General features: G+C 37.5%; 3 protein-coding genes, 1 non-coding gene and 1 pseudogene across 4 annotated transcripts; all 5 read right to left on the bottom strand.

Annotated features, from left to right (window-relative positions):
* Positions 1-485: 485 nt before the first annotated feature.
* On the bottom strand, positions 486-8,857 carry LOC113040898 (GTPase IMAP family member 7-like; annotated as a pseudogene).
* A 3,302-nt stretch (positions 8,858-12,159) lies between these two features.
* trnaf-gaa (transfer RNA phenylalanine (anticodon GAA)) lies at positions 12,160-12,232 on the bottom strand. Its single transcript has one exon. It is a non-coding gene; the product is annotated as a tRNA-Phe (tRNA).
* A 33-nt stretch (positions 12,233-12,265) lies between these two features.
* LOC113041659 (uncharacterized) lies at positions 12,266-23,520 on the bottom strand. Its single transcript, XM_026200310.1, has 5 exons — positions 23,248-23,520; positions 21,854-21,917; positions 19,836-21,484; positions 13,998-14,061; positions 12,266-13,257 (listed from the first exon to the last, which is right to left on the bottom strand). Exons 2-5 carry the CDS (start codon positions 21,910-21,912, stop codon positions 12,519-12,521), a joined length of 2,511 nt encoding a protein of 836 aa, XP_026056095.1. The 5' UTR covers positions 21,913-21,917; positions 23,248-23,520; the 3' UTR covers positions 12,266-12,518.
* Positions 23,521-26,483: 2,963 nt separating this feature from the next.
* On the bottom strand, positions 26,484-33,889 carry LOC113040897 (uncharacterized). The gene is made up of 6 exons (XM_026199092.1): positions 33,448-33,889; positions 31,315-31,452; positions 27,672-27,954; positions 27,208-27,341; positions 27,098-27,130; positions 26,484-26,770 (listed from the first exon to the last, which is right to left on the bottom strand). Exons 1-6 carry the CDS (start codon positions 33,887-33,889, stop codon positions 26,484-26,486), a joined length of 1,317 nt encoding a protein of 438 aa, XP_026054877.1.
* Positions 33,890-43,795: 9,906 nt separating this feature from the next.
* LOC113041682 (fucolectin-4-like) lies at positions 43,796-46,446 on the bottom strand. The gene is made up of 8 exons (XM_026200343.1): positions 46,388-46,446; positions 45,974-46,038; positions 45,534-45,816; positions 45,085-45,218; positions 44,975-45,007; positions 44,442-44,724; positions 44,145-44,281; positions 43,796-43,950 (listed from the first exon to the last, which is right to left on the bottom strand). Exons 2-8 carry the CDS (start codon positions 46,035-46,037, stop codon positions 43,946-43,948), a joined length of 939 nt encoding a protein of 312 aa, XP_026056128.1. The 5' UTR covers position 46,038; positions 46,388-46,446; the 3' UTR covers positions 43,796-43,945.
* Positions 46,447-60,948: the final 14,502 nt, after the last annotated feature.

The following is a 60,948-nucleotide window of genomic DNA, read 5'->3' as shown; positions in this document are numbered from 1 at the left end:
CGGGAGAGCGAGAGGGTCTGGGACTCCAGTGGGCCTTATGCAGACGTAGAACGACATTCGACCTTGGCTGATCCAAGGCCCCAACTTACCAACCCGGTCAGAAGGTCTGGCTGTCCACCCGGGACATCCGCCTGTGCCTGCCCTGCCGCAAGCAAAGTCTCAGATTCATTGGACCATTCACCATCCTTCAGCAGATCAATCCAGTCACTTATAAACTGCAATTACCTCCTGAGTACCGGACTCACCCCACTTTCCATGTGCCTCTCCTGAAACCTCACCATCCCTCTGTCTCTCCCTCCACATAACCTGCCGAAGCTGAAGACCCACTCCACTCCTCCTAGAAGACGGTGCTGCCTATGAAGTAAGAGACATTCTGGACTCCCGGCAGCGTGGTGGACAACTTGAATATCTAGTGGACTGGGAAGGATATGGTCCAGAGGAATGTTCATGGGCCCCACGCAACGACATCCTGGAGCCAAACTTACTCAACACCTTCCACTCCAATCATCCTGACCGACCAGCTCCCAGGGGAAGAGGACGTCCACCACGTCGTTTGAGTCCTCGGTCCTCAGGAGTGGGCCGTGAGGAGGGGGGTACTGTCACAAGACTCAGAGTGTGAGTACGAGTCTGGGGCTGATCAGTTTTTCAGTACCATACTTGTGGATACACTGGACTTTGACACTCAATTTCAAGTGAGCCTTGAGCAGTTACCCTGCCCAAAACCTCAGAATCTCAATTGACTTACCCGTGGTTGAACCAACAAGAGAGAGCATACTTACCTGTGAGTTCTAAGAGGAGTATTCAGAAGAACCTGTAAGGGGAAGCTTGAGTCTGGGGAAGTAGAAATACCTTCTGTTGAGCCGGAATTTGGTCATACTGATTCAGGGGGCTCAGTGAGGGAAGAGCCAGGATTGGATCTCTGTTTTAGGTCTGTAGATGAATTTCCTTCTCAGGAGGCTTAAACAGAAGTTGATTGTGAGGATAAGAACAAAACTAAAGAGAATGCAGCTCTGAGGAGAACTATGAATGCTGGAGGTGATCAGAGTGAACGAGAGAATGACACAGAGTTCAGGGTAGAGGTTATTCCCAGGCATTCACAAAAAGAGAGACAGCCTGCATAAAGGCTTGAGTATCCCCAGTTAGGGAGTCCACTTACCGTAGTGATTCAATTTCTGTTGCAAGGTCTGAGTAGCTCTGTTTAGAGGAGGTTAATGCTCCTCCTATTGATGATGTGCCCATGGTTGTGACTCAACTAAAAGAAAAGAAAAATATGCAGATGCAGCGGGGACGTGCATGTATTCAAGAGGGGATGGGTGTAACTCAGGTCACTAAGGAGGTCAGAGTTAAAAGTCACTTTGAGATGTTAACGGACGGACATCTCTTAAGGACAGAGTGGTAGGATTGTGTACCTTTTTTTCTCCCTTTTTTGACTGAACTGTGTTGACCAGAACTACATTTGCGGAAAAAGGATCTCATGCAAGCTGGAACTGAGATTTAGTAAAATCTAACTCGTACTGAGACTGTTATTTGAGCTGGAATTTGGACTTATTGTGATGTTATTTTCCCTACAGTTATTTTATGTTTCTTTTTTTTTCTCCACTTGTGTGTGTGTGTGTGTGTATTTTTTATGTATTTTGAACACAGCAATTAACTGTAATTTGCTTTGCAGTAATGTACTGTAATCCATTTTTCAGCAATTAACATAATTTTTACAAGATTTTATTGCCAGCTTTTTTGCCAGTAAACTCCTATAAATTATACAGTAAATGTTTCATATATTTCCATATAGAAATTGTCTCAACAGACAGTTGCACCTGGGGGTTAAAAAGACATAAATATTTTGCTGCTTTTTATTATATTTCAAACTTATTCTTCAGTAAACTGTAATTGAGCATTAATTGTCTAAATTGTTCTGTTGAGAGTATGTTTCTCATCAATTCTGTTGATGCATCAATGCGATTCCTGTGGGTTTTGTTTGCTCCATTGAAGAGCCTCACTGGTAATAACTTTTATACACTTTTTCAACATGCACTTTGTGTTATTTAGTAACTGCAAAATCATGAGATTGTTCTTTAATTCTATGACAGGTCATAAGGGCCCCATATTTACACATCATTAGAGAAAACCTTTTACTGTTTTCTTTCCGTTTAATCTTGATACAATGTACTGTTTTAAAGTACAATTAAATTAAATTATGAAAATCATAACTGATTATCATATGAATTCATTTCTGTATTCTTATGTGTTTTAAGAATCTCTGTATGCTGGTGCCTAAAGGTTTGTATGTATTATAATCAAAATACTTTTAAGCAGCTCTTGAGAAGAATATTGTGTCACAGCAGAAATAAATCTGGTTTATTCTTAAAAATGCAGAAGTGAAGATTGGGTATAAAATGTTGTGTTTGATCCCAAACAGGAAAATCTCAAAATGATGAGATGAGAAGATGATGTTTTAACAGAGATAAAAGAAAAGAAGTGTGCTGTATTATAGCGCCACCTAGGGTCATGCAGGAGTCTGTACACTCGACTGAATCTGCTTTACTGTTTCTGATGTTCAGACACTTTAAGATCAGAATGAGTAGCTCTCAACACACTCAACACGAGTCCATTGCTGTTTGGACCCATTAATGTTCACATAATATGTATACATATGTGAATAAATAATGTTCCTGTGGCTCATGTGGTAGACTAATGCATGTTAGGTAAAAAAAAAAAAAAAAAAAAAAATTATATATATATATATATATATATATATATATATATATATATATATATATATATTTTTTTTTTTTTTTCCATAATTCATTTACTGTACACATGCTCTCTCATTCTTTATCAAATGTTTAAAACTCAGTCCATCTCAATTTCTGACCAAATCTTTCAGAAAGAAACTAGAATTAAAGGGAAATTTAACATTTATTTCCAAATCAATTTCTAATGCTTTATTTTGAAAAATAATTCTACTGAAACTTCTTACGAACATTTAAAGGTAATTGTTCTACCTTTTTAACAACCCCTTTTGCATTCTCATAGTTGGCTTTGGCTGAACTCTTAATGGCATCAAGCACAGAATCAGCTTTTTTTGTTGATTTGTATCCTGTGATTCCTCCTCCAATTGCTCCTGCAAGGGCTGCAGTTCCAGCAACAACAGTTGCAGCAATTCCTGTACCAGCTGCTGCTCCAATGCCAGTGCCTGCAGCAACTCCTACTACTGCTGCTGCTCCTGCTCCTGCTGCTGCTCCTATTCCTGCTGCTGTTGCTGCTCCTGCTCCTACTCCTGCTGCTGTTGCTGCTTCTGCTGCTGTCGCTGCTCCTACTCATGCTGCGGCTGCTCCTACTCCTACTCCTGCTGCTGCTCCTGCTCCTACTCCTGCTTCTCCAACTCCTGCTGCTGCTGCTCCTACTCCTACTCCTGCTGCTGCTCCTACTCCTGCTGCTGCTCCCGCTCCTACTCCTGCTGCAGCTCCTGATCCTACTCCTGCTGCTCCTGCTTCCACTCCTCATGCTGCTGCTCCTACTCCTGCTGCTGTTCCTGCTCCTGCTGCTGCTGCTCCTAGCCCTGCTGCTGCTGCTGCTGCTCCTGCTCCTGCTCCTGCTCCTGCTCCTCCTGCTGCTACTGCTCCTGCAACTGCTAGTGCTGTATTTACTGCTTCAATTCCCGGCTTCAATGCTTTATTGCAGATTGTTCCTTTCAGTAAAGCAACAACAGAGGCCACTGCAACACCAATGCCCAGAAAAGTACCAACCAGTGTCCCTGTTGTCACTCCTGCAAGCTGAATGAGGAATTTTTTATAAACATTCTTCTTTGCTCTTTCACGTCTCTCTTCTGAAGATAAATTGATTTCATTTTTATTTTTCATCTCCTTGTGAATTTCTTGCTCTGCAATTTACATCAGCTCATTGGTGTAGCAGCCGTTTTCTTGCACCATTTCATTTATGTTATCCAGCAGATTTTTCACTTGGAAATGATTACTCTTGTATCCACAACTACAGGGGCAATGGAGACATTGATTCCAGTAATTGTTGTCGATAACGTGACAGCGACCTCCACATTTATCAACAAGCTCCTGCAGTTTTGGACTTTTCTGAACAAATTCTTCGATGATTTAACCTTTTAGCTGTTCGTCGTGAGTGAATAAAACCACTGCATGTTTAAAGGCTTCTTCTCCACAATACTCACTAATTTTTTTCACAATCTCAATTTCTTGTATAGTGAACCTGTCAACTTTTAGACCAATGACAAAGGAATCTATACCTGGAGCACATTCAATAATGGCTCTAATCATCTCAGTTTTAATGGCCTCGTCATCATCATAGTTTGTGTCAAAGAGTCCAGGTGTGTCAATAACTGCAATCTTTTTTCCATTCACTGTCCCATTCTCTCTTACAGATTTATATGTTGTGGAATTTGGTGAAGAATCAGGTCTGAAAACATTTTTTTGGAGGATTGTATTTCCAGAGCTGCTCTTGCCATCTCCTGTTTTCCCAAGAAGCACAATCTTTTTTCTGGTAAAGACACAACATCTATTTAAAAGAAAGAAAAAAAAAGTTGTATCAATTTTTTATATGACTTTATACGACTTATGATATATATATATATATATATATATATATATATATATATATATATATATATATATATATATATATATATATATATATATATATATATATATATTAGGGGTGTAACGATACGCGTATTCGTATTGAACCGTTCGGTACGAGGCTTTCGGTTCGGTACGCGGTACGCATTATGTACCGAACGGTTCGTTGGACTAATTAATTATATTTGGAAAATAAAGAAAAAATTGTGAAATATAATGATATGCGTTCAACAAGGTAGCCCAATAACCCACACGACGTAACAGGCAACGCCCCTGACACCCCCGAACAAAAAAAAAACACCAGCTTATATGTTTATGTTAGGCTACTCAGGTCAGGCGTTCGCTCACTCAGTACGCGCTGAAGGCTCGTTGCAAAATGGCCAATGCGTTTAACAGACCACAAATAGAAGATCCTCCAATAACCAACAGGTCTGGTGTTTGGGTGCACTTTACCAATCGATCGGGGCATCCAAACAAGCACGGTAATCAAAATGGACTAGTACTGTACTGTGTCGCAATTTCCTGAGCAGTACGATTTGCAACGAGCCTTCAGCGTGTGCTGAGTGAGCGAGCGCCTATAGTGGAAAACGCATGTTTTAAGAACATTCTTAATGTAATTTAGCCCCGTTACTATATTCCTTCACGAGCCCATTTCAGCCAGACCGTAATTCCTGCTTTGTTCCAAAAAACATAAGCCCTATAGAGAACCAATTGAGTAAAAACACACTCAATATAAAGAGTTATAGAGTTCCATATGAAAAGTTACATCTTTGTATTTGTTCATAACTACTACAACAATATAACATTTTCCATTTTTTTTAATAAGGAGCTGTTTTTGTTTTATACAGTATGCTGCTAAGAAAACACCATAGAAGATGGGTAAAGAATAGATCATTGTTCAATGTAAAAAAAAACAAAAAAACATACTTTGTTGCCAATTTGTTCTTTTTGCTGTATCTAAAACGTACCGAACCGTACCGAACCGAACCGTGACATCAGTGAATCGTACCGAACCGAACCGTGAATTTTGTGAACCGTTACACCCCTAATATATATATATATATATATATATAATTCAGATATATATATATATATAATTCAGATATATCTGCAGTTTAGTGTTAATTTAAATAAAGGTTTGTTTTAGCTACTCTGCTGATATCTAGCATTACAGCCATTGTTCCTCATCACTTACTTCCCATTCTCGTTTTCTGATGTTGATTTTAGTCTCTGCAATATGAATAATATGGAGCTTATTCATGACTCTGTGTGCTCTGAATCTCTCATACACTGTCAGCTCTGTTGACATGTACAAGTCTTCCCTGGAATGTCTTCATTACAATAATGCATTGAGCAATAATAATTCATATATTTGTTTCAAAAATCATATAAAATTACATTATCATGTAATTGAAAGGTTTAAAATGTAAAAAAAAAAAAAAAAAAAAAAAAAAATCAACATTAAATACACAGAGACACTCACATATAAATCATTTAATGCACACCTAGCCATGTATTAAATAAAATAAAATAAAATAAAAAAAGTGGAAATACGGTTATGCACAAATTTGGAAACAATACAGTTTTGTTAGATCTGATTAAATATAAAAGTACTCACATTGCTTCCTTTTTTTTAAACTCAAGGGATAAATGGTAGAGGGTAGTTTATGTGAATGCAACACTGAAGTTATAATGCCCTAATTTTCACTTTCTTTTTACTTATATTAGATGCTTCAGGGAGGAGCTAATGTTATTCATATAAGTAGTTGTTGCTGTTTTTATGGTCTTTAAACCTGACTCTTTTTTTCTGACTGAAAATATTTGAAGAAAACAAGAGAAAATTAAAAAGAAGAAGAAGAAAATATGAAAGGATCACAATGAAAGATAATTTGCATTCATGTAATATAAATAAAACAAAATTCCAGGCAGGCAGTTTTACACACTAAACACACTGAATGAGAGCGTAAAATGCTGTACAGGGGCAAAAACTACATGTAAATAAACAAAAAATACAGATAGAGAGAGAAAATACTGGGACATATTTGTCTCCTTAATGTATTCCAGAAATGGGCTCCATTGAAGACAAGTTCTGGCTTCTGTTTCTCTGTGAATTATTGGTATAGCTTTGACAGTTAATGCATTTATTAGTGCATATGTTAAATAAAACATCTCTTTATAAGCCACTGGCATGACTGTATTCTGTTTCTCATATGAGAATACATAAATCATAATCCCTAAAAGTATTATTTCATTCTTTATGTATAAAGCATTTTAAAAATAAATAAATAAATAAATATTATGACATTTAATGTCATAAAGATAAAATACTTTAAAATGAGCTCAAGTTTGTTCTGATGAGTGGGTGTGTAAACGTTTTGTATGCAGATGACACACACCAGAGCATTTAAAAACAGGCTCCTGCCAGAGTGTCATGAATATGCGGAAATTATGCCTTTGGAAACACTTTGGAATGTAAAGAGGAAATAGGACAAAGAAGATCACTTAACATTGAGTCATACTACAGAAATGCAGTATCGTTTCTAGGTATTTTTAAGTATTGATTTACTAGCGACATTTTTGTTTCCTGTAAAAAAAAATATATATATATTAATTTTTTTCTAAATCCACTGATACCTTCAGCATGGCAGGTCATGCAAAATAAAATAAAAAAAACTCCACATTAAACACTTTCAAGATTAAATAAATCATTACCTGATATAATCTCTGCCATATTTGCTGTTGGCGGTGACGTCGAAGGAATAGAAACTGGTTAAGGATATAGGCCTATTTTTATATTTAATACTGCATTTCCCCTTTCAGTTCATGTATGGCTTTAACATTATTTACATAGGCTATCATTAATATATTACCATATATTTAGCAAATACTGTAAAGGCCTGATAATTATGCCAATAAAGGTTTGACTTTATGATTGTATTTACGGCCGTGTGTGACGATAAATGAGCGTGCTGTGTTTTCACTTACAAATGATACACAATAACAGAGACAGTTTATAAGAGACATGTCACTTCCTCAATCCTCAATCCAACTATATAAGGAAAACCCGTAACGGCAAAGATGGCGGTTGTGTGCACATGTCCCGCCCCTCCCGCTGGAAAGCCAATCATGTGCTTTTAACAGTCAAGCCGGGAAACATTTAAGCCTATCGTCTGGTTCCACTGATGTATGCGCACAGCTGAGGAACCCTTGCGCATGCGTAGTAAAAGTATAACCTGTGGGGAAAAAGTCGTTTTAAACCTTATTTTGGGGCAAAGTCATCAATTTTTTTTCAGCGATTTTTATCCTATTTCACTGCTGTTTCTATACATGCTGTTTTTATGTCCTGGTGACCAGTGAAAGTGCAATTCTGACTCTCTGCCCATTCATTTAGATAGGAGCTGGTCTGGTTATTCTGAAATAGCTGCCCGGAGGCGATGCCAAGATAGCGGCCGAGTGGCACGACTTGTCTGAAAGGACTTTGACAACAATTAATTCCTCACCGAAACATTATAGTAGCCTACTAAAATATTCATAGGTGATGCTCCTTCAGAAACTAAGCTATAAATTGAAGATTGGCTGTAAGTTAACAATTTTTTATTTGTCCTTAAGGCTCTTCATATCTGGGTTGATCCTCAGTCTAAAGCTTCATGGAGAGTAATTGAATCTGACAAGGTTAAACCACATAGACTCCAAGATATATTATTTGCTGGCACAGGAAATAAAAAAATTATAAATATAAATTTGGCCCGGTTGTGGCCAGTTCTATGAGGATCTGGAAAAAAGGTGGAACGCCTGATGGGAGGATCTTTCAAATTTTGTAACAACACACCCTAATGGCACAATTTACATTTTTTGTATGTGGAAATCAGCCATTAGTCCAGCCCTCTTGGTCTACATTGGGCATAAACACATGCGGTGACTTATATGATAACCAACAAACTATAAAATAAGTTTTGTTTACCAGCTTCATCATATTTTGACCTTATTTCAGCTACGCTCTGCTCTCAAGGTCTATGGAGTTTCCTGGGCATCCCCCATTTCCTCTCATCCTATGTGGGAAAGGATCACACCATCCTCTGGTCGGCCATCTGCTCCTCTAATATATAGTAAACTTAATATTCACACTGCAAAGCCTCTTTCTAGTAGACATACGTGGATTTCTGAATTAACAGTTTTTGATTGATTGGTCGACTAAGAGAGTGTGGTATAATCTAATCTTAACTTATAAAAACTTGCCTCAACGCTTTATCCATTGGGCGTGACTTTCGATTGCAGCATGAAATTTGATTCACAGATTAGCAATGTAGTAAAAATGAGCTTCTTCCAACTTCGTCTGCTTAGTAAAGTTAAGCCTTTTCTTACAAGGCACGATTTGGAAAGAGCTTTACATGCCTTTTTTAGTTCAAGGCTTGATTATTGCAATGCTCTTTATGTCGGTCTGAGTCAAACATCTCTTTCCCGTCTGCAACTTGTACAAAATGGTGCTGCTCAATTTTTAACCAGTACTCCTAGAAGAGCACACATTACTCCGGTTTTAGCTACTCTCCACTGGCTTCCAGTGCGTTTTAGGATTGATTTTAAGATTTTTTTGTTTGTTTTTAAAGCTCTAAGTGGGCTAGCCCCTGAGTACCTGTCTGAGCTTTTAACTCTGGGTAGACAAAATCGTCGCTTGCCGGTCTTCTGATCAATGCACTTTACAGGTCCCTAAGTCGAATCATAAACAGTGGGGTGATAGGGCCTTTGTTTTTGCTGGCCCTAAGCTTTGGAGCAAGCTCCCCCCTGACATGCGCACTGAAACAGACGTTGTACTCTTTAAAACCAAACTGAAAACTTATTTGTTTAAATTGGCATTTGATACGCAGTAGCGGTGTAACATTGTAACATTGTATTTTCTCTACTCCTATTCGAATATTGTGTTCAAATGATGTGTTATTTGTATCTGATGTGAAGCACTTTGGACAACTTGTGGCTGCTGTAAAGGGCTATAGAAATAAAGTTTGATTGATTGATTGATTGATCCATAGAGCATACATAACTCATTACAAGAGGTTTAAAATGAATCTGCAATTAACCTATGACTGCTATATGTGTAAAGCTGTATCATCAGGTCCACGTTTTGGGAGTGTCCAATTGTCGTCAACCTAAGGCCTATGGCTTTTTCCTAGAAATTGATTACACATCTTATCCAGTTTTATGTCTTCTCAATGATGATTCTTTCTCCTGTACAAGTTCATTAAAGAAAGGAATGCTGTTTTCTGGTTTTACAGCTGCAAAGAAGACAATAATACAAATCTGGTTTACTCCGCACATGTCTGCAAACACATTTTGGATTTACAGCTCCCTTAAAATAGTGACTTGTGAATAAACAACAGCACAAATGAACAGAGCTAAACCTAGTCAAATCGATGCAGGGCAATGTTTTTTCTACCAAAGCACTATAAAAAAGGTTTTGTTTTCTCTCTCTCTTCTTCCAGATTTTAAAAATATTGATTCGTCTGTTGCTCCCCCTTCACTGTTTTATTTGTTTGAATGGATGTTGTGTTGATGAATAAAAAAAAAAAAAAAAAAAAAAAAAAAAAAATTGATCACAAAAAAAAAGAAAAAAAAAAGAAAGAAATAGAGCTGTAAGTTCACACACTGTCATCTTCAACAAGCAGCCTAATAAAGATACCATGAACGCTCATCATGTTCACCTATACGGTTTGGTTAGAAACACATACACATTTTCATATTTTGTTTTTACATTAGTCTCTGCACGAATAAAATAATGACATAAACATAACATTCTCACTTAACAATTAGCCATAATAGATCAAATAATTATATTGCTCCAGATTCTCAAAACAGACACAATCTAGATGCAAAAAAAATAAATAAAAAAATAATAATAATAATAATGATAACTAAAAACATTTTGACATTCTTAGGCTACTTAACGTTTAGTTAAAATCCAATGAATAATTCACATTTCAACCGATCTCCAATTAGAAAACGGAGCTTAATCACAAGAAATGAATATAAAGCATATTTAAAACTTCTATAAGAAATATTATGCACACACACACACACACACACACACACACACACACACACACACACTCTAAAATGAATGAATGGGTGGTCGGTTATTTTTGGGATCGGCGCCTATGATAGTATTTATAATTAGCCTAAATAAAATGAAATATATCTTAAATTCAACCTTTAAACTGCTTCCAGTAAACATTCCAGTCATACAGCATAATGGTATGTCAAACATTTACTGTAGGCTATTATTTACAAAACTATTCAGAAAATTAAGTAAAGAGATCGAAATGAAGGGGAAATCAAATACATAATGAATATAAAAATATTACCAATAATAATAATAATATTACAGCACAAAGACGATCAGTTTGTGATTGTGGAATGGATAAAAATGTTTTATTTATGTAGGCCTACTTTCTGTACCATTCGTAATAAACTTCATTTGAATGCAGTCCGGTAGCCGAGGCCTATGGTTGATATAATATAATGTAATAATTTCTATAATGATTAATATACTAATTTCTAAATACAAAATAAAATATTTATGAATTCATCTCTGATAACCCCAGGTTGCTGTTGTCACAAAGGTGAGAAATGGGTGCTGTTTCCTCAACACAGGATTTCAAGGCCACGACTTTACATCGTGTGGCCCACGTTTTTTAAGTATTTTTCATGTAAAAAGCTTTGCACTGTAAACTTTGCTTTGAAACCGGAAGATTTAACCTTTCTGGGAAAGCAGAACATATATATATATATATATATATATATATACAACTGCACTGACAACATTAAGCAGAAAAAATATGTTTGAGAAATGCATTTTTGGCAGATCAAAGTAAGCAGGGTTTCTATTCACCAAAATAGAATGCAAAGAGATCAGACAGAAGTAGCGAAACATTTCATATTTGGCAACTGTTTTATAGAAATGTTAAACGACCAACAGAGTTCAGCAATGTAAACTATACTTTTTTTCCCCTCAAAAAATGGTTGTTTTGAATTGAAAACTTGCTGTATCACTGAGTGAGAGTTACATGGTATCATGTCACACAAAAACCATAGCAGCCCAATATAAAACCTGTTTGTAACAGGAATGAATTTCTAACATAAGAGCACCTCTCTTTAATGTCAGCCAATAGGAAGCTCTCTAAGTTTTCTAACATTTAAGTGAAGTGAAGTGAAGTGTCATTCAGCCAAGTATGGTGACCCATACTCAGAATTTGTGCTCTGCATTTAACCCATCCGAAATGCACACACACAGAGCAGTGAACACACACACACACACACACTGTGAACACACACCCGGAGCAGTGGGCAGCCATTTATGCTGCGGCGCCCGGGGAGCAGTTGGGGGTTCAATGCCTTGCTCAAGGGCACTTAAGTCGTGTTATTGAAGGTGGAGAGAGAGCTGTACATGCACTCCCCCCACCCACAATTCCTTCCGGCCCGAGACTAGAACCCACAACCCTTCGATTGGGAGTCCAACCCTCTAACCATTAGGCCACGACTTCCCCATAAAATGAGTGGGAGATTTTGTCGAAACCCGGGATCGAACCAGGGACCTTTAGATCTTCAGTCTAACGCTCTCCCAACTGAGCTATTTCGGCCACAACTTTTGCATTAACGTAATGTAAATTTACATTAACCTCTTAAGTAATACCAATGGAACATTTGCAAAATTACAAAAACATACATATATGTAATTGTTTAATAAAAATGATTACTAGGGACAGTTTGGTAGTCACCCCCACCCCAATTCTACACCCTGGTATGCACTACAAAAAATAAAGGTGGCTTGACTTTAATAGCTGTAATGAGATGCTGGTCACTAGATGAATTGATGTTTCAGGTGGATCGAGCAATAACTTGCCTTAGCAGTTTTCACTTTGTATGCTAATAAACTGCTAGTTTGTCTTTTGTTTTCTCAAGTTCATTAACAATGTTTTGTAACTGATCAATTAAGTTCCTCATTTTAACAATGAATTTCCCAGCCTTTGTGTTCATCTCACTTTCCTCTATTTCTTCATCTATGTGTGTATCTGCTAGTTTGTCCATGTCATCGAGTGTCCTGGTGTTTTCAGACGAGATCATGTTAAACACAAAGCTGAACCCACTATAAACTTCTGAAATTAAAGCCATAGTTTCAGAAACCTTCTTAGTCAGTTCAGTAACGTCTTCTATCCATGTGGCATCTTGCTCTCCCAATATTGTCTCAGTGCGCTCAAGAATGTCTTTCATCTTTTCAGCCATAGGGCTGATTTTATCCCGAAATCCCTTCAGTTCAGATTCAATGCCTTTTCTTAACCCTGTCATCTGGCGCTTTTTCTTAGAGCTGCAGTTTACACTTATACCTCGAGCACTTATGAATGTAGATATAGCGAAAACAAGAAAAACCACAAGAGCAACAAAAAAAGCCCCTACAGTAAATGGAGCTAAAGCTAATCCTGCAGCTATAGCAGCAGATCCACCAATGCCCGCCCATCCTGCTAATCTAGAGCCTTCAGAGGCAAATCTGCAATCATTTTCAAACTTTTTGATGATATGACACAGTCTCTCTGTGCACTGCTGAAGCTGAGGGTGATCTTTCTCGTAGAGTTCAATAAATTCATCTTTGAGACGAGTAACTCCGGCTCTAGAGAAAAGAAATATTAAGAGCTTATAATTAGGATATATAAAGTATTTTACAATTTTGAATGCAGACACTTTTTTATTAACGGTAACCACATTTGCTGATAAGCAGATGCTACTTATGATACTTTATTCTATATATACTGCCTGTCCAAAAAAAGTCACACACTCTTTGACAGCCTTTAGCTTTGTGTAACATTGTGCTTTCATTGTGGCATTGTTTCGACACCATTATGCAATGTCACAACATTTACCTCCATCAAGAACATGCATTTTTGGTTGAGATCTTGTTTCGAGATTTGGAAAGTCGAAGCACTCTGTAAAGATCAGGAATCTGTGGTGGACCAGTTCATAAATTAAAATGATTCCTCATGCTTACTGAACCACTGTTTCACTATTTGGGTCCAATACATCTTGACATTGTCATTCTGGCATATGTGCATCTTCCAGTGTGGTTGTTTAAGAAATGAAGATGTACACACCGCATCAGTAAGAGTTGAAAGAATTGGTGCCAAACATGCAACACACCAGAAACATTGATCACTGTATCCAAAACATTATTAAATCCTAACATTTAAAGTGTTTACTTAATGAAACATATTGACTTTTTGTGGCAGGCAGTGTATTAAGTTCAAGAGATATTTTATTAATACTGCACCAAAATATAATAATGTAAGTGTTTTTTTTTGTTGTTTTTTTTTAAGCACCAGTCTTCTGAATCAATGTGTAGCAATGTTTTCTCACATTATTTCGGGAGGTTCATCCATGCTTTTGCGCCGGTGGTGATGTATGGATGCTGCTGTTGCTGCTGCAATGAAAAATTATAAAATTAAAAAAAACACAAATTGGATAAATTATACCTTTTTATGAGATTATCTCATAACTACATCACAATAAAGTAAACACAGAATTGATGTAAAGGTTCTTTTTTCAGATAATATTACATGCACTTTTTACACTATTAACACTATAAATAATCCTCTTTAATAATAATAATAATAAAAAAAAAAAAAAAAATAATAATAATAATAATAATAATAAAATGGAAATAAGACTTCTTGTGTAGTTTGCACATTGCCAAAACTGAATGTGTGTGTTGGGAGAATCAAGGACGTAAGTCACATGATAGAAACATTGGTCTCATTGCTGCTTTTATTTCAGCAGAGCATTGAAATGATCTCTCAGTGTAATTTCTGCACACACACACACACACACACACACACACACACACACACACACACACACACACACACACACGCGTATTAAGTATATATATAAATATATATATATATATATATATATATATACAGTATTGTTCAAAATAATAGCAGTACAATGTGACTAACCAGAATAATCAAGGTTTTTAGTATATTTTTTATTGCTACGTGGCAAACAAGTTACCAGTAGGTTCAGTAGATTGTCAGAAAACAAACAAGACCCAGCATTCATGATATGCACGCTCTTAAGGCTGTGCAATTGGGCAATTAGTTGAAAGTGGTGTGTTCAAAAAAATAGCAGTGTCTACCTTTGACTGTACAAACTCAAAACTATTTTGTACAAACATTTTTTTTTTTCTGGGATTTAGCAATCCTGTGAATCACTAAACTAATATTTAGTTGTATGACCACAGTTTTTTAAAACTGCTTGACATCTGTGTGGCATGGAGTCAACCAACTTGTGGCACCTCTCAGCTGTTATTCCACTCCATGATTCTTTAACAACATTCCACAATTCATTCACATTTCTTGGTTTTGCTTCAGAAACAGCATTTTTGATATCACCCCACAAGTTCTCAATTGGATTAAGGTCTGGAGATTGGGCTGGCCACTCCATAACATTAATTTTGTTGGTTTGGAACCAAGACTTTGCCCGTTTACTAGTGTGTTTTGGGTCATTGTCTTGTTGAAACAACCATTTCAAGGACATGTCCTCTTCAGCATAGGGCAACATGACCTCTTCAAGTATTTTAACATATGCAAACTGATCCATGATCCCTGGTATGCGATAAATAGGCCCAACACCATAGTAGGAGAAACATGCCCATATCATGATGCTTGCACCTCCATGCTTCACTGTCTTCACTGTGTACTGTGGCTTGAATTCAGAGTTTGGGGGTCGTCTCACAAACTGCCTGTGGCCCTTGGACCCAAAAAGAACAATTTTACTCTCATCAGTCCACAAAATGTTCCTCCATTTCTCTTTAGGCCAGTTGATGTGTTCTTTGGCAAATTGTAACCTCTTCTGCACATGCCTTTTTTTTAACAGAGGGACTTTGCAGGGGATTCTTGAAAATAGATTAGCTTCACACAGACGTCTTCTAACTGTCACAGTACTTACAGGTAACTCCAGACTGTCTTTGATCATCCTGGAGGTGATCATTGGCTGAGCCTTTGCCATTCTGGTTATTCTTCTATCCATTTTGATGGTTGTCTTCCGTTTTCTTCCACGTCTCTCTGGTTTTGCTCTCCATTTTAAGGCATTGGAGATCATTTTAGCTGAACAGCCTATCATTTTTTGCACCTCTTTATAGGTTTTCCCCTCTCTAATCAACTTTTTAATCAAAGTACGCTGTTCTTCTGAACAATGTCTTGAATGACCCATTTTCCTCAGCTTTCAAATGCATGTTCAACAAGTGTTGGCTTCATCCTTAAATAGGGGCCACCTGATTCACACCTGTTTCTTCACAAAATTGATGACCTCAGTGATTGAATGCCACACTGCTATTTTTTTGAACACACCCCTTTCAACTAATTCAACTAATTGCCCAATTGCACAGCCTTAAGAGCGTGCATATCATGAATGCTGGGTCTCATTTGTTTTCTGAGAATCTACTGAACCTACTGGTAACTTGTTTGCCACGTAGCAATAAAAAAATATACGAAAAACCTTGATTATTCTGGTTAGTCACATTGTACTGCTATTATTTTGAACAATACTGTATATATATATATATATATATATATATATATATATATATACACACACACACACACACATGTTATAATGTGATAATTTAGTGTAATGCATTCTTTTTGACTCCTGATACTCTTATCAGAATCAGAATCAGAATCAGAATCAGAATGAGCTTTATTGCCAGGTATGTTTACACATACGAGGAATTTGTTTTCGTGACAGAAGCTCCGCAGTACAACAGAATGACAGCGACAGAACATAAAACACCTAATAAAAGAATAAAAAATACAAATATGTAGACAGTGAATGACAATATACAAATGACAATTGTAGGCAGGTATATTACAAAGTGAAGTTATGTATGTACATATATATTGTGTGCAAGATTTAAGTGTATACTAAGTATGTGTGTTAGATAAATAAAGTGTGTGTGTATATAAATTTAAAGTGTAGTGTGTTCGCCATTGTTGTCAGCTGTTCATAAGATGGATTGCCTGAGGGAAGAAACTGGTCCTGTGTCTGGTCGTTCTAGTGCTCAGTGCTCTGTAGCGTCGACCAGATGGCAACAGTTCAAAGAGGGAGTGTGCTGGATGTGAGGGGTCCAGAGTGATTTTGACAGCCCTTTTTCTCACTCTGGATAAGTACAGTTCTTGAATAGATGGGAGAGTTGAACAGATGATTCGCTCAGCAGTCCGGACTACTCTCTGTAGTCTTCTGAGGTCAGATTTAGAAGCTGAGCTGAACCAGACAGTTACTGAAGTGCAGAGGATGGATTCAATGATGGTGGAGTAGAACTGTTTCAGCAGCTCCTGTGGCAGGTTTAACTTCCTCAGCTGGCGGAGAAAGTACAACCTCTGCTGGGCCTTTTTTACGATGGAGTCAATGTGAATGTCCCACTTCAGGTCCTGAGAGATGGTGGTTCCCAGGAACCTGAATGACTCCACTGCAGTCACAGGGCTGTTCATGATGGTGAGTGGGGGGAGTGCAGGGGGTTTCTCCTGAAGTCCACGATCATCTCCACTGTTTTGAGGGTGTTAAGCTCCAGGTTGTTGAGACTGCACCAGACAGCCAGCTCTTTTACCTCCTGTCTGTAAGCAGACTCGTCACCGTCCTGAATGAGGCCGATGAGTGTGGTGTCATCTGCAAACTTCAGGAGCTTGACAGAGGGGTCCTTAGATGTGCAATCGTTGGTGTACAGGGAGAAGAGCAGTGGGGAGAGTACACAGCCCTGGGGAGCTCCGGTGCTGATTGTACGGGTGCTGGATGTGTATTTTCCCAGCCTCACTAGCTGCTGCCTGTCTGTCAGGAAGCTGTTGATCCACTGACAGACGGAGGTGGGCACGGAGAGCTGATTTAGTTTGGGCAGGAGGAGGTTTGGGATGATCGTGTTGAAGGCCGAGCTGAAGTCCACAAACAGGATCCTCACATAAGTCCCCGGTCTGTCTAGGTGTTGCAGAACATAATGCAGTCCAATGTTTACTGCATCGTCCACAGACCTGTTTGCTCTGTAGGCAAACTGAAGAGGATCCAGCAAGGGCCCAGTGATGTCCTTCAGGTGGGCCAGCACCAGTTTTTCAAATGACTTCATGACTACAGATGTTAGAGCCACAGGCCTGTAGTCATTTAGTCCTGTAATTTTGGGTTTCTTAGGGATGGGGATGATGGTGGAACGTTTGAGGCATGAAGGGACTTCGCACAGCTCCAGCGATCTGTTAAAGATCTTTGTGAAGATGGGGGCCAGCTGTTCAGCACAGGATATCAGACAGGCTGGTGTAACACGATCTGGGCCTGGTGCTTTTTTCCTTTTCTGCTTCCGGAAGACCTGGCGCACCGCATCCTCGCTGATCTGAAATGCAGGTGTGGGGGAGAGGGGGGATGCAGGAGGTGAGAATGGTGAGAGTGCTTGATTGGAGAGGTGTTCAGGATGGGTTGCAGGAGCTGTTAATGGTGTGAACAGTAGTTTGGAGAGGCATTCAGGGCTGGTTGCAGGAGTTGTGAAGGGTGTGAATGGTTGTGTGGGGAGGCGTTCAGGGCAGGTGATGGGTGTTCTTTCAAACCTGCAGTAAAACTCGTTCAGATCGTCTGCCAGTCGTTGATTCTCTACGGTGCTGGGGGGTGGTGTCTTGTAATTGGTGATCTTCTTTAGACTTTTCCACACTGATGCGGAGTCGTTGGAAGTGAACTGAGTCCTTATTTTTTCAGAATAATTCCTCTTTGCCACTTTGATCTCCCTTTCCAATGTGTATTTAGCCTGTTTATACAAGACATTGTCCCCCTTCACGTAAGCATCTTCTTTGGCCTGACGGAGCTGTCTGAGTTTTGCAGTGAACCACGGTTTGTCATTATTGTAAATTAGTTGAGTCTTTGTAGGAATACACATATCCTCACAGAAACTGATATATGATGTTACGGTCTCTGTGAGTTCATCCAGATCGGTGGCAGCAGCTTCAAAAACACTCCAATCAGTGAGGTCAAAACAAGATTGTAAATCCTGCTCTGCTTCATTAGTCCATCTTTTTACAGTCCTTGATACAGGTTTAGCTGATTTTAGTTTCTGCCTGTAGGACGGTATAAGATGAACCAGAAGGTGATCAGAACGTCCCAAAGCTGCTCGTGGAACAGAGTGAAATGCATCCTTTATTGTGGTGTAACAGTGATCCAATATATTACTGTCTCTGGTGGGACATGTAACATGCTGTCTGTATTTTGGCAGTTCACGGGACAGATTGGCTTTATTAAAGTCCCCGAGAATGATTAAAACAGAGTCTGGGTGTTGTTGTTCTGTCTCTGTGATCTGATCAGCGAGTTTCTGTAAAGCTGAGCTCACATGCGCTTGAGGATGGATGTAAACACTGACCAGAATGAACGAGTGAAACTCCCGCGGCGAATAGAACGGCTTGCAGTTAATGAAGAGTGTTTCGAGATTTGAGCAGCACGTCTTCTTTAACACAGTTACATCTGTACACCACCGTTCATTGATGTAAAAGCATGTCCCGCCGCCGCGCGATTTCCCCGTGGATTCTGATTCACGATCCGCTCTAAACAGCTGAAATCCCGGCAGATGGAGCGCGCTGTCCGGTATGGTGTCATTCAGCCAGGTTTCCGTGAAACACAGAGCAGCAGAGTGTGTGAAATCCTTATTAGTCCAAGAAAGCAGAAGGAGTTCGTCCGTTTTGTTGGGTAGAGAGCGGAGATTTGCCAGATGGATGCTAGGCAACGGCGTTCGAAATCCGCGCTTCCTGAGTCTGACGAGCGCTCCCGCTCGCTTCCCCCGTCTGCGCGTCCTGAAGCGCTTGATCAGCGCCGCCGCTCCTCCGATAACAACGTTCACTAAAACATCTGAATAATTGAAATCTGGAAAAACATCTTGTGGTGCGTTCTGCCGAATGTTCAGCAGTTCTTCCCTGGTGAAACTGATGGCAGGAATATAACTAAAGATAGGACAAACTAACAAAAACACAAAAACATATGCGGAGCTCGTCACGGAGGCAGCCATCCTGTATCGGCGCCAGCCATTATTTTATTTTACAAAACATAAAAGTTATTTCTTAATGGAACTTTTTTTAAGTGAAATATTTTCTCAGATGTATCTACATCTGTTGTGCTTTTTCATCTTGTATTTTCAGATTTGTTGCATTTATTATTATTTTTTAATTATTATTATTTTACCTGCTACACGATTGTCAAATCGGTTGCAATTTTTCCCAGTGAAATCCATCACATGATGTAGAGCCCCCTTATTTTTCTGTTCTTCTCCAGTTTTCCTCAGATCCTTCAGGTTCTTCATCCATTCATCTTTTCCCTCCTCCTTCAGTCTGTCAATCAAGAAATCCAGATGCTGAAGAGTGAAAGCGCTGTCTGCTTTCAGTGCGATTTCAGACAGACTCACAACGATGATATAAGCTTCATGCAGCAGGTTGGACTCGTCATTTTTAATCTTCTCCAGATCACTGACCAGTTTCTCTTCTACTTCGGTTTTATTCTCAGATTCTTTCTTATTTCTTTCATGTTCGTTTGAAATATTTTCATATATTTTTTTATCAAAGCTGGTTTTCGGCTTTTCACCAGTGCGTTCATACTCCAGTTTAAGCTCGTGAAATGTAATGGTGATGGTCTTTGTCTTCACCACATATTTTTTATTCTCCCTGACATGTTCACTGTAATGACACTTTCCTGTACACACAGTGCAGTGGTTTTTTTTCATGACTTCACAGCTTGAGGGTTCTTCCCAGCATTTCTTATGGCAGTTCTCTTCACAGACATTGCAACAGGTTTGGTTTCTGCTCCACCACCATTCATCATCTGTGGAGACTTTCTCTTTGACAGATGTTCGGACTGTAAACTGAAAGTTTTCACATTTCTGAATCTTGTCTCTGTGCTCTTTGATGGCTTCCTGAATCCCAGTCAGTTCTTTCGTTTTCAGCTCCTCCTCACAGATTCGCTCCTTCAGATTCGAGACACAGGCCTCAAGTCGTCTTCGCTCTTTCAGAACATCTAATGTCATCTGAAGACTTTTTCTGTTCTTCTCTTCCAGGAGTGTCAAAATCTCCCTCATGCTTTGGTCTCCCATCTCCCAGGCGGAATTCAGATCACTCTCACACTGTTTGTCTCTTTTCTCTTTCTGCTGGTTGTTGAATAAGAAATGAACGGGTTGTTTTTTCCCATCTCTTCTGCAGGGAATCTGGGCTTTCTTAATGGCACTGAGAGCATCTCTTGGATGTCGTCCATCTGAATGTGTGAAGAGAATCACTGTGTTGTTCTCTATATCTCTACCAAACAGAGACAGAACTGAGTGAAATATGTAAAGCTCTTTTCCAGAGAGTCGATTCTGAGTCGCCTTCATCACAAAACACACTGCATCAATATAATGAATGCCATCCTCGTCTGAGAGTAATCTGCTCAGATACTCAGAGATTTCTCTGTCTTTCTCGTATCCGTTAGTGTTTGCGTATCCTGGAGTGTCAATGATGGTCAGAGATGTTGGGTTTTCTTCGACAAACACCTCATAAACAGTGATCTCAGATGTCTGGGTTAATGACTCTTCTATGTCTTCTTCTTCTTCTTCTGTGATTTGGTAAAACTCTTCATCCTCAAACTTCACTCCGAGGAAGTAGTTGATCATGGTGTTGATGAGGGTGGTTTTCCCAGCTCCGGTTTCTCCCACCAGCAGGATGACTTTGTTCTGCTTGTTTCTGTCTCTTTTTCCATATGTCCATCGTCTGACCTTTTTCTGATTGCCATCAATATATTTTCTGTCTGTGTTGAGTCGGTAAAGTGCTGGAGGACCTGGATTCATGAGGATGGCATCATGATGTGATCTGCAAGAGACAGAACGGATTCAGCATCATGTTATGATCTCAATCAGTTATAATCTAGTCTATAAGGACAGATGATTTGACAGTGACCGGTTCGTGGTTGTTTATGACTGTCAGTGTCGTTTCAGTCCTGAACAAAGGCAAAACTATATTGAATTCATATTTTAAGTCAACATATAATTTTTGTTCATTTTGAAACAATGAGTCATCTTCTCTCTCTCTCTCTGTATTTTTTTTTTTTTTTTTTTTTGTCTCTAGCTTGAGAAGGTTGATATTTTTCTTGTAGTTTTCTCCTGCCATCATTTATTAACAAATCATAGGCAATATGGTAAATAATCTCATTTTCTGAAATTAGTAACAACAAACTCTTACGCCAGTCTGGGAGGAACATCCTTGCTGTTTCGTCGGCGGGGCTGAATAGTTGATGACATTGCTTCTGTGAATAAGAAAACAACACATTCTCTGTTTGCATATATCAGGTTATCACGTATCACAATTATGAGTAAAATATTAAATTATGAGGTTTTTGATCAAGTATATGTTTGCTAGATCTCCGGTCTGTATTTAATTCAGACAATTTAATAAATTGTACTTAATTTAATTAGTAATTGCATCCAGCAATTTATTTGTTCTCATTACAGAATTATCAATTTACTATCAAGATGATAACCAATGCAATTAATATAAATTATAATTAATCAGTATTCATCGATTTTAAAATGGATATATAATAATGAATTCTTAATTAATTAATAATATAATAATTAATCAGTATTTATCGATAAAAAATGGAGGTAAAACATTTTATTCTGAACATAAGTGTACACATTTTATCTCATGTATACAGCACACAGAGAACCTTCACAACTCATCAGTCATCTGATAAACATAGAATCATTTATTTCATTTATTCAGTTTCGTTACACTATCAATACATAACATTTGTTTATGTCCGTCATTTTAGCTTTCAGAAGCGTGCTCTCGCGCGCCCCCTTCATGATGTGTACTGAGCGCGAGCTCCGCTGCAGACTTCTACCCGACATTCAACGCGGCATTACGTCACGAAAGTGTGTTAATAGTTTACTGGGTCTGGTTTCGGTTTCGTTTTGAAGACATCGCCTCAAGGTTCCCTCTAGATTTTCCAGTGGGCTGCACAATGATGAATACTTCGCTGTGCATTCTTGTTAACTCTGCCTATTTCTCTTGATAAAGATTTAACAGATCCTTATTAGAAAATAACATACCCGCACAAATATTCACTTTTTGTTTTTTCGTAACTCCCTTGTAATGCCTTTTTTTTTTTTTTTTTGCAGATATATTACCAAAGCCTTTTTATTAAAATAATAATAATAATAATAATAATAATAATAATAATAATAATAATGAATAAAATAAATAAATAAATAAAGATGGTGATTGTTATTATTAAATTCAGGTTTTTATGCCACTACATCTGTGTTTATCAGGCAGCGTGACTTGTTTCAACAGCTATGTAGTGTATTCCCCAGTAGCCTATAACAGTGGGAAAGCCTGACATTTAATACAATTTAATACAAAAGGCAGAAGACTGAAAAAAAAACCGTCCATGTGTAGATATATGTATCATTTAAAATGGAGGCCACGCCCCTTGTTTGTGCGTCACTACTTGCACTCGTGACACTACTCTAATAACAGCTTAATCCAAACCGCACATTATCCTACATATAGAGCACACAAACAAGCATGTGAACACACATGCACATTCTCACTATTAACACTAGACCAACCTTTCTGCAGTCCTGATCGAAGCTCTTGTGTTCTGCATCCTAATGATGAACACAGCAGCTCAGCTTCCACATGTCCAGCTCAAAACACAAGATCTTGTGCTTTACACTGAGATGATGGAGACTAAACAAGACCTGACATGCAATAAATATATCCAGTTTAGTTTTAAATCATATGTGTGATACACATAAAAGGTAAAGCAGGCGTAAATTGTTTAAAGCTAGGTAAACATTTAACAGCTAACTTTTGCTCCTCCCTTCTTTCTTTCTCTTCTCTTCCTCATACACACTTCCGCCGCAAAACAGGTTGATCAAGCTTACATTTACACAGGAACGAACTAAACATGTAGATGAGCTTTCAGAATGTGTAGAGGCATTTATAAAATTAACTTAGTTATAAAATTAAATGTATATAAAATGTTATTTAAAAAAAAAAAATAGGGCATGATTGAATGTTTTACAGAAATAAATGTCTGCAAATACAGACATGTTTAAGTAAAAGGAGGATTGGAAAATCTTGTCATTATAAAATGTTTCATTATTTCACTGTTGACATCTGAAGTGATGTTTAAAGGCAGATCAATCTACAACATGTTTCAGTAAATTATTTCACATTTGTTTTTGCTTATTTATCATTTCCACCACAAGATGGCCTCAATATACACGAGGAGTGACTCAAAGATTATTTTTTCAGATTTTCCTGTGGTCTGAGGTGTGTTAAGAGTGCCTGAATTTGCTCGGAAGAGGCACCCCATTCACAAATCGCAAATATTCAACATGTTGACTATTTATGATCAGAAATCCGGATGGGTGGGGGGTACCCAGAGGACTATGATCTGGAGATTATCATGTGAAACAAAACAATATTCAATCAGAAAGAGAACTGACAGAAGACGACTGCATCAGAAAACTCTAAAATACTGCATTCAAAGGCAGCATTACAAGGCATCAAGGCACGTTTGAATCCAAAATCTGCTTTACTTCCTGTCTCAGGAGGTACTTTCTCCTGATTGAATTCTGAAGGCATCACCACCACACCTCACATTCACTCAGAGCGGGCCTCGAACCCGGGTCTTCGGCATGGGAGGAGGACGCACTAACAAGGAGGCCAAATGACTGCAGCCACTAGCGTCTGTCTCCAGTGTGTCTCTTGAGATCGGGGAGTGAGGTTTAACTGATTGGGCTGTGGAGGATGTAACACTGGCTATCTACAAAGATAATAATAATAATAACAGGAATGATTCAGATTAATCAGACCAGGGTAAGTTTTACACTCTGTAATACTAGAATCAAAGAATGACAATCAGGTACTAATAAAGTATTCAAATGAATTTTAAAGCCTCACATACACCCACACAAATAAACTCTATTAACCTTGACTAGCATAGGTTATTTGCTTATGTTTGCTCTGTATCCTTATGTTCTTTTCTGTGAAATTGGATATTTCAGATGGTTTGCTTCAATGAACTGGTTTGTTTATGCAGTCATGCATTAATGTTACACATAGGCTACATAGATAGACCATGAGGAACCATACAAACTTTAATTCGGCCCTTCATTCAAGTGCTCGGTTCATGCATGTACCTATCAGCGATTCATCAGTCTTCGGTCTGAGTTTAACTGTTTCTTCAGTTCAGTGACTGTTGGAGGATCTGGAGCTCTGACTTAGTTCATTCATCACAGTCAGAGTGACTGTTGGATGTCTGAAAGTGAGTTTTGATTGAGTAACTTGTAGATCTGTGCTGGTTGAAGCACAAATGGTTCCAGACGGTTCAGTCCGACTTGGTCAATTTATTCTTTCAATAAAAAGAATCACTTCAAAATAATGATTTGTTCATGAACCGGACATCACTCCGGCCCATTTGCCTGAAGCTCTGTTTACAATGAATAATGTTTTAAATAAAGTTCAATCTCTTGCACAGATGATTATTTCTCTTCATAAGATCAATATAGAAGCCATGGGTATTCATTTTGTGTTGCATGATATATTTTATTATTAATATTATTTTCAAAACCGGTAAAATCTTCTTTAATGTTCTACTCAAAAAATAAATACATAAATTCACCTACAACTACAGTTAATCTACAGGAAATTAGAATTTTTTTGGGTGAACTATCCCTTTAAGATCCTGCCTTCTACTGTCATTAGAAGATATGTTTAATTTAATTTCATTTGACAAAATGCATTTGGATTCGGAACACGAAACTTTACATAATATACTTATATAATAAATATAAATTACAATTTGTTTGTGTGCATTTGTATGTGTATTTATATAAATACATTTTATTCATTTAAATTGTCATTTGAAAGTGCTAAAATAATTGATAAATGTTTGTTGCAATATGATCTGTTGCCTCACACAACATTTCCTGCACCTTGAGAGCTTTAGAATAAATTTGCAACCCTGTTAATTTATGGTTTATTTTTAAAACCATGGAATAGTATTCATCAAACAGACTCGAATCATCTGAGCATATCTTTTGTCAAAACGAGTGGGAATGTGTTTTTATAGCCACATACATAGCATACATACTACATGTCTTGTGCTCCTCACTGTAAACATCCAAATGTTTTTTTTTTTTTTTTTTTGAGTCAGACACATTCAATACAACATTCAATGCTGTAGTAATTTATTAATATAGAAAGCAAAGATAAAGAATAGGATGAGGGTGTTTAGGGGGTAACTGGAGGAAGGATAAAGGTGCATAAGTAAAATGTAAAAAGTGCAATAATAGTATTGCTCAGAAAACAGTAGTGTCAGCGGATCGGTGGACTGTGATGTACGTCATTACATTCCACTTAATCTGGAAATGAAATCAGAAATAAAAATCATTAAGCCTGCATACACATTATATATACATACATATATATATATATATATATATATATATATATTTTTTTTTTTTTTATTTCTACACACCACATCTCTCTCATTTTATCTCTCACCTGAATAAACCTCAACTTCACACAGAGTGAGGAATTCATTGCGTCCAGGCACAATAAGGTTCACGTATCGCCCCTTAACAGGCTTAAACTCAAATGTTTTTGTGTCTCCGAGTGGGACGGGCCCAACAGTCGCAACCCTGTGAAGAGACAGAGAAAAAGAGAGGGGCGTATCAGATAATTCTAATTCTATAAAAGGCAAGTTTGAATTAAAATGATTTATTCAAAGTAATTTTTATCTTACTAATTTTCTCAATTTGTTTGTATAAGTGTTAAGAGACAGAGACAGCACTTACAGGAAATTATTGTTGCCGTTATTCTCCAGGCTGTTTCCGATACGGATCTGAACACCCTCAATCCTCTTTTCACAGCAGTCTCCACGATTAGTGATGCTAACCCTGGTTACCCTGTAGACGTCCAGCAGGTCAACTCTCCACCAGGGGTCCTTGTCCCCGTTAGTCACGCTGCATGACCCGAGCGCGTGAATTGACTGTCTGTTACCATCGATAGCATTTTGAGCAACTCCTAATCCACTGTTTGTAGTGGACTGAACAGCTTTGCCTCCAAGAGCAAGATTCCCTGTTTAACATTACATAATTATGTTATTAAGAATGATTTTATTGAAAAGAACTGAAGGAAAATGTGCAAGTTTGATTGATTTTTCAAAATGTGTTACTTTGCTGGCTCTAGTGCCTGAGCTACGGCTGTTATATATATATATATATATATTTCATTTTAATATATGATATATAAGTTTTATATCATTTTGAAGGTATTTAGGTATTTTAATGTATAATGTGAATAAGAGAACTCATTTTTGAAAATGTGCTCATTTTGACTAATTTGGCCAGCACAGGTCTCATATATGTGTTACTGACAACATTCAAAGAAATGAAGAGCACTCACTTGGACCACAAGTGTACAATGGTTTGTCCTTTTCTGTTAATATAATACACACATTAGTCAGTACATAAACACATTCTATCACAGAGTTGTGTTCTCTCTTTATCCCTCACCTGCAAACACCTCGACTTCACACAGAGTAAGGATTTCATCGTTCCCAGGTAAAAATATGTTGACATATCGTCCGTTAACCGGCTCAAACACAAACGTTACTGTTCCATTAGGAACAGTAAGAACAGTTGCAGCCCTAGAAATACATAAAGAACAGTGTAAAAGTGAAAACCACATGCCCTAAACACATGCCTAAAAAATATATTCAACTGTACTGAAATAAAAAGACTATTCATAAATGATTGTTCATGTTTTATATCACACTGCTATAATAAACAGTGGTCTAAACTAATAAATGTCTAATAACAATCTGAAAAAAAAAAAAAAAAATTAGTTGAAACTCCATGGTAGTCGGTCACTGATTGTTTGGTTTATGGAGGAGGTACAGTTTTGCCTCCTGTTTTGTTAAACTAGATCACACATTATAAATATCGCAAGATGATAAAACATTTGAAACATTTCTTACAGCTCATTGTTGTTTCCGTTGTTCTCCAGCTTGTTACCAATACGAATCTGAGCTCCTCGGAGTCGTTCTTTGCAACAGTCTCCACGATTAGTGATGGAAACATTGCTTATACTGTAGACGTTTCCAAGGTCAGCTCTCCACCATGGGTTAAACTCCACTTTAGTGAGGGTGCATGAGCCCTTCGCGTAATTTGAGTCTCTGTTTCCATCTACTGCGTGTTCAGCAGCTCCCTGTGGGTTTCCTAAGGAGGACTGCACCACCCAGGCATTAAGAGCAAGATTCCCTACACAGTCGATAAAAAAAAACTAAAGAATCAAATCACAAGATTTCAATGACCATATAATTTTAATAATTTGATCCGCTGATATGTAATATGAAGACACTCAATGATTACAGATTTTTACATCCAGGAATTTTTACTATTATTTTCCTAAACATACCTTTCAAATTAGCAACACACAGCCCAGTAAAAAGTGTTAGTAACAATATCACACGTATGGCCATCCTGATTAAGACATAAAAAAAAAAAAACATATTACATCATCTCAGCATATGAATGATATTTTTCAATTTATCATCCTTATTTACACAAAAAAATGGCATATAGCCCATTTTAAAGATTGATTTGTGACCGGACACATCCAACAATGATTTAATTGGACCTGCTGTAGAGAGTGCATAAACATTCAACTCACCTGGAATCCATCAATACATCAACCTCACAGAAGAACTTCACAATTCAGCAGTTACCGGCTTTTAAAGAAAATAATACATTTTATGTAACAAATAAATAATGTTATAATTTTTAGTTTCTAAACAATCGCTAGGTTTATAATTTATCCAATATATTATTCACATGAGGAATACAATGCCCTGACAATACATTACAAACCAAAATGTGCTATTGTTGATATGAAAATTAATACGCACCAGCATCTATGAAGAGTTTCTAGTTGAATAAGATTGTGCTCAGAAATTATGTTTATTTATTGCTGAATAAGTCCCTCCCAACCAAATGCGGTATCAGATATATGAATATTCAAAATTAAATGGACCTATTACAAAAGAGCCCCTCTTTTCTCTAAGCATTTATTATGATAAGATACATTTACATACAATACATAATTTGGAACACTGCCCTATAAATTTAATCCTCGTGTTAAGTCAGGATGTTATCAGCACTGCTTTTGACACTATTACCCACAACATACTTTTGAATAACCTCAAAAATTATGGTATTTATGGTATTGGTATTATATGGTATTATTGGAATTATATTGGCATAGTTGAAATCATACTTATATGACAGTTATTAGTTTGTAGCAGTAAATGAAAGAGATACTGTATTATATCAGTCACAATACAGTATGGAGTTCCACATGGCTCAGTACTAGGACCGTTGCACCCTGCACATTATACTGTTGGGAAGTTTCACTGTTGATGATACTCAGCTTTATATTTCTTCACAGCCTGATGAAACATAACAATTCACATAGCTAACAGTATGCATTAAACATACAAAATTGGATGACTAGTAATTTTCTTTTACTAAATTGAGAAAAAAAAAAAGAAAAAGAGTTGTTAATTACGGACCAACAACCTCTGCATGTAGTAACCTAGAATACTGTCTTAAGCTTGATGGCTGCTCTGTTAATTCTCATTCATCAGTTAGGAACCTAGGTGTGCTATTTGATAGCAATCCTTCATTTGAAAACCATGTTTCTAACATTTGTAATACTGCATTTTTCTCTTTTGCATATATCTAACATATGTTCTAAATGTCAAATGCAGAAGCATCAGTTAATGCGTTCATGACCTCAAGGTCAGATTATTGTAATGATTGATTGGGTGGTTGCTCTGTGCACTTCATAAACAAAGTTCTTACTAGAATCAGGAAGTATGACCATATCAGCCCGGTTCTGTTAACTCGGCACTAGCATTAGTGCAGAATTACTTATAATTAAAGCCCCAAAAGGTTTACCCCTTCAGTACTTGAGCAAGCTCATTTCACATTTAAGTTCTTCAAATCTGATCTCAAAACTCTGTGCTAATAGCTAGAATATTAAAATCACCTGCAGTCAGTAGATCCGTTTACTATTTAGCATTCAAACAGTCTTCCTAGAGCTGTTTTGGAGGCACACACTCTGTCTTTTTAAATCTAGATTAAAGACCCATCTCTTTAACTTGGTTTACACATAAAACAATTTCATATTTGTAAAATTCCAATTTGTTAAAAGAGTGTCATGTTGCATAAATTAGGTCAACTGGAACTTTGGCCAGAGAAGAACTGGCCCCCGACAGAGTCTGATCGTTTCTGTCACCGATAGAGTTTGGGTTCTACGCTATTGTCACATGTTGGCTTGCTCAGTTGAGGACACTTGATATTTGTCAATATTATCAACTTGATTGCACAGACACTATTGGATGAAAATTGAACTCAACTGAGCTGGATGATGACATTAAAGTTTTCTCTAGAGCTGTGTGTACAGATGCACGCACTGATATGTGGTTAGGTCAAATTGATTCACTGCCAGTGATGCGGTCTTTTAATATCACTATCAGAATCACAAAAGATTATTGTAGATACATTTACACATTCTGCAGACGCGTTTATTCAAAGTGCATTCAAGTGAGTAATTTTATCAGTTGATATATTTGCTTTAAATGGAAGCCATAACCGCAGGATATCTAATGCCATACTTTGTTGTTTGAAATCCTCATAGTGTAATCAGACACTTTAAGTGTGATCGTCTACTGATCAATATGTACTCCGTGTAGACAGAGTTCTTTAAATTCTCTGGTTGTGTACATTTACTGGTTTAGTGTTGTTCTCACCATGCAACGTCTTTTGCAGGAATAGGACGTTAAACTCAAACACAACACAATGAATGCATAACAAAAAATCACCTTTTAAAAATATCTAGGGATGCAGATACCATTTTTTAAGAGCAAGTCCAATACCAAGATTCTGAGTATCATCCTTTACCAATCTGATACCAGTACTTTCTTCTTCTTCTGTAGTATATTTTCCCGGTTACTTAACGGTAACCTTGTTCCCTGAGAAAGTGTAACGAGATGCAGCGCTGCTCAGTGAATTGGGAAACGTCTTATTCATAACCAGCTTTGAATAATGTGTGTAACACGTCGATAGAATTGACCCTGCGGTAATATATGATGACGTCATCGGAGCGCGCCCGCAACATGGGGCTATAAATAGATAAGCCACAGGTGCATCAACAGGACATTTTGTCTGAAGAGCTGTCCTGGGACATATTCACCCCTAAGGTTGTGCAGGTGTGCTACCAAACCACAAGAAGGCCTCAGCCATTAGCTTGTTATGTTGACCCAAGAATATGAGAGCCCGGAGTAGGATGAACATCCAAACAATAAAATCTTATGAATGTGTGCGGAGAGGACCAACCTGCCGGATCACAAACCTGTTGTAAGGGGGCAACCCTTGCTAAAGCACTAGAGGAGGCAACCCCACTTGTGGAGTGAGCTCTAAGACCTATAGGCGAAGCTTGACTGCGCGCCTCATAAGGCAAAGCAATAGCATCCCTGACCCAATGAGACATGGTCTGCCTGGTGGCAGCTATTCCTCTGTTACCACCATCACAACAGTAGAACAGTTGCTCCGACTTACGCCACTGGCTAGTGCGGTGGACGTAAGTCTGAAGAACACGGACTGGACACAGTCTATAAGATTTCTCCTGCTCTGGCGTTGTGAACGGCGGAGGGCAGAAGGCCTCAAGAATGACCGGATGTACAGCCGAAAACTGATCTTTGGCAGGTAATCAGGATGAGGATGCAAAATCACTTTCACCCTCCCTGGGGCAATGTCTAAGCATTATAGCGAGATAGACAGAGCCTGCATATCCCCAATTCACTTCAAAGAAGTTATTGCCATGAGAAAAAAACAATAAAATTAGAGTCAGAAGTTTATCAGACGCTGATTCTAAAGGTTCAAAGGGGGTCTCAACCAGACCCTCGAGAACTATATCTAAGTCCCAAGAAGGCATCTTGGTTTTTACTGTAGGCCTCAGTCGTCTGGCCCCACGAAGGAAGAGGGCGTCTCCCAAGTGGCATCTCATCAATCAAAGTGTGGCAAGCCGAAAGAGCAGCCACATAAACCTTAAGAGTAGCAGGGCACGTGCCTGTTGATAATTTTTCTTGCATAAAGTCCAGAACTGAAGCAATATGGCAGTTGACTGGATCTACATTGTGTACCACACACCACCTCTCAAAGACACCCCATTTACTGGCATAACTCTGTCTGGTGGAGGAAGCCCTAGCACTAATAATGGTATCAATAACATCCGGCGAAAGCCCTGTGTTCCTCAGTTGTTACCCTTCAGGGGCCAAACATGAAGTTTCCACAGGTCGGGCCTGGAATGGAATATCGTGCCCCCTGCCTTAGACAGAAGGTCCCTCCTCTCCAGAATCGCCCATGGTGAGCCGTCGAAGAGAGATATTATCTCAGAGAACCACACTCTGTTCTGCCAACATGGCGCTATCAGCAAGAAGTAGAGGGGACATTGCATTGTCTGATGGGAGGTGAAGAGGTCCACCTCTGCTTCGTAAAATCTTCTCCAAATCTGTTTCACTACCTCTGGGTGGAGTTTCCATTCCCCCGTCGGTAGTATCAGTCTGTACAGTAAATCTGCTCCAACATTTAAGATCTTGGCCTAGCTTGATCTTGCTCATGGTCTGCCGAATTGTCTTGATCCGAGTGGGAAACAGTTGTGCCAACATGGTGATCAAATCCCAAACGATCCCGAGATAAGTCCTTCTCTGGGCCTGACAAAGAACACTTTTCTCTGTGTTGAGTCTCAACCCCAGAGAAACTAGATGAGCTAACACGATGTCTCTGTGTTGTAGCGTCATCTCTTGAGATTGTGCTAGTATGAGCCAATCGTCGATATAATTCAAAATGCGAATGCCCTGGAGTCGTAATGGAGCCAGCGCTGCATCCATGCATTTTGTGTACTTATGGGGTGATAAGGCTAGGCCGAATGGAAGAACCCAAAATTGGTATGCTTCACCCCCGAGAGCGAACCTCAGGAATTTCCTGTTTTGTGGCAAAATCGTGATGATCGATCGATAATGAAGAACCAATCGCGATGCAGAATTTGCGACACGACCGTCTTGACGGTTAACATCTTGAACTTGAGAGCTTTGACTGTACGGTTTAAGCCTTGAAGATCCAAGATTGGACGCACTCCCCCACCTTTTTAGGAAAACCAGGAAGTCTCTGCTGTAATAACCAGACTCTCTCCGTGGAAGAGGAACATGTCCTATGGCCTCTTTAACCAGAAGAGTTTGTAGCTCTTGAGACAGTACCTGCATCAGCTCTGGTTTCCCGGACGTGGAGACCACACCGTTGAAACGTGGAGGATGATGAATAAATTGGATCCTGTATCCTATCCATACTGTGCTCAATACCCACGCAGAAATGCCCAGCAGAAGTTTCCATGCTGCCAGACTCTCTGAGAGTGGTACCAATTTTAACACTTCCTTTTGAGGGGCTGTTAGATGTTCCATGTCCTGAATGACAGCAGGAAACACTGGAACATCTAATATCTCGCTGGAAACCACCACCCCCCGAAGCACAAGAAGTGGCGGGGATGGAAGGGTTTTATGAGGGTAACGGGGTGGGTCGAAAGCTCTCTAGCGCGCCCCAGCCCGTGAGGGACTACCCCCACCAGCACGGGTGCCAGAGCATCAGGACTTCCTTTTCTTATTAATGATAGTCCTGAGGTCTGTCCCCAATCCATACGAGGGGGATCACGGTCCACCACACTCTGCTTTTTAACCTCTCTGGTTTTTGAAGGAAGGGGGCAAGGCTGGGTGGCTGATGGCCCCTCTCCTTGAGTGCGGCAAGGAAAGAACTGAACAAAATCTTCTTCATGTTTCTTTACTTCCTCAAACTTGTTGACAACCATATTAACCGAATCGCCAAACAGGCCAGATGGAGAAATAGGAGAGTCTAAAAGACACAAATGTTCCTTTTCTTTAATGGCCGTCAAATTAAGCCACAAATGCCTCTCCGTGCTGACTAAAGCTGACATAGACTGGCCAATGGCACGAGCCATCTGCTTGGTTGCACAGAGAGACAAACCTATGGCCCGACGAAACTCAGCGAACGCTTCCTCGTCGATTGTACTGCCCACACTCAAGTCCTTCAACAGGTCAGCCTGGTATGCCTGTAACACTGCCATAGTGTGCAGCGCAGCACCAGCCTGAACTACAGCTTGGTCAGCTTTACCCACTAACAATTACGTTATTTTATAAGGTTTAGTGGGGAGAGTAGGTTTCTTAATCAAGGATGCAGATTCTGGCGAAAGATAGCTTGCAAGCATCTCGTCAACCCGAGACATCTCCGAATACCCCCGCGACTTTGCATCCACGATAGTTGAAAAAGTCAACTTTGAGGACGTAGATGCAAGAAGTATATGGTTTCCTCCATGACTTTGACGGCTCATCATCATAGAAAAACACACATAAAAAGCATTACTCCATTATTTGCATCTGCAAAAAGTGTCTGTTACACATCCTGTCTGAAATTAATCTTTAATCAGACTATTTGTTACATGGATATAGTTTCCCTTTGTACTTTCAATATTTTCTCATTGTCTAGAATATATTGACTTTTATAAGATAACAACTTGACACAGAAGCTTTTTGTTAGGTAAATTGCATTGCAAGTAATAATAATAATAATAATAATAATACCTCTTCCACTGAAATGATTATATGTTAAATGATTATCAGCTATTTGTATGAGCAAATTTCTTTATTGTCATATTGTGCTTGTTTTATTTTTTGGTGATGGTCCTGTACAGTATTTCTCTCTCTCTCTCTATCTCTCTCTCTCTCTCTCTGTGTGTGTGTGTTTAACTCTAACTGCGTTTTATTTAAGTGTAATCGTATTAAACATTTTTGCAAAAGTCAATTAATGAGTTTTGACCAACAATTCAGTGACGTGACAGACAAATATTTATCTGTCCCTCAAATTAGACTTTCACACTGAGAGTTGGAATATATAAATGACAACATTTATTGTAATAAATGTTTAAAATTTTTGCCATTTTCAGAACTTAACAACTATGAATGTGCATAGTATTGAATTTGTATCTGACTGAATGATACCATCAAATCCAGGAAAAAAACTGCAGTTTTAACTAAAGAGATTTAGATCGGTCCATTCAAATTTTATTATGATTTTTTTTTTTTTTTTTTTTTTAAAGGCATTAAATTTTAAATGAAAATGAAGAGACAGTGCTTTCAGTCGTCTGTATGTACAGTAGATCAGTGTTCTTTTTTTATACTGGTAAAAACATTGGACTCATCCTCTGTAAAGTGTTTAATTGATTACTTGTCATGCATACTAATCATTAATTTATAAATCCATATTTATTAAATAAGTCACGTTTCAACACAGGAAATCTTTGGTGGATCATGCATTCACTCATAATATGGTTGAGTTAGCTGATTCAGTGGCAGTTGTGTTTTCTCAAATCAAAGTAAAAAAAAATGTGGAAAGATTAATTTAATTATTACATTTTCACATTTTGCAAATGCTTTTATATAAAGTGCACTCACGTTTCATAAGTTTATTAGTTCCTTGTCATTAGTTTCTGAACAGAATTTGATTAAGAATTTGAATTTGCTTCTTATCATGTAATCAAATGCTTAATGTGTGTGACCTTGTGATCAGGATGTTAACAGGGATCTTTAATTTTGTGGTTGGATCAATTTCAACTGTATTTAGTTTAGTTTGCATTATGTCATGTTTCACATGAATAGCATTGTTAATTTAGTCTCAAATTTACAGAAGTTGAGATGTGAGATTTTGCCAAAATATCTAGATAGTGTATAGATAATATACTAATATAAGTGACACTGACCTGCACATTTAGGGTTTTTATCCCCCTACTACTAAAAAACATTACAGAGACAAACTTATGGGCAAATACAAATTTATAAAATATTTGTTATGAATATGAAACTTAAAACACTCCAAATACTTTTGCTTCTTGTTCAGTTTATTTATTTGAAATATTTAAGTGATTTTATTTAAATGATTTCACTATAAATTTTAAAATGGAAGTTATCTTATAGTGTTTTTGGGACTAAGGATAAAATGAATAATTTTTGCTGACAGCTGAAACTGGACAGTGGATTACAAAGAATGCTCTGCGTGGGATTGGAAACTAAACTCAGAACATTCTCCATCAGATCTTGCTTGTCCTATATTATATTATGCTCTTACAAATGTACAAAACACTTTGTAAGTGACGTTCTTTTGCATCTTAACAAGATTTTGCTAGAATTCTGGTACCGTTCAGTGTCATGATATACTAACATTTCGATTTCAAAATAATAATATTATTATTTATGTTCTCAATTGCCATGAAGAAAAGGAAAAAATACTCAAATACTACTGTGTGGTTCTCTGATGTCAGAATAAAGAGTGTGTGCTATGCGTAAATGATCCTCTTTCATTTGTGCAGTTACACTAGCCAGTTTTTGGTTGTGTCTACTTTCTCCTTCTCTCAGTGAATAAAGAAGAAATGTAGTGCTCTGTAAACATAAGATTGGAACAATGCACACCATGCAGCCTTTTCTAGACTTTAGAAATGCATTTCAATCATCCTTAAAAAATCCAGTTTTAATAATGGCAGATATAAGTGATTTTGAAAATGCCAATTTTTGATTAGAAGCAAAATAATTCAGATTTTTCTTCATCAAGAATGCCACTTGAAGTCAGACTTCTGACCTTTGAACTCGGGGCAGATCGATCAACCCTGACTTCAGTGAGATGCATCATTTGACATCACTTCATCCAATGATGATTTGAATCACTACGTGACAAACTTCAAAACATTACACATTAAGTTTATGTAATGATGCCTTAATTTTTGCTTTTCGTCAGCTGTGTTCAAAATGAACTGCAGCATTCTATGTCATTTTTATTTATTTATTTTATCTTTTTTGTTGTTGTTGTTGTTGCCATAATTAGCATGGTGACATCATGAGGTCAATATGTTAATGTGATGTGTGATTAACTAGAAGTTCACTGATGCTCCCTATGTGCCTACTTATACCAGTGTTGTGTTGTAACCCTGAAAGATCAGCTGACCTGTATCAACTGAACATGAACAGCTAAATTAATTAAACTTGAGGTGATCCTCGTTACTCCCAATTAATTCTTCTTCATTCCATCACTCCTCCATCATCTAGTCCATTACCTGGAAAACAATTAAAATCTGCAATTTTTTAATGATATTGATTATGTAAATGCACTGTGATGATGAGGCAGTAAACAAGTAGAGATGAGAAGAGTTTCAGCGAGAGGTGAATCATATCGAAACCTTTTTGTTGTTGTTAAAACTGGCCACGAGGTGATGCTACATGTGTGGAGTGTTTGCTTATATAGCATCTCAAAAACAGGAGTTGGAACAAAATAAAAAATGTTAAGTATTTAAATTTGTTGACTTTGCCCAACAGACTAACATTAGTAAACAAAAGGTATCAAATTGACATAATTTAAATTAAGCAATATTTTTAAGGATGATCTTAGGAACCATGAACTGTAAATGTACCTTGACACTGACTTATAGGCAAATAATAATATTGAATATCAATAATTAATATTAAGAATAATAAAGAGAAAAATCAGTTTCAGGACTGTTTCAAAAAGTTATCAGTTTACTTATGTGTCTTAAAGATGAAAATTACTATTATACAGCTGATAACACTGAATTGCTTTGGTTAAAAAAAGTCTCAAAATAGTGTAAATTGTCCTTTTAAGAGCTGTGTGGTAAATATGACACTATTAACCAATCAGAAAGAAGAGCCCAGACTGAGAAAGACAAGCTGGATCACATGAACAATTAATAAATACTTTATAGTTTAACATTATTATTAATATTTGTATTATTATTAAGTGGACAAAATCCCTAACTGGAGGGCAGGGATGTCCAAGTTATAAATCCTGGCGAATGTGGACAGCGACGACCGGCCGGAGGCCGCACAGATATCACCAATCAAAATCCTGCTGAACCAGGCCCAGGAGGAGGCTATTCCCCTGGTTGAGTTAGCCCTTTCTCATATAGGACACTGTAAACATGCAGAGGCATAAGCCAAGGCTATACCATCTACTATCCATTGAGAGAGGCTATGATTTGCAGTGATATCTGTCACGTATAAAGTACTTTTGGCATGGAAGAGGTGCACCCCTCCTCCAGCAGCTAATGGAGAAAGGTTACACTGACAACACATTACAAGAAGAGGGATCCTCATCCTCACACAAATCAGAAAATACTGATCATTTAATGGTGTGGAGGCATCTTGTGGAAAAGGCATCTAAGCCAGAAAATCTATTCCAAAAAAAAAAAAAAACTGAGTGCACCAGTTATATTTACGCCCACAGTAAATTGCTTCCGAGAGAGGATATAGATCCACACATGAGGAAATGGGAGCCTGTTAGCTCTATTTAAACACTTGCGCAGGCAAGCCCTCGCAGGTGAGGATGCGCGATCATCCCACTCATTCTAGCGCTCCATATTTTTTTCACCTACTTGGTTTTTATTTGCACGAACACTATTATTTTTGGCTGTCGTGGGGCAGGACTTGCTGTGTTAACTGTATTCTCAAATGACATTGGTTAATTCCGCTTTTCCAGAAGTCAGCTGGGATTGGACGCCTGTGAAAAGGTGATCCATAAGTCACATGTGACCTGAGACATAGCTTTATCAATCGACCAGATTTTTATGTATAATATAAATTATATTAATATATAATTATATTAATTATGTATATGGCTGTTTTAATGAAAATTAGTTGCATGCTTTGTCAATAGAATAGATCTTTAGCAGAAAGTTTATTAAAAGAAACTATTCCATTACATAGTGACTGCAATCCTGGGATCTTACTATGATAAAACACCATATAAACACTTTTTATGGATTGTAAAGACATGTTTTCATGGTTATTAGCTTGGTAAATCTACCAAAATTGTTATATTTGCATTTTTTATAGAACATAATGCTTTGGCTTATATTAACTTTGCAAAATACGTAGAATGTGTCGAAACTCCTCCTTTGTGCATAGAAGCTTGGCCTGAAATGCACCATTAGTCAAGGAGGGTGTGGGCAGGCTCTTCTGGAGCCAATCATTTATCAGAATATGGATCACCTCAATGTTGGGCCATGTTGGTTGTGTCGGAGGGAAGTGTGTCAGGATCTTTAACGGAACACACCCACTCCTCTGCATCTGAAGTTGTCAATGACATGGAGTCATCTGTGACAACTTCCTCCTCAGAAACGCAGAAGGAAATCAAGCTGCTCGCAATCTATGCACTGAAGGAGACAAATCTTGATGAGTCGATGTACAGTGGGTACGGAAAGTATTCATAACACCCTTATATTAAAATTCACTCTTTGTCATATTGTAGCCATTTGCTAAAATCATGTAAGTTCATTTTTCTCCTCATTAATGTACACACAGCACCCCATATTGACAGAAAAACAAAGAATTGTTGACATTTTTGCACACTTATTAAAAAAAGAAAAACTGAAATATCACATGGTCAGTATTTAGTAGAAGCTCCCTTTTGATCTAATACAGCCATGAGTCTTTTGGGGAAAAATGCAACAAGTTTTTTTCACACCTTGATTTGGGGATCCTCTGCCATTCCTCCTTGCAGACCCTCTGCAGTTCTGTCAGGTAGGATGGTAAGCGTTGGTGGACAGCCATTTTCAGGTCTCTCCAGAGATGCTCAATTGGGTTTAAGTCAGGGCTCTGGCTGGGCCATTCAAGAACAGTCACAGAGTTATTGTGAAGCCACTCCTTCATTATTTTAGCTGTGTGCTTAGGGTCATTGTCTTGTTGGAAGGTGAACCTTCTACCCATTCTGAGGTCCTGAGCACTCTGGAGAAGGTTTTTGTCCAGGATATCCCTGTACTTGATCGCATTCAACTTTCCCTCAATTGCAACCAGTCGTCCTGTTCCTGCAGCTGATAAACACCCCCACAGCATGATGCTGCCACCACCATGCTTCACTGTTGGGACTGTATTGGGCAGGTGAGGAGCAGTGCCTGGTTTTCTCCATACATACCGCTTAGAATTAAGGCCAAAAAGTTATATGTCTCATCAGACCAGAGAATCCTTCAGGCGTTTTTTAGCAAACTCCATGGGGGCTTTCATGTGACTTGCACTGAGGAGAGGTTTCCGTCGGGCCACTCTGCCATAAAGCCTCGACTGGTGGAGGGCTGCAATGATGGATGACTTTCTACAACTTTCTCCCACCTCCCGACTGCATCTCTGGAGCTCATCCACAATGATCTTTGGGTTCTTCTTTACCTCTCTCACCAAGGCTCTTCTCCCCCGATAGTTCAGTTTGGCCAGACGGGCAGCTCTAGGAAGGCTTCTGGTCATCCCAAATGTTTTCCATTTAGGGATTATGGAGACCACTGTGTTCTTAGGAACCTTAAGTGCGACAGAAAATGTTTTTGCAACCTTGGCCAGATCTGTGCCTTGCCACAACTCTGTCTCTGAGCTCTTCAGGCAGTTCCTTTGACCTCCTGATTCTCATTTGCTCTGAAATGCACTGTGAGCTGTAAGGTCTTGCAGTATATAGACAGGTGTGTGGCTTTCATAATCAAATCCAATCAGTATAATCAAACCCAACTGGACTCAAATGAAGGTGTAGAACTATCTCAAGGATGATCAGAAGAAATGGACAGCACCTGTGTTAAATATATGAGTGTCATAGCAAAGGGTCTGAATACTTAGGACCATGTGATATTTCAGTTTTTCTTTTTTAACAAATCTGCAAAAATGTCAACAATTCTGTGTTTTTCTGTCAATATGAAGTGCTGTGTGTACATTAAGGTGGAAAAAAATAACTAAAAATGATTTTAGCAAATGGCTGCAATATAACAGAATGAAAAATTTAAGGGGGTCTAAATACTTTCTGTACCCACTGTATATAGCAGCCAGCTCCACTATGTTTGGTGGGTTGAAGCATCATTTGTTTTGTTCAGCTCCATGAACATGAACAGGGTTCAGTATTCAGAGCAAATCCTATTTCATGTCTTATTCTTTAGTTGTTTTTTTATGTATTCTACATTTTTATTGCAAACTTTACTGACTTGCAACCAAGCAGATAATATTTTACAGCTCTAGCTGGATGAACAAGTTGAATTTGCTAGAATGACTTGCCAAAGTCTTTGTTGGGAGCAATCAGTACAAATGTGTTGAAAACTAGGATCTCCGGGTAAAGATGCAGGCACTCAAATTGATGTTTAAATGGATAAATAGTCATGTTTGTATTTGTTATTTATTTTATGATTAACAGTTCTAAATGAACTGTTTCTTGAAAAACTAAACACAGCCTACAGTCTTCTAATTAATTGTTTAATTAAGCATTCATTTAATGACAAATGTAAGCCCAGGTTTCTTTGACAGTGACTTCCAGCTCATCTGTATTTTTGGTCTCTTGTTTCTCATTTTCCTCTTGACAATAATTCAGGTCTGGTGAAGTCCAGCACACCAACACCATGTTCATTTAAACAACTTTTGTGGGCAGGTGCCAAATCCTGCTGGAAAATTAAATCAACATTTTCAAAAAGCTGGTCAGCTGAAGGAAGCATGAAGTGCTCCAAAATGTCTTGGTAAACGGGTGCAGTGACTTTGGTTTTCAAAAAACACATGGACCAACACCAGCAGACGACATTGCACCCCAAATCATCACAGAGTGAAAACTTAACACTGGACTTTAAGCAACTTGGGCTATAAGCTTCTCCATGCTTCCTCCAGACTCTAGGACCTTGGTTTCCAAATGAAACAAAACTTGCTCTAATGTGAAAAAAGGACTTTGGACCACTAGGCAACAGTCCAGTTCTCCTTCACCCTAGCCCAGGTAAGACACCTCTAACGTTGTCTGTGGTTAAGCAAATTCCTTGACACGTCTGTGTGTGGTGGCTCTTGATGCCTTGACCCCAGCCTCAGTTCATTCCTTGTGAAGTTCACTCCAATTCTTGAATCGATTTTGCTTGACAATCTTCATAAGACTGCGGTTCTCTCAGTTGATTGTGCATCTTGTTCTTCCACACTTGTTCCACCACTCAACTTTCTGTTAACATGCTTGGATACAGCACTCTGTGAACAGCCAGCTTCTTTGGCAATGAATGTCTGTGGCTTACCCTCCTTGTGAAGTCTTCTGGACTTTGTCTTCCCCATGATTTTGTAGCCTAGTAACTGGACAACCATTTTTAGGGCTCAGGAAATTTTTGCAGGGTTTTTAAGTTGATTAGCTGATTTACATGTCACCATATTCTAATTTGTTAAGATGTGAATTTGTGGGTTTTTGTTAAATCTGAGCCAAAAATCAGCACACTTAAAAGAACCAAAGACTTAAACTACTTCAGACTATGATTCTTTTATTGATTGGGCTGTGGAGGCTGCAACACTGGCTATCTACAAAAAATAATAATAATAATAATAATAATAAAATAAATAAATAAATAAATAAATAAGGATGATACAGATTAATCAGACCAGGGTAAGCTTACCTACATTTTGTGTCTGGAGGTTTATAGCACACATTGTTGTCAACACTCTGTAATACTAGAATCAAAGAATGACAAAACGGTACTAATAAAGTACACCCACACAAATAAACTCTATTATCCTTGACTAGCATAGGTTATTCGCTTATGTTTGCTCTGTATCCTTATGTTCTTTTTTTTTTTAATTTGGCCCTTCATTCAAGTGCTCGGTTCATGCATGTACCTATCAGCGATTCATCAGTCTTCGGTCTGAGTTTAACTGTTTCTTCAGTTCAGTGACTGTTGGAGGATCTGGAGCTCTGACTTAGTTCATTCATCACAGTCAGAGTGACTGTTGGATGTCTGAAAGTGAGTTTTGATTGAGTAACTTGTAGATCTGTGCTGGTTGAAGCACAAATGGTTCCAGACAGTTCAGTCCGACTTGGTCAACTGATTCTTTCAATAAAAAGATTCACTTCAAAATAATGATTTGTTCATGAACCGGACATCACTCCGGCCCATTTGCCTGAAGCTCTGTTTACAATGAATAATGTTTTAAATAAAGTTCAATCTCTTCCACAGATGATTATTTCTCTTCATAAGATCAATATAGAAGCCATGGGTATTCATTTTGTGTTGCATGATATACTTTTTTTATTATTATTAATATTATTTTCAAAACCGGTAGTTGCTTACTTGCAAGGAGCACGGTTTCAGCTAAAAATCTTCTTTAATGTTCTACTCAAAAAATAAATAAATGAATTCACCTACAACTACAGTTAATCTACAGGAAATTTGATTTTTTTTGGGTGAACTATCCCTTTAAGATCCTGCCTTCTACTGTCATTAGAAGATATGTTTAATTTCATTTCATTTGACAAAATGCATTTGGATTCGGAACACGAAACTTTACATAATATACTTATATAATAAATATAAATTAAAATTTGTTTGTGTGCATATGTACGTTCATTTATATAAATACATTTAATTCATGGGTAAGTCGTGGCCCAGTGGTTAGAGAGTTTGACCTCTAATCCTAGGGTTGTGGGTTTGAATCTTGGGCCAGCAATAACACGATTTAGGTGCCCTTGAGCAAGGCATTGAACCCCCAACTGCTAAATGATGAACACTGCTCCGGGTGTGTGTGTGTGTGTGCACTTTGGATGGGTTAAATGCAGAGCACAAATTCTGAGTATGGTTTTTTTTCTCACTTTTTTTTTCATTTAAATTGTCATTTGAAAGTGCTAAAAAGTGTTTGTTGCCTTACACAACTTTTTCTGCATCCTTAAGAGCTTTAGGATAAATTTGCAGACCTATTAATTTATGGTTTTCCTTTGCCTATTTTTAAAAAACTAGAACATTATTCATCACACAGACTCCAATCATCTGTGCATATCTTCTGTCAAATGAGTGGGAATGTGTTTTTTATAGCTACATGAGAACTTTTCTTAATCTCTTCACTGTAAACATCCAAATTATTTTTTGATTCAGACACATTCAATACAACATTCAATGCTGTAGTAATTTATTAATGTAGAAAGCAAAGATAAAGAATAAGATGAGGGTGTTAAGGGTGTAAATACAAAAGCCCCTGTAGGAAGGATAAAGGTGCATAAGTAAAATGATAACAATTAAAAAAAAGTGCAATAATAGTATTGCTCAGAAAACAGTAGTGTCAGAGGATCGGTGGACTGGCATTTACGTCATTTCATCCACTTAATCTGGAAATGAAATCAGAATAAAATAAAATAAAATCATTAATATTACATATTACACACACACACACACACACACACACACACACACACACACATATATATATATATGTATATATATATATATATATATATATATATATGTATATATACACATTCATATTTCTACACAACACCTTCTCTCTCCTTTTATCTCTCACCTGCATAAACCTCAACTTCACACAGAGTGAGGTATTCATTGCGTCCAGGCACAATAAGGTTGACGTATCGCCCGCTAACAGGCTTAAACTCAAATGTTTTTGTGTCTCCGAGTGGGATGGGCCCAACAGTCACAACCCTGTGAAGAGACACAGGAACAGAGAAAAAGAGAGGGGCGTATCAGATATACTTCTATAAAAGGCAATGTTGTATTAAAATTATTTCTTCAAAGTAATTTTTATCTTACTAATTTTCTCAATTTGTTTGTATAAGTGTTAAGAGACAGAGACAGCACTTACAGGAAATTATTGTTGCCGTTATTCTCCAGGCTGTTGCCGATACGGATCTGAACACCCTCAATCCTCTTTTCACAGCAGTCTCCACGATTAGTGATGCTAACCCTGGTTACCCTGTAGACGTCCAGCAGGTCAACTCTCCACCAGGGGTCCTTGTCCCCGTTAGTCACGCTGCATGACCCGAGCGCGTGAATTGACTGTCTGTTACCATCGATAGCATTTTGAGCAACTCCTAATCCACTGTTTGTAGTGGACTGAACAGCTTTGCCTCCAAGAGCAAGATTCCCTGTTTAACAATACATATATATATATATATATATCATTATAATATATATATATATATATATATATATATATATATCATTATAACATATGATATATAAGTTTTATATCATTTTGAAGGTATTTAGGTATTTTAATGTATAATGTGAATAAGAGAACTCATTTTTGAAAATGTGCTCATTTTGACTAATTTGGCCAGCACAGGTCTCATATATGTGTTACTGACAACATTCAAAGAAATGAAGAGCACTCACTTGGACCACAAGTGTACAATGGTTTGTCCTTTTCTGTTAATATAATACACACATTAGTCAGTACATAAACACATTCTATCACAGAGTTGTGTTCTCTCTTTATCCCTCACCTGCAAACACCTCGACTTCACACAGAGTAAGGATTTCATCGTTCCCAGGTAAAAATATGTTGACATATCGTCCGTTAACCGGCTCAAACACAAACGTTACTGTTCCATTAGGAACAGTAAGAACAGTTGCAGCCCTAGAAATACATAAAGAACAGTGTAAAAGTGAAAACCACATGCCCTAAACACATGCCTAAAAATATCTTCAACTGTACTGAAATAAAAAGACTATTCATAAATGATTGTTCATGTTTTATATCACACTGCTATAATAAACAGTGGTCTAAACTAATGAATGTCTAATCACAAAAAAGTTAAAGTACAATTGACACTCAATGACAGCGGCTCACTGAGTGGTTGGTTTATGGAGGAGGTACAATTTTGCCTCCCGTTTTGTTAGACAAAACATTATAAATATTGCAAGAGGATTAAACATTTGAAACATTTCTTACAGCTCATTGTTGTTTCCGTTGTTCTCCAGACTGTTGCCAATGCGAATCTGAGCTCCTCGGAGTCGTTCTTTGCAACAGTCTCCACGATTAGTGATAGAAACATTGCTTATACTGTAGACGTTTCCAAGGTCAGCTCTCCACCATGGGTTAAACTCCGCTTTAGTGAGGGTGCATGAGCCCTTCGCGTAATTTGCATCTCTGTTTCCGTCTACTGCATGTTCAGCAGCTCCCTGTGAGTTTCCTAAGGAGGACTGCACCACCCTGGCATTAAAAGCAAGATTCCCTACACAGTCGATAAAAAAAAAAAAAAAGTCAATCAATCACAAGGTTTCAATGACCATTCAATTTTAATAATTTATTCTGATTGATATGTAATATGAAGACACACAATGATTACAGATTTTTAAATCTGTTTTACTAATATTTTTTTCTAAACATACCTTTCAAATTAGCAACACACAGCCCAGTAAAAAGTGTTAGTAACAAAATCACACGTATGGCCATCCTGATTAAGAAAACACATTACATCACCTCAGCATATGAAAGAATAATTTATCATTCTCATTAACACAAAGAAATGCCATATAGCCCAGTGGATAGTTTGATCAATTGCCACCTAATAAAACTGTCAGTTTTGTGATAGGAAACATGATTAAAGAATAGCAGCACAGCTACTTTAAGTCTTTTTTTCAACAAAGAGCTTTGTTACAACTGTGATCAGTTGACAGTTTTATGAAACAAATGTAGCTAATTTATAATATATATTTTTTTTAAATACTGTCATAATTTTATTTTATTTTTCATTCCAATTATAATTTGACCTGCTGTAGAGAGTGCATAAACATTTCACTCACCTGGAATCCGTCAATGTATCAGCCTCACAGAAGACCTTCAAAATTCAGCAGTTATCTGCTTTTAAAGAAAATAATACATTTTATATTATACATTTTAGTTTCTAAACAATTGTTAGATTTATAATTTATCCAATATATTATTCACATGATGAATATTATGCCCTCACAAAAAATTACAAACCAAAAAATGTGCTATTGTAGGTATTACAATGAATACACACCAGCAGTCTATGAAGAGAGACTAGTTCAATAAGTGTGTGCTCAGACATTATGTTTATTTATTGCTGAATAAGTCCCTCCCAACCAAATGCGGTATCTGATATATGAATATTCAACATTAAATGGACCTATTACAAAAGTGTCCCTCACTTCTGTAAGCCTTTATTCTGATAAGAGACAATTACATACAGTACATAATTTGGAACATTGCCCCATAAACGTAATCCTCATGTTAAGTCAGGATGTTATTAGCGCTGCTTTTGACACCATCAACAACAACATTCTTTTGAATAACCTCAAATATTATGTTGGTATATTTTTTGGATTATATTGGCATGGTTGAAGTCATACTTATCTGACAGTTATTAGTTTGTAGCAGTAAATGAAAGAGGTATTATATCAGTCACAATCCAGTATGGAGTTCCACATGGCTCAGTACTAGGACCGTTGCACCCTGCACATTATACTGTTGGGAAATACAGTTTCACTGTTGATGATACTCAGCTTTATACTTCTTCACAGCCTGATGAAACATACCAATTCACAAAGCTAACAGAGTGCATTAGATATACAAAATTGGATTACTAGTAATTTTCTATTACTAAATTCTGAATAAAAAAGAAACAAAAAAGGAGTTGTTAATTACTGACCAAAAACCTCTGCATGTAGTAACCTAGAATACTGTCTAATGCTTGATGTCTGCTCTGTTAATTCTCAGTCATCAGTTAGGAACCTAGGTGTGCTATTTGATAGCAATTCTTCATTTGAAAACCATGTTTCTAACATTTGTAATACTGCATTTTTCTCTTTTGCATATATCTAACATATGTTCTAAATGTCAAATGCAGAAGCATCAATTAATGCGTTCATCACCTCAAGGTCAGATTATTGAAAAAAAAGTGAAAGTGACATGACATTCAGCCAAGTATGGTGACCCATACTCAGAATTTGTGCTCTGCATCCACAAACACATGGCAGTGGCAGCCTTTTATGCTGCGGCACCTGGGGAGCAGCTGGGGGTTCGATACCTTGCTCAAGGGCACAAAAGTCGTAGTATTGCCAGTCCGAGATTTGAACCCACAACCCTAGGGTTAGGAGTCAAACTCTCTAACCACTAGGTCACAACTTCCCCATGTAATGACTGATTGGGTGGTTGCTCTGTGCATTTAATAAACAAACTACAGCTAGTCCAAAATGCAGCAGCAGAGTTTTTACTAGAACCAGGAAGTATGACAAAATTAGCCCGGTTCTGTCAACTCTGCCCTAGCTCCATATTGAACAACAAATACATTTTTAAATATTGCTTATTACTTATAATTAAAGCCCCAAAAGGTTTAGCCCTGTAGTACTAGCTCCTTTTACTATTTAGCATTCAGACAGTCTTCCTAGAGCTGTTTTGGAGGCAGACACTGTCATTTTAAATCTAAATTAAAGACCCATCACTTTGACCTGGTTTACACACAAAACAATTTCATATTTGGGTTTGGGTTCTTTGCCATTGTCACCTCTTGGCTTGCTCAGTTGGGGACACTTGATATTTGTCAATATTATCAACTTGATTGCACAGACACTATTGGATGAAAATTGAACTCAACTGAGCTGGATGATGACATTAAGGTTTTTCTCTAGAGCTGTGTGTAGAGATGCATGAACTGATATGTGCTTAGGTCATATTGATTCACTGCCAGTGGTGTGGTCTTCAAATATCAGTATCAGAATCAGAAAAGATTATTGTAGATACATTTACACGTTTTGCAGATGCTTTTATCCAAAGTGCATTGTGCACAAGTTATACATTTTATCAGTTGATGTATTTGCTGTAAACAGAAACCATAACCGTAGGATATCTAATGCCATACTTTGTTGTTTGTAATCAGACACTTTAAGTGTGATCATCTTCTGATCAATTATGTATTCAGTGTAAACAGAGTTCTTTAATTTCTCTGGTTGTGTACATTTACTGGTTTAGTGTTGTTTTCATTATGCAATGTATTTTGCAGGAATATGACGTTTTTGGCCTGGACATTATTTTCTCCCAGAACATTATCTATTATTTTGTTAATCCTTAAACACAGCACAATGAATGCATAGTTCAAAATACAGTAAATTCAATTCAGTTCAATTCAAGCTTATTTGTATAGTGATTTTTACGGTACAAATCATTACAAAACAACTTTACAGAAAATTACGTTTCTACAATATTTAGTAGTAGCTTATAAGTGGTGATTGTCAGTTTATGTGCATATGAAAGGATTTTTCAGAAAAACTAATACAAGACATAGTCAGCCAGACGATGAACATTGTTAACAGCAATTATTATATGATATTATATGATCACACTTGTAGCAATATTTGTTAGTTCAGTTCGTTGATTCAGGTTTAAAGCACCTTTTAAAAATATCTAGGGATGCACCGATATTATTTTTTAAGAACCAGTCAAATACCAAGATTCTGAGTATCATCCAATACCAATCTGATACCAGTGCTGATACCAGTGCTTTCTTCTTCTTCTTCTTCAGTAGAATACCACGGTTTTCAGTGTATCCAACAGCTTTTTTAATGGGGCAACAAGACATGATACAGTAGATGATAGATAGGCTATCAATAATCTTTCAATGTCCATATAAAATGATCCAAAACAGCACATCCAGAGGAGCACATAATGTTACATATTACATTCAGAGAACACAAATAGAATATATTTTGATACCTATTGTATTATATTCATGCAACAATTAAAAAAGTACAGTTACTGTGTGATTGCTAATTCTCAGACCTTTCTTCTCAAGTGTTGCTGTGTAAGGGCCCAGGGCCGGTTCTAGACATTTGGAGGCCCTAAGAAAAATTTATGTTGGAGCATCATTTTTCAGCATCATTACTCTTGTCTTCAGTGTCACATGATCCTTCAGAAATTATTCTAATATGATGATTTATTATCAATGTAATAGTTATGCTGCTTAATGTTTATTTTATAACCTGTGATACTGGATTTTTAAAATAGAAAGTATTTATCACAATATGTACTATCAGTATTATCAGTTAACACATTATTATGAAAAGTACTAATTATAAAAGTATTAATTTTTAAGTAATAAAATAAAAAATACTGACCCACTGTATTACACAGTTTTTAATAATATAGTTACAAAAGATTTCACTCCCATCACAGTAATCAAGATATCTCTTCACTCTTAGGTTCTGTATTATCTTCTTATCTACTTTTGTATGATTGAGGCCATTGTACCAGTTGCAATGAGACATTTCAAATGATACTAGACATGAGTGTTAGTTCATTTGTTAGTGCACTTTACTTGTGTGCAAAATTTAAGTGTATACTAAGTATCTAACACACATACTTAGTATACACTTAAATTTTGCACACAATATATATGTACATACATAACTTCATTTTGTAATATACTTGCCTACAATTGTCATTTGTATATTGTTATTCACTATCTTCTTATTTGTATTTTTTATTCTTTTATTATGTGTTTTATGTTCTGTCGCTGTCATTCTGTTGTACTGCGGAGCTTCTGTCACGAAAACAAATTCCTCGTATGTGTAAACATACCTGGCAATAAAGCTCATTCTGATTCTGATTCTGATTCTGATTTGCATTGACATTTTCATGTCATAATTTTGAGCAGATTGAGTAGAAGGAAGCATGGGTGAAGGGATTTAGAATGAAACAAATGGCCAGAAGAGAAGGAGGTCTCCTGCTCCTCCACTCTGTGGGGTGTCTCGAAGATGCCCGTGTGTGTTTGTATTGTCTGTTTCTCAGGAAATCAAAGTATCTCAGGTTCTTTCATCCCTATAATTGCTTCATGTATGCTTGCTTTTCTATTAATATTAACAGTGGTTTGTGAATGTATATTCTTTAATAACAAATAATAAGGCCTGAATTCCTCCTTTGGGGACAACAGGGCTTCTGAATAATCATGGAGATGAACACATCGTAATCATCAAAAATGCAAAACCTCTCTACATTTTAACAGAGGAAAAGAATAGTACAATACATGTGTTTTCAACATTAAATACAATGACTTAAGAAGACTTAAGATCTAAAGCTTTTAGACACTTTACTTTAAGAAACACACACAAACAAAAATCATTACTCCATTCTTTGCATCTGCAGAAAGTGTCTGTTACACATCCTGTCTTAAATCAATATTTAGACAGACTACTTGTTACAAGGATAGATTTTCCTTTTAATATTTTCTCATTTCCTAGGATATATTTACTTTTATATCATAACAACCTGACACATAAGCTTGTGCTATTATATATATATATATATATATATATATATATATATATATATATATATATATATATATATATATATATATATATATATATATATATATATAAATGGGATTGAAAGTAATAATAATTATTATTATTATAATTAAACTTTTCCACTAAAACAATTAGATGTTATCAGCTAGTAATCATATGAGTGAATTTCTTTATTGTCATATTGTGCTTGCTTTAATGTTTGGTGATGGTCTCACACAGTGTTTGTTTCTCTCTCATTCTCTCTCTCTCTCTCTGTGTGTGTGTGTGTGTGTGTGTAGCTCTAACTGTATTTTATTTAAGTGAACTCATATACATTTCTTTTTGCAAAAGTCAATTAATGAGTTCTGACCATCAATTGAGTGAAGTGACAGACAAATATTCATCTGTCCCCCATATTAGGCTTTCACACTGAGAGTCGGAGTATATAGATGACAACATTTATGGTAATAAATGTTTAAAATGTTTGCCATTTTTCATGACTTAGCAACTATGAATGTGCACAGAATTGAATTTAAATCTGACCCACTGATACCAGGAAATCCAGAAAAAAATGTAGCAGTTTTGAGTAAAGAGCTTTAGATCGGTCCATTCAGATTGCTATGAATCTAAAATGTAAGTGAAGAGACAGTGCTTTAACTCGTCTGTATGTAGATCAGTGTTCATTTTTTTTGGTGCTAAAAACATTGGACTCATCCTCTGTAAAGTGTTTCATTGATTACTGGTCATGCATACTAATCATATTCAACTATAAATCCATAAATCCTTTTTCAACACAGGAAGTCCTTATTATTAGTGCATCATGCATTCACTCATATTATGGTTGATTTAGTTGATTAAGTGGTAGTTGTGTTTTCTCTTTAAAGTGCGCTCAAGTTTCACAAGTTTATTAGTTCTTTAACATTTGTTCCTGAACAGATTTTTTTTTTTTTTTTAAATTTGAATTTACTTCTTATCATGTAATCAAATGCTTAATGTGTGTGACCTTGTGATCAGGATGTTAACAGGGATCTTTAATTTTGTGGTTGGATCGATTTCAACTGTATTTCGTTTAGTTTGCATTATGTCATGTTTCACATGAATAGCATTGTTAATTTAGTCTCAGAATTACAGAAGTTGAAATGTGAGATTTTGCCAAACTGTCTTGATGATGTATATATAAAATATTAATATAAATAACACTGACATGCACATTTAGGGTTTTTATCACCCTACTACTAAAACATTACAGAGACAAACTTGCGGATAAGTACAATTTTATAAAATATTTGATAGAATATAAAACCTAAAACACTCCAAATACTTTTGCTGCTTGTTCAGGTTATTTATTTGAAATAAGGTGCAATATTTGGTTTCATTGATTTGATTTCACTATAAATTGTAAGATGGAAGTTATCGTATAGTGCTTTTGAGTAGGGATAACATTAATCATTTTTGCTGAGAGCTGAAACTGGACAGTGGATCTCCCAGAATGCTCTCCGTGGGTGACAGGGTATAGACGAGAGACAGAGGTAATTGAATCCAAACACAGTTTTTATTTTCAGAATCACAAGTGCAGGGTAAGTAGTCAGTGATTTCAGGTGCAGGTCCGGTGCAGATCACTCAGTGTGGCGTTGAAATCAGGTGAGTACGTCCTTTACAGATATGTCAATACTACATAGTCGCAGTTCGCTAATATATGTCTCTTACTCTTTCAGAAACGGAAGCTATCAAGCAAGCTCAGAGGAAACACGGGAGACTACTGGATTTCAGGTAACGGGGAAATGCTCAGGAGTCCTGGGGGCAGTAGAACAATGACACAGAGGTTAGTGTTTCAAAGGTGAGTATATGTTACGTCTTAGAATCTGCGGTGCATCTGTTGGTCAGGAGACAACATCATATGGTCTGTTCCTGTTGGAGAATTGACATTGAACTAGCGCTGTGGTGATATTCCTAATGGTGAGCATGAGGTGTGGGTGATTAGAGCTTGATTGATCCCTGACACTACCCCACCCCTCCAGGGTCTGCGCCAGCGGATCTTTCTTGGTGACTTCGTGGGGGTCTGCCACAGGGATGTGGAGACTGGAGAATTTTGAGGAGGCCAACACCATGGTGGAGCTGACAGTGGGAGGAACCAGGGGGGAGGTTTGACAGAAGGACTGGGCGATACCCCAATGCCGATCCACGGAGGCGGAACCAAGGTTCCTGGAGGAACCAGCGGATCAGAGAGATTGACGGACCAGGTCGACATCGCAGGCCTGGAAGCCCAAGATGGAGCAGCTGGCTTGTGTGCCTGAGGTGGAGCCGGGGATTCAGCTGACCAGGGCAATGATGGAGTAAACGAGGATGACAGGGAAACTGGAGGAAGGGAGGAGCCTGGTGAAGCCGAAAGGGTGGAGGGTCGATGCGAGGCCGGAGACCCGGAAGTCCAAGGTGGATGCTGAGTGACAACCGACCGAGGTTTGTCTGGATGGACGAGGGAGCCTGGAGGAGTCCTTGGGCAGACGGGCCTCGGTGGAGCCAAAGGAATGCAGATCTGGTGCGGAGCCGGCGGGCTGACAGGCCTCGGTGGAGACATGGGTCTGGAGGGCCGAAGTGCAGCAGGGGACTCTGCAATCCCGAGCTGGTGGAAGGGAAGCCTGAGGTGAGGCTGATGAGCCGCAATAAGCTAGCGGCAGAGGCAGAGCCAAAGAGCTGGACAACAACAGTAGGACCAACGAATTCAGAGGACTGGCTAAAACCAGTTGAGGAAATGGGACCAGGAAATCTGATAGTTCAGTAGCCTCTTTGGCGCCTAACAGGAGATTGGGAGCCTCTTCTGGCTTAACAAGAGATATTTCAGAGGAAGAACAACGGACGGGACCGGAACCTCTTAACGTATTTGTATAAGTTGGTCACTGTCAGAAGAGTCATCTACAGGATCCCCAAACACTTTAAAATGGCTGTTGAAATTCTGTACTGATGAGGTGACATCTGTCTCTTGGAACCACAGCGCTTCAGCCCATCTTAACGCGGCTCCAGATAACTGCAGAATGATGAACAACATTTTGGATCTTTCCACGGGGGTGTTGTTCAAGGATGAGTGAGCATTGCGATAGGAACTCATTGCAATCCTCCACCTGGCCAGAGAAGGGTGCTGGTCACGAGACTGAGTTGACATTGTACACCAGCATGGGAGCGGTGTTTGTCGAAGTACTGTCTTCAGGCTGCTTTGGATTCATAGCGGTTTGCATCAAGCCTTCTGTCAGGATATAGACGAGATACAGAGGTAAGTGAATCCAAACACAGTTTTTATTTTCAGAATTACAAGTGCAGGGTAAGTAGTCAGTGATTTCAAGTACAGGTTCGGTGCAGCTTACTCAGTGCGGGGTTGAAAGCAGGTGAGTACGTCCTTTACAGATATGTCAATACCACAGTCGCAGCTACTTATACTTGTCTCTTTCAGAAACGGAAGCTATCAAGCAAGCTCGGAGGAAACACAGGAGACTGCTGGATTTCAGGTAACGGAGGAATGCTCAGGAGTCCTGGGGGCAGTAGAACAATGACACAGGGGTTTGTGTTTCAAAGGTGAGTTTACACTTTTTATTACTTCTTACAATCTGCGGTGCATCAGTTGGTCAGGAGAGAATATCATATGGTCTGTTCCTGGTGGAGGCTTGACATTGAACTGGGGCTGTGGTGAGTGTTTTATATTGTGCTGTGATGAGATTCCTAATGGTCAGCACGTGCAGGTGATGGGACTGGGCTTGACTGGTCCCTGACATTACCCCCCCCCCCTCCAGGGTCCATGCCAGTGGACCTTGCCCTCTGATGTCGTGGGGGTCTGCCACAGGGACGTGGAGCCTGGATAATTTTGAGGAGGCCAATACCACGGTGGAGCCGACAGTGGGAGGAACAAGGGTACATGGAGGACCCAGCGGAGCGGAGAGATCGACCAACCAGGTCGACATCACAGGGCTGGAAGCCCAAGGTGGAACGGTTGGCTCATGTGCCTGAGGCAGAGCCGAGGATTCGGCTGACCAGGGCAACATTGGAGCAAGCGAGGACGACAGGGAAACCGGAGGAAGGGAGGAGCCTGGTGAAGCCGAAGGGGAGGAGGGTCGGACACCCGGAAGTCCATGGGGGTAGCTGAGCGACGACCGACCAAGGTTTGTCTGGATGAACGAGGGAGCCTGGAGGAGTCCTTGGGCAGACAGGCCTCGGTGGAGCCAAAAGAATGCAGAGCCGGTGGGCTGACAGGTGTTTAGAGCTTTACTGGTCCCTGACAGTGGGATTGGATACTAAACTCAAAACATTCTCCATCAGATCTTGCTTGTCCTATATTTTATTATGCTCTTACAAATTTGATTCTCAGTACAAAACACCTTGTTGGCAATTTTTTTATTTGAAGCTAAATATTTCAGATATTTCACAAACCCCTACTTGGAAACAACATCTAGAATGGCGCTTAAAGTTGAAGACTTCTGACCTGTGAACTTGGGGAAGATCGATCAACCCTGACTTCAGTGAGACGCATCATTTGACATCACTTCATCCAGCGATCATATGAACTGCTACGTGACAAACTTCAAAACATTACACATTACGTTTATGTAATGATGCCCTTGTTTCTGCTTTTCGTCAGCTTTTTAAAAAATGAACATCAGCATTTTATGTCATTTTTATTTATTTATTTTTATTGTTGTTGTTGTTGTTGCCATAATTAGCATGGTGACATCATGAGGTCAATATGTTAATGTGACATGTGATTAACTAGCAATTCACTGACGCTGCGTCCCAATGTGCCCACTTATAGCAGTTTTGGGTTGTGAATGATATTGAGGCAGTAAACAAGTAGAGATGAGAAGAGCTTCAAAGAGAGGTGAACCATGTTGAAACCTTTTTTTGTTGTTGTTAAAACTGGCCACAAGGTGGTGCTACATGTCTGGGGTGTTTGCTTATATAGCGTCTCAAAAACCAGGGTTAGAACAAAATAAAAATGTTGGGTATTTTAATTTGTTGACTTTGTCCAACATACCAACATACTATAGTAAAATATATATATATATATATATATATATATATATATATATATATATATATATATATATATATATATATATATATATATATATATATATATATATATATATATACTTGACTTTCTTTAAATTAAGCAATAATTAAGAACCATAATATATACATTTTGTAAATGTACCTTGACAGTGACTTATAGGCATATAACAATATTGAATAACAATAATTAATAATAATAATACAAATAAATAATAATAGTAAAAATAAATCTATCAGTTTCAGGACTGTTTCACAAAGTTATCAGTTTGAATTTTTCCAGAACTCACCCACTCCCCTTCATCTGAAGTTGTCAGTGACATGGAGTCATCTGTGACAACTTCCTCCTCAGAACCGCAGAAGGAAATCAAGCTGCTCGCGGTCTATGCAGTGAAGGAGACAAATTATGATGAAATTACAGTGAGAGCCGACATACTGTATATAGCAGCCAGCTCAACTATTTTTGGTGGGTTGAAGCATCATTTGTTTGTTCAGCTCCATGAACATGAACAAATCAGGCTTCAGTATTCAGAGCAAATCCTATTTCATGTCTTATTCTTTTAGCTGGTTTTTAGTGATGTATTCTACATTTCTGTTGCAAATTTTACTAACTTGCCTCCAAGAAGATAATATAATACAGCTCATGCTGGATGAACAAGCTTTGATGAATTTGCTAGAATTAATTGTGACTGTCTTGGTTGGAAGCATCAGTACAAATGTGTTGAAAACTAGGATCTCGGTGTAAAGATGCAGGTACTCAGTGTAATCAGTGTGTATTTTGCTACTTGACTTGCATCCAAAGACATAATTAATTCCTGAAATATTTTACACTTTAACAAAATTATGTTTGAATGGATAAACACTCATTTATTTGTATTTGTTATATATGTTATGATTAAAAGTTCTAAATTAACTGTTTCTTGAAAAACTAAACACAGCCTAAAGTCTTCTCATTAATTGTTTATTGAGCACTCATTTTAATGACAAATCAATTGATATTTTCTTGAAAATTACCATTTGTGATTGTAGTTACTCTGCAGAAAAAATAAAACAATTAATTTTTTGTGATTACATTTTCAATTATTCTAGATTTAAAAACATCAAGGAAATAAAGATAAGGCAAAATATCATTCTAAATAGAAAAAGGCCCAATATACATTCAGAACGCGATTATTATTATTATTATTTTTATTTTTTATTTATTTTTTTATTATGCATTTAGCAGACGCTTTTATCCAAAGCAATTTACAGTGCATTCAGGCTAAAATCTTTTACCTAACATGTGTTCCCTAGGAATTGAACCCACAACCTTGCGCTGCTAATGCAATGCTCTACCACTTGAGCCATACAAACACTAATGCAATTAAATTGATAAATTGATAATTAATTAAAATAAGATAACTTCTTTATTTTCCTCTTGAAAAGTTTTCTCTGATTAATAGCCATACTAGAAATTACATAATAAAAACCCAAAATATATGCTCAACTATTCCCATATATGTGCTTCTACTATAATCAGTACTTGTATGCTGAAGGAATATACTGAGTATTATAGACTGCCACTCTCGTAATTCTTAATTGTAATTGTTTGGTAGCTCAGTTCTAAGACTTTCCAGTTTTTCATTTAATTCATTCATACTATTATTTAGGTCCTCTACAGCCTCCCTTATTTTGATCACAAACTTCATGATTTCAGATTGCAGCTGTGATGACTGGTTTTGTGCATCACTGTGCCCTGATTCACTGTTAGTAGACCTAGTGGTTGCTTCTTGTCTGGTCGCTATTAAAGCATAATCGCTGCGGAGTCTATGAATTTCTCTGGAGTCGAGGGCAATAAAGAAGATATCAACAGCTACAAAAAGTCCAGACAGAACCCCTGTAGCTGCTTCAGCCACACGAACAGATCTTGCGGTCTGAGCTGCAACTTTCCCAATACTTGCGGCTTCAGCTAAACGTATGAACTCTGAAATCCCTCCCAGCCCTCGTCCAAGTCGAGCTCCAGCACTTGCAAGCACATTATCATCAGACTTTGCATTGGACAATGATATTCTTCTATTGTGTAATCTAATTTGTTCAATTTCCACTGCTATTTGGATGATTTGGATGCAGCAGCTTATGGAGGCAATTTTTTCTTGTAACTCTGCAATAATCATTTTGATCTTTTGGCGGTTTGAACGCTGGTTAACCATCTTTGTCACATTGCTCACACCAGCTGTGACTCCACCAGCGACAGCCACACCGATTCCCACTCCTGTTACAATCAGAGAAGCTCCGAGAGTGAAAGGAGTGAGAATAAGTCCAACTATAGATGTGATTCCTCCAGCCAGACCTACTACTCCTCCTGTGAGACTGCCAACCGTTGTGTTGTAGTGGACTGTCTCCAAACCATCAGCCAGCTCTTCCAGTACCTTTAGACTGACTTTAGCCTCTTCAGGTGTCTCTAGAGTGTCTTCGGAATTTTTACGCACATTAAGCTCTTTTAAAGTTTGTGTGCTCTGAAAAAAAAAGTTTTATGAAATATTTTTTGTGTGTTTGACAGTTCGGTGTTTTGTTTAATTTCATTTCATTTACATCATTGCCAGTGTCTAAAACATTCAGTGTTTTATGACTTTAGGAGACAAAAGCAAAATATATAAAAAAGTGAACATTTTAATAAACTAACCTTTTCATAAAGGTGCTTGATAATGAAAGGCCTCATCAAGATCTCACAGAGAGACGGTCGATTCACTGGATCAATCTGAAGTGTGTCTGTTACCAGCTGACGAAGGTCCTCAGAGACCGTATCTGGCAGAGCTTCATAGGAGCAGGTCAGTATCTTTGAAATAATCTCAACTGTGTTTCTTCCTGGAAACTAAAGACAGGGAAAAAAAATTGTCATCTAGTTTGTAAAATAATAATATTATTATTATTAATAATAATATTATTATTAATAATAATAATACTAATAATAGTCACTGGACAAAAACTTGTTTTCTGAGACAAAACAATCAGCCCACCTTCAAGTCCAAATCAAAGTTGAATTAGAGTAGGTCATGTGTCTTTAATCTTCATTTGACCCTCTAACTCTTGCAGTCTCTATTCTATTTCTATTATTACTATTGTTTTCTTTTAAAAAAAAGCCTCTAAAACTAGCATTATCTATTCTTTTTTTATGTACTATCTTCTTGTTTTCTTTTATTTCTTATTAAAATACAACCCTCTAACACCAGCATCCTTTATTTTATTTTATTTTTTGACTCGATTTATTTATTTATTTTATTTTATTTATGTACTACATGTACTTCATTAGGTTAATCGTCACATGACTTAAATATTGTTGTCCTTTTGTTGGTTTTGACTGCTTATATTGTCCGCTTTGGATAGAAGTGTCTGCGAAATGACTAAATGTAAATATAAATATATAGTTTCAAAGCGGCTTTACAGAAAATGCATATTTCAAGTGCCATTTCACATTCAAGCAATGCTTTTTTTTTCCTGACCCACTATCAAGATTCAAAATGCAATATCAAAACAGAAAACATTATTTGATAACTGTAATCTGAACAAGCGCATGTTCAAGCATTGAAATTACAATATGAGCGCAACAGGACCACAATGATGTAGTTCTTTTGGAATATTTCAATCAAAATGAAAGTTCTGCCGTCATACCAACTTTTCCAGTTAAGTGAAAAGGAACAGGAGCTGTCATGTTCTAAAAGTTACCTTTACACAAACTATGGTTCTTGTGTGGATATTCAGCATACCAATTTTGAATTTATTGAAAGTTATTGAATGGCTGCAGAGAACTAAGAATATACTGTAATACAAAAACAATATGGATGTAACGATTCACTCACAATGCAATATGACTCATGATAGGATTTTCTTTTTCTTTTTTATTGTAATGTACAGCAATTGGGAGTAGTGAGTAACTTATGTGAGCTTGTTGCTATATGATTAAATAAAAAACAAGATTCGAAACAACGAATGTACTGACTGACCGATAGTTTAATATCATCTAGGATCTCTAGTTGAGTGATAGATGCTCAATGAGAGTAACCTGGAATATATCTATATTACAAAATCAGTGTACTTTAAATATCTATTTATTAAAGCTTAACATTGATCTAAACATGTTCAATTTGATAAAAGAAAAACAATCTTACAGCACACTTCTGCATGCACATCTCATAGATGATGCAGCCCAGACTCCAGATTTCACTGTAAAGATGTGAAGATTATGAAGATTAGAGTTTTAATATTCAGCTATGGAAACTGTTTAGTCATAATAGTATAACATCAGAAATGTTTTATGTTTATTACGATTTGTCATCATAAGGTCTGTTGCTCTAAATCTCAGGAGGAACATATGAGAGAGCTTCAGTTTGTGCATCATTGGACCTGATAGGAACATAAATACATTACAGATCACAGTATTTCATGTCATGTAGTACATGCTGAATAGTTGAATAGTCAAGCCACACTTTGAATTAAATGAGCACATACAGTACCATTCATTAATCATTCCAAATTCTCCCAGACGAATGGTTCCACATGCAGTGAAAAATACACTCTGTCATAAGACAAAACACATTTAGTTAGTTTCATTTGAGCAAAGCTTTGGTTATAGCTGCAATATTAAATTAAAATAATTAGGGTGAGACACTCAGGTGGAAAGAAAACATAAAAAATACACTATTTGCGTCTGTAGATTTCAAATACAACACATACGACACAAGGCCACTTTCTCAAAATTAGATTTTTCTCCTGCACCGAGCCAGTAAAAACCACCTCAGAAGCACTTACATACACACACTGCACATACACCACTCTTCACAGTTTTATTCCTTTCTATATAGGCTATTCTGGAGGTTTACAGAGGGGTTTGTTCATTTATAATTTGCACGATTTTATCCAAAATTTTATTTAAAAAGAAATGGTTTGAATCTACATTTTTCTGGATGTTGAAGGTATTTTCAGATTTACCCTATATAAGAAAATTCCCCTTCAAAGATTACACTAATACCAAAGCA

This window comes from Carassius auratus, chromosome 23 (genome assembly GCF_003368295.1).
Source record: "Carassius auratus strain Wakin chromosome 23, ASM336829v1, whole genome shotgun sequence".
Taxonomy (NCBI): Eukaryota; Metazoa; Chordata; class Actinopteri; order Cypriniformes; family Cyprinidae; genus Carassius; species Carassius auratus.
This window is presented reverse-complemented; position numbering and strand designations above follow the sequence as displayed.

Excerpts from the sequence above, each read along its gene's own strand:
- LOC113041659 (XM_026200310.1), bottom strand. The coding sequence starts at position 21,912 with ATGTCATCAACTATTCAGCCCCGCCGACGAAACAGCAAGGATGTTCCT. Across the intron at positions 21,485-21,853 it reads GATGTTCCTCCCAGACTGGC|ATCACATCATGATGCCATCC; the intron begins GTAAGAGTTTGT and ends TGTCTCTTGCAG. Across the intron at positions 14,062-19,835 it reads ATTTGACAATCGTGTAGCAG|CAGCAACAGCAGCATCCATA; the intron begins GTAAAATAATAA and ends TTTTCATTGCAG.
- LOC113040897 (XM_026199092.1), bottom strand. The coding sequence starts at position 33,889 with ATGGCAGTGTTACAGGCATACCAGGCTGACCTGTTGAAGGACTTGAGT. Across the intron at positions 31,453-33,447 it reads GGTGGACCGTGATCCCCCTC|ATCAGTTTTCGGCTGTACAT; the intron begins GTATGGATTGGG and ends TACCTGCCAAAG. Across the intron at positions 26,771-27,097 it reads ATTGTACACTTGTGGTCCAA|GGAATCTTGCTCTTGGAGGC; the intron begins GTGAGTGCTCTT and ends AATGTTAAACAG.
- LOC113041682 (XM_026200343.1), bottom strand. The coding sequence starts at position 46,037 with ATGGCCATACGTGTGATTTTGTTACTAACACTTTTTACTGGGCTGTGT. Across the intron at positions 45,008-45,084 it reads TGAAGTCGAGGTGTTTGCAG|AAAAGGACAAACCATTGTAC; the intron begins GTGAGGGATAAA and ends TTATATTAACAG. Across the intron at positions 44,282-44,441 it reads AACGGCAACAATAATTTCCT|GGTTGTGACTGTTGGGCCCA; the intron begins GTAAGTGCTGTC and ends GTCTCTTCACAG.